Raw genomic sequence first — 72,089 nt, 5'->3', positions numbered from 1 at the left:
GTTTTACTTCTTTTTATATTCCCAAAATTTAGCACAGTGCCTGGCACATAGTACATATTTAATATTTATCAAGTGAGTATCTCCTATTCTCCACATATATAGCTATAATCCTGATTCAGGTCCCTCATGACCTCTCACCCTGGCTATTTTTTTCTTCAAATAACCCTTACCTTTCATCTTCAGAATTAATACTACATATCATACTACATATCAGTTTGAAGGCAGAAGGATGTTAAGAGGTAGGCAATGGGGGTTAAGTGACTTGCCCAGAGACACCCAGTGTGTGAGACCACACTTAAGCCCAGGACCTCCTATCTCCAGACCTTGTTCTCTACCCACTGAGTCAGCTAGCTACCACCCCCTTATCTTGACTGTTATAACACCCTCTTGGCTCTCCTGACTGCTAGGGGAAAAGCAGCAGCCTCTCTCTATTCTAGAGGAGTTCACCAACTGCTCTCAAAAACTGCCTGTGTGTTCAGTTCCCCAGCTCCTCAGAGTTCTGTGTGGAATGTTGGTTTGCAGGATCTCTTGCTGTCAGCTTGTCCCTGCTAAAATCCCTTACAACAATCAGATGACAAAATTATCTTTCTAACACACAAGCCCAAGGATGTCTTCTGCTCAAATTCAGTAGCTCCTTCTATGACTAGGATCAAATGCAAATTCCTCAGTCACCAAAAGTCCTTCCCAATCTAGCTGCAGCCTCTCTTCTCTTCTCCCATTCTTCCTAAGCCCTCCTTGATGGTTTCTGAACTCAGGACCCCATCTCCCATCTTTTTTTTTTTTAAACCCTTACCTTCCGTCTTGGAGTCAATACTGTGTATTGGCTCCAAGGCAGAAGAATGGTAAGGGCTAGGCAATGGGGGTTAAGTGACTTGCCCATGGTCACACAGCTAGGAAGTGTCTGAGGCCATATTTGAACCCAGGATGTCCCGTCTCTAGGCCTGACTCTCAATCCACTGAGCCACCCAGCTGCCCCCCCCATCTCCCATCTCTGTGCCACTGTACACACTGTGCCCACAATGCAATCTCCCCCTGGACACCAATGCCACCCAGCATCCCATTTCCTGCCAGGCTCAGTTAACATAACAATTCTCATAAGAAGTTTTTCCTGATTGCCCTAGGTATTAGTGTTCTCTTCCTTTTCAGATACTTAAGCAGAGACTTACCTGTTAACACATTATTATCCTGACCTCCCTCCATCCACTCCCTCACAAAAGAATGTAAAGAGCTTTTGTTTTCTGTTTTGTTTTGTATCCCAAGCACCTAGCCCAGGACCTCTGGAAATAACAGACATGTGATAAATGTTTGCTGGATTGGTCTGGCATTTATTAGAGTACCTAACTGTACAATTTCCTGTTTCTCTCCACAAAAAGAAAAGGAAGCTTTTTGTGATTGTGAGCTCCTTGAGGACAGGGACTGTTTCCTGCCTCCTCTTAGATCTTTAGTGCTCAACATAATGGCTAGCACATCATTGGCACTCAATAAATGTTTACTGATTGATTGACCTATAACAATTATGCTTTAAACAGGATGGTACCTGTTTCAGCTCAATTTTTTTTTAAAAAGAGGGAAATTTTCATATTAAAAATGTCAGCCTTAAGATTAAGCCTTTAAATCATAATACAATGTACTCTGCACTTACCTGAGTGATCTTAATAGAATTCATTGTACTATCTTCTAATATAAACATTTCTTTCTTCTGTGCCCTCTAGAGGACAAGGGGTCTTAAGTAGTTAACTTTAAAAGAATCACAAGTTCCAAGTAGTATCTTAGAAGTTGATTTTAAACATTTAGACTTAGAAGCTATTCTGAAAAACTCATGCAGTCATGCTTTGTTGTGGGATGTGTTATTACTTGGATTTGGCAAGGCTGCCAACACTATATAATATGCTGTTATGAGTATTTGCTGGTACACTTCTGGCTAAAACTGGGAAATTAAAAGATCCATGGAAATTATATTATTTTAGATCTTGAGCCTTTTTCAAGTCTATTTTGTATAGTGCTTTACAAGCACCCATCTTTCAAACTCTCTTCTAACACAAATTATCACTCTTCTGTTATCTTAAATAGAACTTAGTAAGCAATATGAATTTGAGTCATGTTATACTTTCCTTCCTACCTCAAATGTGGGAATGAGTCATTTCCTTATCAAAGATAACCCTTCTACTTGTTGATATGATCCCCAAGTTGCAGCAGAGATCTCTATTTTCTCTTGCCCTTTGTATTCCATTAATATTATTTTATTCAATTCTAATTAATTAAAAAATTGGAATTGGTCATATATTTATTTTAATAATTACCACCCCCCAAAATTTGTCCTTCCTTTCAATTTCACATATGCAATTACCTAAAGAAAAGGAGCAGGAAGATTATGACAGTTGTCTTCAAGTTCTTGAAGGGATATCATGTGGAGACCAGGGATTACACTTGTTTCCTTTGGCCTCCAAGGAAAAAATCAGAAGTAAAGGGAGAAGCTGTAAGGAGGTAGACTTTGACTCAATATAAAGAAAAATTTCCTATCAACTAAAACTGCCTAATAATGAAATGAGCCATCTTCATGCAAAGATTGGAATGACTCTGTCAGGCATTCATGATGTGGCTAGCTAGGTCTGTCTCTAAGATTCCATGTTTTCTGAGTTTTGGGCATTATATCTCCTCCACATAGAAAGAAGCTGGTAAGACATTTAAAAAAGTAATTTATAATTCTCACCTGGCCCCACGCTGACTTCAGTAGAATGTTTATTAATGATCTTAATCTTATCACTGAAGCCATTTTTCTCCACAATCTTCACAGCAGCATCAGCCATAGGTTTGAAAACCTGAAATAAGGACCCAAAATCAAGGCTGAAATGAGAGATAACTAGTATATTGTTGCAAAAACTGAAACTGCCTCCTCAGCTTGAATTTGGAGTGCAAGGATACTATATAATTAATTTCTCCCTCTGATTCAATAGTATACTCATTTTTCCATTTTTTTATTATATATGTACAAAAATTTAATTTTAGGCTTATCTTAACCAAATAAAAATCTATCTCATTTGAACTATAAAATACAATTCCTTTTGTAGGAAAGTCATACCTGAAGTTGTCAAAAAAATGAGAGTATCCATTGTGAGGAGCGCAATGCTCTTTGGAGAAAAGGTGGAATTACAATATATTACTGTATCAGCATTATCATTTGTATTATGATAAAAAATAATAATAAACCAACACTAACAAGCTAAGTTAACTCTAGCTTCAAAGAGAAAGATGAATTAATCTTCACAAGATGATTCTTGAAATTAACTTGAATATTGTAAATGAGGCAAAGCTCCCAACCACTCAAAGCCTACCAGAGAAATAAAGTCATTGATTGCATTAAATTTCTGCATCTAATTATAAGAGTTAGTTGTGTTTCTATGACCAGCTCTCAAGAATGTAGTAAGGGGAGGTATCAGAAAAAGCGTGTGGTGTACTTGAATTACAGTACTCTCACTGTGGCTGAAGGCTCTCTGTGTGAGTACCAACCTAGATTTAGCAGCAAAATCCTCTCAAAACAAGTGATTCAATAGTAATTCAGTATCTATGCTGGGGAGGAAGCAGGAAGAGGGGAGGGTGGGAGAGAGAAAAGAAAAGGGTCTAAGTACAAGCATTATGTGTATTAAATGTACTAAAGACTATTCTGTACAGTCAACTAAGGCCTCAGGAACCTGGAGACCAAGGTGGAATGCTACAGTCCCTCAAATCCATGTCAAGCTCAAAAAATGGATGCTCAGACTTTTCCCTTTTTTGGTATAGAAAAAGTCCCATCTCTGGTAGTTGCTCGAGTTGCATCCTCATTCATGAGGGTTCCAGGAAAGGTGGAGGATACTGTATCACCCACTGGGGGTGAGGGGTAAGGGTCTGAGCACAGTAATTGGTTGAGGGAGTTCAAAGCAGAAGAGTGAAATATTCTCTGATTCACATGAGATTGGGTCACAAGAGGTACAGAAGGTCTTACTTAGCTGAGCTATCAGCTTTCATAGGTCCATCAGACACTTTATTTATGACATTATCTATCTATTATCAGGAAAAAGGGAAAGACCTTTGCAGTTGATTTTAAGAGTAAAAGAAAAAGGGTAAAAAAAGCAAAGGACAACACAAGGTACGTGCCAAGTGTTCTGAGCATAAATCTGCTCAAGGCTGTCTCTTCAATCATTTTGCAAATGCCAAGAAGAAAGGACTTATGTTATTCTTTCAAGTGAGAGATAAAAAAGCTCATTGAGATGTTTAATCTATCTTTTTTCTTCTTAGGATTCTATAAGTGAAATTCTATCTCAGACTCAAAAAGAGGAGGAAATAATTTCTAACACACAAATACCTTAATGCAGAAACAAAGACCTTATTTATTAATATATCTATGTATAATGTGTATACATCTGTATATATGTATATATATACAAGCAGACTCACACACACACATACACACAAATATATTCTATATATCCTACAAACAACAGTATTTCATTTGTACTACTCAGAGTAAGGAAAGGAACTTCCAAATTCTAAAAAACAAAATTATAAGCTTAGATACACAACAAGGTGTCAGAGGAACCAAAAGTCAAATACAACAAATAAATCACAGCGATCACAATGCAAAATGCCCTAAAATAGCAATAGAAGGGGCATAAGGCTAATACAGTAAGCCCCAACTTCAAGTGCTACTTCCAGCATATTAATTATGTAATGATATTGGGCAAGTATCCCACCTCAAAGAGTCTCGGTTTCTTTACCTATAAAATGAGGATGAAATGCAGAGAAACTACCTCATGATATTGTTACAAAGTACTCTGTAATTTGTAACCTATTGTGAAAATGTGGGCTATAATTAATTTTTTTTAAACCTTTACCTTCCACCTTAGAATCAATACTGTGTATTGGTTCCAAAGCAATAAGGATTAGGTAATAGTGCAGTTAAGTGACTTTCCCAGGATCACACAGTTAGGAAGTCTCTGAAACCAAATTTCAACCCAGGACCTCCCATCTCTAGATTTGGCTCTCAAAGCATTGAGCCAACTTTGCTGCCCCCAGAATTATTTTTTTTAATGTTGCCAGTTTTCTCACCTATGAAATAAGTCTACTGCTTGTCCTGCCTGTTGTAAATCTTAAAAATTCTCAGATCCTACTTCAGAACACTTGGTTAAGACCGTTCCCCATTTTAGACAATGAAGGGACTTAATCAGGAATGTGAGAACTCTACTCAACCCATACTTAAGCATACTTTAGGGGAAGATAAAGTTGTAAACTCTTTTCTGAACAATGAAAAAGTACTTAACTCATACTTATAGTGAAGCAAAAGCCTTAAGCTAAGTCTATTTTTAGGAAGGTGCTAAGTACCTATGAAGGTCAGGCAACTTGCAAACTTGTAAGGGGCAAAGAGGTGTGAACTTACTCAAAAGTTTAGTCTACTCAGGTGTAAATTAAGAATGGTCTGTCCTTTGGAAAATGTCTATGGTGATTGGTAGATGTGAGAACTTAAGGGAGGTGACATAGGAGAAAATTCTCGTTAAAAGGAGGTCAGAAAAGGCCTCTGAAAAGTCAGTTTGCCAAAGCTGAATTGGAGCTCGGACTAGTTGGAGTAGCTGGGTCTCTCTGAACAATCTTGCTTGGGACAAATCTTGTGGTGAGTGGATTAAAGACTGACTGATCTCTCTCTCTTAGGGCTTGGGCCTAGGCTGGCCTAGGCTAGCCTGGGCTGGCCTAGCCCTTTTCTCATTGTTTCCTCTTACTCTCTCTCTTTCATTAATTCCTTATTTGTATTAATTAAAATCTCCATAAAAACCCAGCTGACTTGGGTATGTTTCATATTTGGGAATTTTTCCCTGGAGACCACTTTATATTTGATTTAACTCAAGACAATGTCTTGAAACCATATTTCCATGGTCACAGTTTAAGGAAACAGACTCTTTTATCTGTAACAGTTTATGCCAACCACTCTTTTAAATGTAACACTGTCTCAGAGGTGGTTGTAATAGTAATAGTAGTTGGCATGTAAATAGTTTTTGATAAAGGCTCATAAAATGCCTTACCACAAAATATTTCATTTATTTCTTGCAGCATTGATTATCCAGATGTCCATAGATATTATCTCCATTTTTAAAGAGGAAGATGCTGAACTCAGACAAGTAAAGTAACTTAAGAAGTGGTATTTAAACACAGGTCTCTGCTAATTCCCAAATCTTTTTACATTGCATGACACTAGTAAGGAAGAAATGACATACTCTATGGCCAGGCAGTCAATAAACATTTATTAAGCATCTACTCTATGCTAGGCACCATGCTCAAGCGCTGGAAAGACAAAGAGAGGCAAAAAACAAATGAATCCAGCTCTAAAGAAACTCATAGTGCATTTTATAAAGAAGAAAATGCCATTGTTATAGTTGTTATTTCAGTCTCAATGGACTCTTTGTGGCCCTATTTTGAATTCTCTTGGTAAAGATACTAGAGTCGTTTGCCATTTCCTTTTCTAGTTTATTTTACAGATGGAGAAACTGAGACAAACAGAGTTAAAGGATTTTTCTACAGCTAGTGTCTGAGGTCAGATTTGAAATGAGTCTTCCTGACTCTAGATCACCACTTGGTACACAAGGTGCTACCTACCTACCAATAAAAATGCTACACAAATCTAAAAAAAATTGGCAAGTATGACAAAGTTGAAAAAGAATTTTTTTCTCCAAAACCAAATGTTTAATTAGTAACTAAATAAAAACAATTTTTAATTGGATTTTAAACAATAGCATTAGTCTTGCCAGGTTATTTTTCAAAACTCTAAAAGCATTTGTGCTGTTCAAAAATGCTGTTTATCTTAATTGCTGTTGCCAGGTCAACAAGCATTTCATAAGTACCTTCTAGGTGCCAGGCACTGGGCTAAGAGCTAGGGATACAGAGAAAGGCAAAAGAAAAATCCTGCTTTCAACAAGCTCACAGTTTGAGGAAGAGATAACATGCAATTTTGGACAAACAAGGTATAGACAGGATGAATTGGGGATAGTCTCAGAGTTTAGATCCAGGCATTAAGGAGGACTGGTAAAGGTGGGATTTTAAAGCTAAAGGAAGCTAGGGAAGTCAGGAAGTAAGGATGAGGAGGGAAAGAATTCCAGGCACTGGGGACAGTCAGAAAATGCCCTGAGTCCAGCAATGGGGTATCTTGTGTGATAAACAGCAAAGATCTGTGTAGTAGAAAGAAACCTGAAATCCAATGACTGATGACTTCTGGGTGACTTTGGGCAGACTTTCCTCAATATTGACTATACCATCTGAGCATACACATGTGGATAAGTGATGCTCACCTCAATAGCATAACAGAAATCGGCCCCAGCACTAACTGCCATCATTGACAGAAGTCCTGTGCCAGTTCCAATGTCCAGAACTATTGCCGTCTGTCCTTTTTCTTTCACTCTCTTCACAGCAGCACGAATGCCCTGATAATACTTTACATTCTAAGAAAAAGTAGAGAGAGAGAGAGAGAAAGATTAGTTATTTCAAGTATCACAGTCTGAATGATTTCTAAGATCACAGTCTAATAGCATTCCTGATGGCCAAACAAGGTTCAGGAGGGAAGCAAGTGCTCTGAGGAGGTAACAGTGTCCTTCCTCTCTACCGCATCATCCAAAGTCCCCCCAACCTCAATTTCTGAAGCCCCTCTATTGGAGATCTCTTACATTTCACCTTAGAGAATTCCTTTCCAAAATATAAACACAATAGTAACAAAGACCTGGGAAAATTCTTTAAAAAAAAAAAGCAAAAAACAGCTGAGTCAAGTCCCTGGCTCTGCCAGGCAATCAGAGCACCCAAGGCCTGGCCCAACAAAGTCTGGGAGATACAGGCCTACTCTCATCTGTCTCAGTCAAAGGCAGCAGGGGTCCCAGCCCCTGATCTGAAAGAGCCTGCAGCCAAGGTGGAGGGCAGTCCTACCTGAAGATTCCTGACAGCCTGGCCCAAACTGAGAAGGCAGGCACTGAGAACTCAAGGGAGGGCTCAGCTGGAGTCCCAGAATCTCATAGGTACAAAAGACAGGACCTCGGTGGCCACCTAGTCCAACACATCAAACCTTCAGCAGTAACTTGCAGTGAGGTGGCTTAGGCTTTAAGAAAGCCATGGGGGCAGAACAGCTAGGTGGCTCAGTGGATTGAGAGCCAGGCCTGGAGTCAGGAGGTCCTGGGTTCAAATCTAGCCTCAGAAACTCCTTAGCTGGGCAAGTCACTTAACCCCAACTCCTCTTCTGCCTTGGAAGTGATACCCAGTTAAAGATTCTAACAAAGAAGGTTGGTTTTTTTTAAAGGAGTATTTAAGTATATTAAAGAATTTCAGGCATTTCTGATGAAAAGATCTGAGCTGATTAGAAAATCTGACATTCAAACACAAGACTGAAGAAAGGGATAAAAAACTAAACATGAAATAGTAATAATCATAAGAAATTCAATAAAGTTAAACTATTTATATTCCTATATGAGAAAATTATGGCAGCAACTCCTAAGAACTTTATGAGAGCAGTTAGAAAGGGTCTACATAGACTAAGGGCATTGATGTGAGTGTTTATGTTGGGATGATCTCAAAATAAACAATCAGGGGGTAAGAAAGAAGAGCACACTGGGAAACAGGGAAGGGAGAGGTAGAATAACAGAGACACACTAGGAAGAGCTTTTATGAAGGAAAGGGCAGGCAACACTTGAACCTCACTCAAAAGAATTCATTCAAAGAGGGAAGAATCCCCCCCCCCCCTTTTCTCATGCAATGTATCTTGGCAATAAAGAAAGGAGGTAAAAAAGGCAGGGATAGCAATCATCATCTCATACAAATAAAAGCAAAAATGAAGAATGAGAAATGTTATTTTGCTAAAAGATATCATAGACCATGAAGTAATACCAAAGTTTTATAGCAAGTTCCTCAAATATATAGGGTCAAATTCATTAAAATGAACAAAAAGTTTTCAGAAGAATCAAAACTATTTTTATCAGTTGTGCAGTTGTTTTTCAGTTGTCTGATCTCATTTGAGGTTTTCTTAGCAAACATTCTTTTCCTCCCCTTTTTTAATAGAATATTTTTCCATGGTTATATGATCTTAGTATTCTTAAGTGGTTTGCCATTTCTTTCTCTAGTTCATTTGACAGATAAGGAAATTGAGACAAACAGGATGACATGAAATGAACCCAATATTTGAACACAATAACACAAATAAAATGACAAATGCTAGAAGGGATAAAGGAAAAGAGGTACACTAACGAATGATTAATAAGTTGGTCAAACTATTCTGGAGAACAGTTTGGAACTATACCTAACGGGCTAGGAAAGTGTCATATATGCCCTTGGACTTTTGGCCTAGAATTACCAGTTCTAGATTTATACCTGAAAGAGAGAAAAGAAAAAGGAAAAGGATCTATATGTACAAAAACATTTTGTAGCAGTTCTTTTTGTAGAGGCAAAGGATTGGAACCTAAGAGGATATTATCAATTCAATAATGGCTGGACAAGTTGTGGTAATGACTGAGATGGAATACTATTGTGCTTTTACTATTATTCATAAGAAATGAAGAGCAGGATGATTTCAGAAAGACCTGGAAAGATGTACATGAACTGATTCAAAGAGAGCAGAACCAAAAGAACAATGTACAAAGTAATGTTTAATTCCAAAAAAACAAAATAAACAAAAATTACAGACTGTACCAATAAATCTATGTAGGAATATATAGAGATAACAATAAAACTATTATGACCAAAATATGCAAAGATATATATATATATATATATATTTTTTTTTTTTTTTTAAACCCTTACCTTCCGTCTTGGAGTCAATACTGTGTATTGGCTCCAAGGCAGAAGAGTGGTAAGGGCTAGGCAATGGGGGTCAAGTGACTTGCCCAGGGTCACACAGCTAGGAAGTGTCTGAGGCCAGATTTGAACCTAGGACCTCCCATCTCTAGGACTGGCTCTCAAACCACTGAGCTACCCAGCTGCCCCCTGCAAAGATATTAAAAAACATTCAAGTTCATAAATGCATCACAGGAAAATGGCAAAAATGACAATATTCCCCATATTAATTTATATATTTAATGAAATAGCTATAAAATATAAAATCCAAACTCAAGAAATAGGCTGGAAAAATGAGCTAACAAAAATGACATGCATGCTGAAGACCCAAATCCCAAAAAGAATAACTCCAAGATGTCTACAAGTGAAGCCTCAAAGAAAACATAGCTTTGGCAGAAATTTAACTAGAATTACTGGAAGAGTTGAAGCAACAGTTTGCAGGAGAAGGGGCTGAAGGTAAAAAATGTTTTTATAAATGAAATTAAACTATTAGATGAAACAATTGGAAAGTAAATGGGAGCTGTAGAAAAAAATAATTGGAAAGGGACTTAACAGTTTGGCACAAATGATATAAAATCTTGTCCACCAAAACTTAAAATTAGAAATGAACCTGAAAATTGGAATGGGCCAGATAGACGCCAATAATTCCATAAGACAAGAAGAAATTTTTAAACCAAGTCAAAAGGCTAAAAAAAAAATAGAAGAGAATTAAGGTATCTCTTTATGTATAAGGTATTTATTAACTAAAATAACTGGCATGGAAAATATTGAGGAGGAAAAAAGTTAAGAATCATTGGACTACCAGAAAGACATGACCAGGAAAAGAGCCCAGACATCCTATTTCAAGAAATCTTAAAAGAAAACTGCCCAAATCTCTTGGAAATTGAAGGCAAAATGAAAATAGAAAGAATCCTAAAAAGAAATCCCAAAATGAAAATTCACAGAAATATTATAGTTAAAATGCAGGGTGGTTTCCAGATCAAAGAAAATATTCTATAAGTAATCAGAATGAAAGAATTCAAGTATCAAGGAGCCATAGAATCTAATATACCTTAGCAGTCATTACTATCAAGAACAGAACTAGGAATGTGATATTCTAGAAGGCAAAGGATATAAGCTTATAGCCAATAACTTACCTGAAAATGGTAGTATAATTCTATAAGGGAAAAAAATGGATCTTTAATGAAATAAGGGAATTCTAAGCATTCCTGATGAAAAGACTGAAGCTGTATAGAAACTCTGAAGTTCAAACACAGGAATTAATAGGATTTTTAAATTTTAAGTAAAGGAATTAATGGAAATATAAAATCTGAAACAAATGAGCAATGATAAAAAACTAAGTAAAGATAAACTGTTTACATTCTAATATGAAGAAAATATATTTGTCGCCTCTGAGCCTTATCATTTTCTGGTGTCATCATAAAGGGATTCAATTAGACAGAAGGCCTAGGAGTGGCTCTGTTATGTCTTGATTATCTTAAAAGAGTAATGGAAAGAGAGAGAAAGAGTAAAACACTAGAGAGGGAAAAGAAAAGATATGAAGAAATTATTCCACATAGTCAGGGTGTGCAAGTAGATATCTATACAAATAAGGAAGAAGAGATTCGGGAATGGCTAACATCTGACCTCATTCTCATCTGAATTGGTCAAAGGAAGAATAGACACATAACAGCACATATGCAAAGGCATAGACATGCACACACATATACACACATGCACGCATACACACAGATTTAAATACAAAAATATATTTCACTCAACAAGGAAATAGGAGAGAAAGAAGGGAAGAGAGAAAGAAGAACAAGAAAATAGAGGGAGGGTAGAAAGTAAAAAAGGGATTAGTCCTCAACAAAACAAATCCTAAACATGTACAAAAATATTTATAACTTTTTCTGAAGTAGCAAAGTATGGGAATCTGATGGTAGTTGTCCATCAATTGCGGAATGGATAAACAAATTAAGATAAATGAATATAATTGAATAGTATTGTACTAAAAGAAATGAAGGGACTCGTTTCAGAGAAATCTGGAGACTCGTAAGGACTGATGTAAAATGAAACAAAAAATCAAGAGAACAATTTATACATTGACAACAATACTGTAAGAATAAACATTTTTTAAAGATTTAAGAGCTCTGCTAAGCATAATAACCACGATTCCAGAAGACAGATGATGAAACATACTATCCCACTCCTGATAAAGAGGTAACACATTTTTTTTTCTTTCAGATAGAGCCAATATGGAAATTTGTTTTGCTTGCTTGACTACACATACGTAACAGGATTTTTGTTTTCTTTCATTCTTAATTAAGAGAGAGAAAGAGAGAGATGGAGCAAGAGTAAATTTTAATTAATTGCAAAAAAATACAATTTAATTTTTTAAGAGACTACTAAGGGCCAAAAAGATTAATTTATCCAAGGGCATAAAGCTGATAGTGAAGAAGAATGAAAAACTGGTCAGCTACCTCCTAGTCCAATCCAATCATACTTGTGTTGCTAGATAGAGAACCAGAGAGAGTGCTAGACTTGGAGGCAAGAAGACCCAAGTTTGAATCCTGCCTCAGATACTTAGTAGCTGTGTGACCTTAAGCAAGTCAATTAACCTGACTGCCTTAGTTTTCTTATCGATAAAATGGTGATAATAAACTTTACAAGGCTGTTGTGACAATCAAATGTGAAATTAAAAGCGCTTTGCAAACCTAAAAGCACTGTATGGAGATATTTCCTCTTATTATTAGATTTTATAACAATATTGAAAAAAAAGATGCCAAATATGCATGTGCCTACTGTATTAAGGAAAATATTTAGCTATTTACCCCTTGTTTCTTCCCCATAAACATCCCATATTAACACTACTTCTTATTTACTTATAGTCTATAGTTGGTTAAACTCACCTGCTTTAATATTTTAGAAGTTTTAAAGAATAATGCTATTTGTACCAGAAGACATGTCTTTCCATCTTAGGAAACAAAATTAGTTTCATATATATCTACTGCAAAAAAGGAACATTTCTCTAGAAGAGCAAAATTTTGTATTTATTACTTATGGTAATTTATCCTAAAAAATAAAAACACATTAAATTATTTTATTCAAACTTTTAGAATAAAAAAGTCATAGATTTAATTACTAAGAGGTTCTTGAATGTTCTTTAAATCATTTATTTTCCAATTAAGTGAATGTGTTCAAAGATTTTAAAAAATCAGAATGCAAAGACTGGCTTAGAAAAAAATACTTTAAGTTTTAGAAACATTTTTATATTCAAAGTACTGATGAGAGAAATATTTGATCAAAAACATAAAAATACAATTTATGTTACAAGTGCTAGAAAAGATATGACTAGTGGTATAAATCAGGTTACAGCTTAAAAACAAGAACTGATAAAGTGCTGAAGTCAGTGCACTGACACTATTCCAGGGACTTGCAGGCAAGGTATTGGCCAGGACACGCTACAGTGACTCCCAATTTGTTCAAAAGATGGCAAGAGGCCAAGGATGGCTTTTACATGAAAAACATGAGTTATTTCTAGTTCTCAAGTTTCCAAGTAATATTTTTTACTGAAACAAACTATAATTTCAAGAACAGCAAAGACAACACAACTCTTAAGAAATCAATAGACTCTCCCCAAATTGCTGTGAAACCAGGACTTGTGTAAATCATGATGGTGAGTTTCACTGAATAATAGTCTCCAATGCTTATTGAAACTAATCAAATAAAATGGCAAGGAATAGCGATAAAAACCATGAAATTTATGTAATCCATGATAACCCTAAGTCTATTAATTTGGATTTATAGGCTCACTGGTGTTTTTACAAAGACAGTATAAGAACAATTTCATCATAAAATCAGTACTGTGGTGCTTCAAAATCAGGGATTCCCAACCTTAGCTTGTTTCTTAAAATATTTTGATAACTATTCCAATATAATTGGTTTCCTTTGCAAACTTTACAAACTTAGTAAGGAAAAGACGGAGGAAGATGGAGGGGGAGAGGGAGAGGGAGAGAGAAACCCAGGCCTGAAGGTTAATAATCTAACAGTCATTTTAAGATTTTTTTAAGCAAAATAAGTTTTTAAAAGATACAAGAAATTTGAAAACACAGAGGCTGATGGCTAAGGTCCCTCAAGTGGAGAAAAGGTTCTCTTACCACTCATTGTCCAGAATTCTGTTTTTTACACAATTCAAAAGATAACCCTGAGTTAAGAGGGATTGTCCTCTCCTCCTACAGGACCATCAAAATAGTGGTGAAGGCAAGTAGGGAGAAGAATAGAAAATGAGAAAGCCAATGAGGAGAAATTAACAGAATTCTGTAACTGCTGAATTGAGTGTAAATGTCCACACACACCAAGGCCAAGAATTCTGAGAGATCTTAGGGGTCATTAAGTTGATATATATGGTGATAATATATGGAGTCAGGATCACCCCTAATAATACTACAGAAAAATTATTGGTATTTTTATTATTGGTATTTAATTATTGGTATTCTTTAAAATATCCTTATTCTGATTGTTATTAATATCATTATTATTATAAGAACTGCCTACAGAATCCAAAATAAATAGTGGTGTCATAAACAGAGTGCCTGGACCTAGAGTCAGGAAGACCCAAATCCAAATCTGGTCTCAGACATCCTAGTTGTATGACCCTGGGCATGGCAATTAACCCCAATCTTCCCTGGAACCAATACTTATATCAATTCTAAGGCAAAAGGTAAGGGTTTTTGGTTTGTTTTATTTTTTAATTTTTCTAATACTTACTCTGTCTTTATCATGCAACATGTCTGCATATGATGATCTAAAAAAGAAAAAGACATTAGAAACCCCTGGTTAAAAAAATGATAATATATAGGTACAGTGTCAGTTCAAGTCATCTTCTGATACCTAATTATGACTGAGAGAAGCACCATAGGGGTCCCTCAAAGGTTATGTCAACAATTGTCTAGTCTAATATATCCTAACAATTTGTAAATGCTTTATCTCATATGGATGGTTCCAATATAAGACAAATCTTGCTAAGTGCAGATAGCCAGAGATTTCACCACCAGACGACTAATTTTGGAGAACAGAGTATTTTATTTCTTTTTATTAATTTTTTTTAATTAGCAAAAATATACCTACTCTCCCTCACATACCCTTCAGTTTCTCAACTGGGTAAGAAAACAAAACAAAATTGATTAAAAATGTGTTGTCAGGAGGCAGCTAGATGGCTTAGAGAATTAAAGAGACCTGAGGTCCTGGACTCAAATCTGGCTTCAGACACTCCCTAGCTGGGTGACCCTGGGCATGTCACTTAATTCCCATTGCCTAGCCTTTACCAACACTTCTGCCTTGGAACCAGCATATAATTAGTATTGATTCTAAGATGGAGGGTAAAGGTTTGTTGTATTTTTTTTAACTGATATTTAGGGGGCAGTTAGATGGTTCAGTAGATAGAAAGCCAGGTCCTGGGTTCAAACCTTGCCTCAGAGACTTCCTAGCTGGGTGACCCTGGGCACTAAGTCACTTGACCCCCATTGCCTAGCCCTTACCACTACTTCTGCCTTGGAGCCAATACACAGTATCAATTCTAAGAAGGAAGGTGAGGATTAAAAAAAAAATGTAGTCAAGCAAAACAAATTTCCACATTGGTCATGTCCAAAAAGATGCCTCCCTCTACACTAAGTCCTTTACCACTCCATCAGGAATCCTCTAAAACCAGTTAGCCACTATATTGATCAGAATTTCTCTGCCATTCAAAGTTGTTTGTCTACCATATTGTCAATACATAAATAGTTCTCCTTGTTCTGCTCACGTCCTCTGTGACCCAGTAATGAATGACCATACACCAAAGGCCCAGAGGGCTGCAATCTTCACCAATATAAGGAGAACCCCCAAGAGTTGAGTCACAGTCTGGGCATATCCAGGGACGTGTGTTCTCCTATGTCTATGGGCCCATTCCATAATTATGACTCCATCTTCTATAACACTTTAAGGGTCAGCACTTCTTCTACTGATGCAGATCTCCATCCCTTTCCATGCTTTCAACAGTCTCTGGGGGTTGCTGTGGCTAAAAACGTCAGCATGCTGAGAAGGAGCCTCTAACCACTGAGTGTGGCACATAGCAGGCTCTCAGCAAATGTGGAATGATTAAAAATAAATAAGTAAATGTGGATCAATTGATGTTGCAAAGCTTATGATCCAAACCCTCCCAGTGTGGGCAGGCCTGCCAGAACTTTGGTACCAAGGGCATACTATGTGAGAAGCCAGGATCATGTCAATGACACAAGGTGGCAATGGGGGTAGACTTTAGAGGACACCATGACACTTACCTATTAAGTTACATTCATTTAGAGGATGGGATGCCACATAACTTGAAAACAATATAATGATATTATTTAATATCTATAGAGTGATCTACCATCTACAACGTGCTCTCATCTCAACCCTGTGAGGTAAGTAGTATATTATTCTCCCCATTTCACAGTTGAGGAAACCAAGGTTCCAAGATGTGACTTGCTTGCTAACAGTCCCAATGCTCATATATATCAGACTCAGATTTTCTGATTTCAATTGACATGTTCTTTCCATGTTCTATCTTCAGAGGACACTGAGGATAAACATTAAGATTCCCTAAAGATGTTCATTCTCAGTGAGGGAACTGCAGGCCAATAAAGAGCTCTTCGCATGAAGACTGATGCACTGAAGCAGGATGTACTTTTCCCCCAGGGAATATATCAGTCTAAATCATCATGAATCATATCATTTAAAAGCTCAACTTCCAGGGGGCAGCTGGGTAGCTCAGTGGATTGAGAACCAGGCCTAGAGACGGGAGGTGCTAGGTTCAAATCCGGCCTCACCCACTTCCTAGCTGTGTGACACTGGGCAAATCACTTGACCCCCATTGCCTAGCCCTTACCACTCTTCTGCCTTGGAGCCAATACACAGTATTGACTCCAAGACGGAAGGTAAGGGTTTAAAAAAAAAAAAAAAGCTCAACTTCCAGTAATGACTTTGAGCCCTTATATAACTCACTATAGGGAACACACATGAAGAATTCACAGAAGCAAAATTTTAAAGCAAAAGGAGACATATACTTTTTATTGTAATTCTCTCCTTTTTATAAAAAAGTGAACTGAGGCCCAAAGTTGGACAGAAGCAGTACTAGAATTCATATCTCCTAATTCCCAGGCCAGTGTTATTCTTACTAGGTCACAATGAACTCTAAGCAGCCTTCATCTCCATACTCTTTCCCAAAAAAAGCATGAGGCTGGGTTTCTCCCAGGCACACCAAGGTTTTAAAAACAAATCTTATTACTTGAATACTACTACCCTATTTAAAATTAAATGTTTGGCCTAGACCATACTTACTAGGGTATTTGGGGTCTTTCCCCATTTGGGGATATCTAGGTTCCAGCTAGAAATTGCTCTCTTTTCCCAGTACTTATGATGTTTATGTGCCCCATGACAATTTTTCTGGGGTCCTATTAGTATAAAATTCCTACATAGTTTATCAGTCTAAAGTATGATAATTTAAGATATTATATTACAGTTCATTTTGAAATAGCTCAGAGTCTGGGGTTTGGGGAGAAAGCAAGGTATAATTCCAGTTTTTTTGGTTTGTTAGTTTGTTTTTATTCCTTACCCTCTATCTCAGTATAGCTTCTAGGAAGTATTTGAGGCCACATTTGAACTCAGGACCTCCCATCTCCAGGTCTAGCTCTCTATATACTGTGCCACCTAGATATCCCTCTATTTTTAAGAATTTTAATCCATTTGTACATTTTCAGCCTCCTAGTTTAAAATTCATAAATACCACCACCATAAACTCTTGGTTCCCTTTACTGTGTAGTCTGTCTAGATGACTAAAAATGTTAGAAGAATACAAAAATGTAAATCCATTTACACAGACTCATAGGATTTAGAGCTGGAAGAGACTTTAAGATATATTATATACTTTTAACATCTTCATTTTATAAATGAAGAAAACAAAGATTTGCCTTCTGATTCCAAAGCCAGGGCCATTTTCAGTACACTAGGCTCCACATAGCCCAGATCTATATACATTGGTTTCCTCTCTGAATACCTATAATGTTGATTATTACTATAATGTCATGAAACAAAGTCTGGCTCAAAAGGGGTTGAAAATTGGGGCAAAGGGGAGGGAAGAGTGCCTAAAAGTAATGAGAGCTGACAAGAAGGGGCACCTCAGGCACCCAAGTGAGCTTCTTGCCTGAAAGAGACAAACATTCATAGGATGAAATTTAACACTACATAGTTAACCCTAGAACACTGAACATTTAGCATGGACCCAATGTAAACAACGAATAGGCTGCCCCTGTTTCTTTTATAACAGAATCTCAAAGGAATTCCCAAACTCCATAAATGGAATACTACTCTGCAGCCAGTATATGCTCTATTTGGCTCCATGACATAAATTCCATGGCAATTAAGTTGATGGCAATAAAACTAGTGAACTGCAACTGAAGTTCAGTATTCTCTTACCTTGCAATCTCTTGGTGATAATCATAGTGCTCATCCTCCTCCAACCACTCCACAGAGCCTGTTGTTGGATTCGCTCGCCCACAGAAGACCTTCATGGTGCCAGCCAGGCCATCTGGTTTTTAGTGCAGAAAAGAGAACTCTCTTGAGTCAATTTTAGCAAAGAGACTTGGCTTTGGTCTACCTATCAGAAAGCTAATTTCACATAAGGGTCCCCCCCAAAAAATAAAGCAAAGAAAAATAAATCAATATGCTAACAGATCACACGCCATTCTAAGAAGAATCCCAACCAAGAATGGCTAATCAATTTGATTCAATTAATCATCTCCTAAGTTTTAAAAAAGTCTTAATTTGTAAGACTGTTGTCCACATATATGTCCACTGTAGTTTAAATACAATCAGAAAACACTGTGTAAAAAGGGCTACAGGAATAAAGATTTAGGCTAAGGGTCAACAACTTCTTAAAGAAACAAAACAATGCTCAAGATGTAGTACAACCAGGATAGGCATAAATAAGAGAAAAGGGAGGAGGGGGAGAACAGAGAAAGGAATGAGAAAACAAAAGGAGAGAGAAGGAAAGGTGAAAAATTACACATGCAGAAGGAAAGAAATGCCACCAATAATTGCTTTCCGAGAAGTACAAAGATACCAAATAATTCATATAGACTGGCTAACTTTTCTACTAAAGCAATATTAGTTTTACATATACAAAATTCAAAGATGAATAGATTTATTACATCCATCACTTTCCTTCACTGTCAAAAGTAAATTCACTTCACAGTGAGCCTTTCTATGCAGCTGGATCTGAAGTGAACTGGGCAGGGCCGATGATCTTTTCCACACTTAGTCTATGTGAAGTCATAATCAAAGTCACAATCAGGGATGAAGGTCTGTCCATTCTGCCTCTAATATCTCTCCCAATCCACACCCTCCTTTCTAGGCCCACCACTACTATCTTAGTTCAAGTCCTATTTGTTAACAAAGAATATCACAATATTTTCCTAACTAATCTTTCTACCTCCAATTCATACTATACAGCATTGTGTATTTGTACTGCAATTATTTTCCAAAATCACATCTGGTCACACCCTTGGTCTAAAATCTTTGAAGACTTATTTCTGACTCGAATCTCTTCCTCTCTAAATGACCATGAATTTATCACTGACAATTTTGTGTGATGTTCCAAGGATCTTAAAATCATCTTTTGGATAATCCACTAAAAACAGCACCAAAAGATCCATTTTTCCTTTGAATAAATTTCTATGATTTACAACCTCTTTAAAAAATAACTTTTCACAACCATCTTATTATTACTCTCTTTCTATAACTTAAATTCCAAAGGTTGTGCTTTCACAGCCATGAATTCCAACAGCCTTCTAAACTCCTCTCTCCTGACAGAATTCAAAAGCTTCAAGCAGACCTGGAGAGCTTCTAATGCTTTGTCTGTCTTCTACTTCACTAGGAGTTTGGCAAATTAAAATTGAATTCCTGTCTTACATTTTCACTTAATTACCAGAGAATAAAATAAAAGCACTTTATAAAAAAGTAACCTAGATTACACTTATACCATTTTAAGTCTCTTCTATAAAAGTTACTTAAACTATTTCTTTTGCAGATAAATGAAAAGAAGAATCTCAATTTTGCATTCAAAATTATTTAAAAATATGGCTCTAACCTACTTGTGTAGTATTTCTCTATGTAAACTTGACCAAGTTCCAGTCAAGACTGAATAATACCTAATCCCTTAATATGTGCTCATGAAATAGGACCTACTGAAATTTGCATAGAAGTTAAAGGTTTACAAAACATCTATCTTGTCTATATTACTTCATTTTATGGATAAGGAGCCTGACTTAAGTGACCTACTATTGTCACAAAGCTGGTAGAAGAGCCTAGGGAGGAATGTAGGTCTCTATTCCACCCCCCATTTCCTCTGCCTCCAAGTTGTTTTTACCTGTATCAACCTATTCCAATCCCACCCATCCTTCAAGGCCCAATCCCAAAGCCATCTCCTACATGAAGGCTTCTCTGATTCTTTCTAACAACATGACCTCTTGGAAATTATAGAAAAGGCACTAAGCTTGGAGCAGAAAGAGAAATCAAATTTGCCTCAAGGGTCCATAATTTACAAATTCTGTAACAAAGTTATGGACAAGATATTTATGAGTCTTGCCAGTTAAGTGGGAATATACAGATAGCCCTTGTACAACCTACCTCACCATATTACTGTAGGAAAAGTGAAATATGAGCTATTTTTTAAATGCAATAGAACACTATATAATTATGATCATCAAATCTGGCCTCAGGGAAGATCTTGTTGACAAAATATACCTCTTTCCTCTCTTTGCAAAATCTGGAGATTGTGACTACAGAATACTGGCAAAGAAGGTTAATGCTTTGGCTGGTTTTATTCATCTGTTTTTTTCCCTTTTTCTAAATCTTTGTTTCACTGGATGACTCACTAAGTCAGAGAAAGGGAAAGGATATTCAGAAAAGATGCTGATAGAAAAGAAAAAAATCAATAAAAATAAGATTAATTTTTAAAATAAATATGAATTATTAGTATTTATCCTTAGACAATGAAGAGATATCAAGATGTGGCATTTATATATTCCCTTGCATTAGTTATTTGTGTTTCTCTCTCATCATCACTGCTTTGTTTCCCCCACCACTAAATTATAAACTCCTTTGAAAGCAGGGACCATGGTTTACTCATTTTTGTAATTATAGCACCTAGAACTAGGTTCTCACTAATTAGTAACAATTATATTAATAATCTGAAGGTTTTTCTCTGAAAAACAAAACACTCTTTTTTTAACCAGGTTCATTTATTCATTCATTCAAGAAATATTCATTAAGAACAAATTCTGTGCAAAACACCATGCTAAGTGTTAGAGAGCCACAGAATTTACAGTATCCACCTTCATGAACACTCAGGAAAGACACAAATACAATCCACTCTACTCCCCTATACAAAGTGTCATGGAAGACCTAAGATGGAAAAGTCATTACACACTTAGGGGATCAAGGAAGACTTCATGTTAGAGGTGTTAAAGGAAAAGTAGAAATTTGAGAGGCTAGAAGATGGGGAGGCATTCTAGACACAGGAAACAGAAATAAAAAATAAGGAAATAAAAAAGAACACAACCTATTCAGAGGTAGATGACCACATTTTGCCATAGCATTATCTGGTGTAGATGGGAAGCTCCAGAGATGAAAGTTCTTCTGTTGGCCTTGTTAGCACTCCCTTCAGAACCTCTATACACTTTGATGGTCAAACCAACTGCTCTCTTGCTACCAACTACCTCTTCCTTTAGCTAATCCTTCCTTAGGTCCCTAAAGTTCCATCTTCTCAAGTCCTCCCATTCTTCCTTCCCCCAAATTCAACATGTTGGCCACAATTTCAAAGTCCTCCAAATAAGCTTCATAACTGCTTCTTTTCTCTGTCAGTTCAAGCCCTTCTGCCCCTTCTCTCACATAACCCACTATTTCAGAAAGTGGGAAACAATGAAGTCACTCTCTTGGAGTCTTCTCAATTTTAAAAGTGCTGGGGGAAGGATGAGTAAACAGAAAACCTGCTTCCCCTTCATTCAAGAAAGTCTTCTGGTTCTTGACAGTAGTGTGCTTTGTTTTGTTTTTAAAAACCCTTATCAATTGGGTAATGGCTATACAAGCTGGGGTATATCCTTGAAATGGCATATTATTATGCCAAAAGAAATGACAAACAAGATGATCACAAAAAGCCTGGGATACAAAGTGAAGTGAGCAGAACCAGGAGAACATCACACACAGTAACAAAAATAAAGCACCAAGATCAGCTGTGAATGACTCAACTATTATCAGCAAGGTAAGGACCTAGGACAACTCCAAGGGCCTCCTGACCAAAATGAGCATCCACTGCTACAAAAGAAATTGATGGAGTCCAAATGTAGATCAAAACATACAATTATGTATTGCCTCCAAGATTTACAAGGATCAAAGGAGATAATATCTATAAAGTGCTTTGCAAATGTTGAATCACTATGTAAATACTAGCTGTTGTTAGAAATACATTGGGAAGAACAGCAAGTAAATACATGCAAACAAGTTATATACAGAATAAATAGGAAATAAGAAAGGGAAGATGGTGGAATTAAGAAGGCTTGGAAAAGGCTTCCTGAGGAAGAGAGCATTTTAGTTGGAAATTAAAGAAGCCAGAGAAGTCAGCAGGCAGAGATGAGGAGGGAGAACATTCTAGGCATGGGGGACAGAAAAGAAAATGCCTGGAGCCAAGAGACTATCATTCTGGTTCATGGACTAGCCAGGAGGCCAGGGTCACTGGATGGGAGAGTACATTAAGAGGAGTAAAATGTAACAAGATTCAATGTCACTAGATCAAAAGGGGGTATAAAGAGGAGGCTGAGGTCTAGGTTATATAAGGCTTTCAATGCCAAGCAGAAAAATTTGTATCTGATCCTAGATGTGACAGAGATAGTAGAGTATTGGGAGTGGGGGAGAAGAGATGGAATACTGGTCCTGCACTTCAGGAAAATCACTTTGTTGGCTAGAATGGGCAGAGACATGAGGCATACAGGAACCACCAGCAGGCTATTGCAATCATCTAGGCCTAACTAGAATGGTACAAGTATCAGAGGGGGAAAGGCAGCATATTAGAAAAATGTTGCAGAGTTGAGAAGGCTTTGGCAAAAGCTTGGACATGGGGGGAGGATGAAGATCATTGGAAAGAGAGGATCATCAATCAAGGATATATGGCACCCCCAATAGTAATAGGGAAGTTTGGAAGTAGGGAGGGTTTAGGGAAAAGGATAACAAGTTCTGTTTTGGATATACTGAGTTTAAGAAGTCTACTGGACATCTAGTTCAAGATTTCTGAAATGCAGCTGGAGATGCAAAATTGGAGTTGGGAAAAGAGGTTGGAGCAAGGTAGGCATATTTAAGAGTTGTCCTAGAGATGGTCATTAAATCCCTGGAAGCTAATGAGATCACCAAGTGAAGAGGACCGAGGTCAGAGCCCTGTTTGTGAGCCTGATCTAAATGAGGATCCAGCAAAAGGAACTGAGGAGGAGTGGTCAGGTAGGTGGAAGAACCAGGAGAGCAGTGTCCTAAAAACCCAAAGAGAAGAAATCATCAGGAAGAGGAGGGTCATTCAACAGTGTCAAAGGCTGCAGGGGCCAAGGAGAAAAAGGACTGAAAAAAGGCCACTGGATTTGGCAATGTAGTCAGTGCTGAAGGTCACTCTCTAAAACTATGTTGCAGAAAAGGTGCCAACCTATGTTAGAGGAACTCTTCTCCAAAAGCGCTCATCCATATAGCTGTAATACTCACTGCAGAGCTGTTGTGAGAAGCTGAAAAAAGCCTTCCTGCAAACCTTAAAGCACCCACAATAACTATTAGAGGATTATTACTGTAAATGGTTTTAGGTGATAAACATTTCTTTATTGTTGATATACTGACTATACAATCAGGGCCCTCGATGTGACTGATTCCATGCTACCACACGATGGCTCAAAATTGATGCATTCAAATACATGGGTATTTAGGATATGGCCAAGTTACCAGTCATAAGAGTTCTCTTTGGGCTCTTGTCACAGATAGAAATCAGAGACACATTCCTCTGCATTTGCCATGGGCAGCATAAAAGAATTTGAAGAAACCCTGAGAACTATGTTAAACAAATGGTACATACAGAATTCTAAGCAGCACCTTCCCATTATGCAGAAAAATTTGACCAGAAATCTTTCTCAACTCATCTTGAGAGTACTGACAGTTCTTGCCTCCCTCTTGCCCTATCAGCTTGAAATATAAAATAACTGATACCTACCTTTCTGTAAGCTACTAAAGTCAGCAACTAAGTTTCCATGTTGCCTTTGTATCCACAGACTAAAGGCAGAGCTTTATTGATGAACTTTATTAAAGATGATTTTAAATTTTGCAAATGGATTTTACATACAGACCTATAGGGAAAGAGATTTAGTAACTAACTCTGGGCTTCATTTTCCTTCTCTATAAAATGAGACTGGACCCTGTGACCTGATCTTATGATCTCATTTGAGGCTCACAACAGGATAGGGAGATGCAACCCCCATTTCAGAAATAAAGAGCCTAAGCATCACCAGTAGGATTTGGCTCAAATTCTAGCTTCACAACTACACAAATGCTTGTTGCACAAATGCTTGTAACCAAATCGATGCCTCAGTCTGTCATCCTACTACTCATCACATAGATTTCTTAGTTTAAAATTATGGATCCCTGCAGAATTTTGCATGAATAAGTCTTTCTCTTCTTTGGTGGTCTCTGCAAGGTTGGGCAGCAAACATACAAAAGTATTACCCTAACATTAAAACGACCTAACATTAACATTGAATGAAGCTGCTGAAATCTTTTTATTAAAGATGAGACCTCAACTTGAACCACCCTTTAATGGCTATCTGATATAGGGTCAACATTAAGTTCAGTACTGTATTAAGTGCAAGGCACAATGCTATGTGCAGATATTCAAAGGAAAGTAAAAACATATCCCAGCCCTAAAGGAGTCCCCATTCCAATTGGGGGTAGAGAACAGTCTTTCCTGCTCTAACTCTAATCCTGATAAATCATTACATAGGGTAAGGAGGACACACCTTCAAATGTTAGAGCTAGGGATTAGGATCCTCCACTGAGTGAAAATAGACATCACTGAGCCAAGCCTATGAAATAGATTCTACTTAAGTTGTAAAATTACTTGGGAGGAAAAAAAAGTAATTTTCAATTTTATAAGCAAGTCAAATCAAGAGTAGCTTTAGGGGACAACTAGGTAGCTCCATGGATTGAGAGCTAGGCTTGCAGACCCCAAGATCCTGAGTTCAAATATGGCCTCAGAAACTTCCTACTGGGTGGGTGACCCTGGGGAAAATCACTTGACCCCCCCCCCCCATTGACCCGCCCTTACTTCTCTTATGCCTTGGAACCAATATACAGTCTTGATTCTAAGACGGATGGTAAGGGTTTTTTATGTTTTTTTTTTATTTTATATTTAATATAATAAAATATAAAATATTTATATAATAAAATATAAAATATTTAACATGTTTTATATATGTTCTTATGTTTTTAATTAAAAAGTAGTGGAAGTGCCCTTTAGAAGTTATCCAATGCAATGGGCCCATTTTATGGATTGGGTAATTGAGTGCTGGGATTGTCTTTGCCCACGCTCATACTTGGATCCGCATTCAAGTCTTCAAATAGGATTTTCTACAACTTCTCAAAAGTAGGAACCAGGCTCGGTCTCAGGGTTCGGGAGGGAGGGACGGGCACGCCCCCTCCGCGCCCTTGGTCCCAGGAGCAGAGGACCCTTCTCCTCCCTCCAGGCCGCTCGGGGGCGCACGCCCCATATCCAGAAGAAGGGAAACCGAGGTTTGAGGGTCTGGGGAACAGCATCCCAAGCCCCTCCTTCCTTCCCCCACCTCCGTCCTCCTACACACAGGTCCGAAGTAGGGCCCGGAAGCGCCGCCTGCCCTGTGTTCCCCAGTCACGGGAGCGTCCGCGTCGGGCGGCCAGTCACGCACGCACGGACCGCGCCTGCCGTCGCGCACGCGCACTGCGACCTCTCCACCATCCTTTTCCCCCCGCCCCCCTTGCCTCAGCCTTGGAACCGTAACGGTCGGCCCGCCGGCCAGCCCCGTGTCTCACCGTATTCTTCTCCCGCCTCAGCCGCCACCACCGCCATCTTCTCCTACCGACCCGCCAGACTAGAAGCACGTGTCGCAGAGGGGGTGGGGGCAATATTCCCCCCGCCCCTTGTTGTGAGGGTCCGCCCACCGGGGGCGGGGAGATGAGCAGGAATCACGTACGTCGCGTCGTCGGAGGCGGGGCCAAAAGGAAGTTCCCGGCGTGCTCCGGAGAACAGAGAATAGGCCTGCCACAATGGAGGTCGGTCCGGCTCCCACCGTGCTGCGGGTAAGGCGGAAGCGCGGCGCAGATCCTGCTGAGGCACTCGTCCTCGCGTGTAAACGGCACCGGAGCGAGGAGGGAGCGACGGCCGCGGAGTCCGGGTCCGTGGAGGAGAACATCTTCAAGCTGGCAGCGACCGTGTGCTCCCAGGTAGCGGCCCCGGGCGGGGCAGGTCATTGCAACCATCCCCCAGTCTCCGGCCAGAAGCAGCTGCCAGTCAGGGGCCCTGAGGTCCAGCTCTGCCGCCACCTCCTTGGGTCTGGGTTTCAGTAGTTTCATCTGTAAAATGGAGGCAGTCGTGCTTACAGTGACTGCCTGGGCCTGCCGAGGAAAGCATTCCAGAAACCGAAGGGATGATTTTTCAGTCCAGACTCCTATTTTTTTACACGTGACCAGAGAAGAAAAGGGATGACCAATATCGAAGGAAGGAAGACTGAACCCTTCCTTGCCGAAGCCCACATCCCACTGGGGGAGATGGGGGGAAAGAAAGAAGGGGCCCATTTAACTTCATGAAATGGAATAATCGTGTGTGAAGAAAGTTGATACCGATAGGATAAGAGGAGAAGGTGCAACCGGGGGAGAAAATAAGATATCAAATATCTAAAATAAATGTCTCATGGGAAACTTACATAAATATAAATAGACCAGGAGTCGTTTTATCAAAAGTCCTAGTTATCAAAGGCCATGAATAGTTCTCAAACGGTCCATTGCATACTATTAACAGCTGTGTGAAAGATTGCACAAATCACCAAAAATAAGACAAATAAAAATTATCCCTAAAATGATAAGAGTCAGAAATAGTGGATGTTGGAGGACCTGTAGGAGGGAAAAAAAGGAACACTGATTCAGTGGACCGGTAAATTGGTCCAGCCACTCTTATAAGCAATTAGGAATTACATTTTTAAAGTGTTCACACCCTTTGACCCAGGGAGATATCCCAAAGCTGGACATATACTCCAAGAAGATAAAGGAAAGGCCCGTGTAATATTTGTTATAGTATAATTTGGGATAGTAAACATGGTTTATAAATCATTCAATTAATTATTAAGCAGCGATGTCTGGAAAGCTGGTCCTGGTTAAGAAAATAACTAAATAAAATTTGACTAAACTATCAACATAATGGAATGTCACTGTACCACAAGGAAAGACAAATATAAGGGATTCAAGAAGACTAGTTGCAGAATGAAGTAAGCTAAAATCAAAAAGCTGTATACTGAACACAGTGTGATTATAATAGCTAGTTGTTGGTTTTTTAAACCCTTACCTTCTATCTTGGAATCAATAGTTTGTATTAGTAACTTGACCAGGGTCACACAGCTAGGAACTGTCTGAGGTCATATTTGAACCCAGGACCTCCCAGAGATGGGAGTGGCTGTCAACCCACTGAGTAGTACTAGTCTTGACCAGGAAGGAAAGAATTATACCTGTTCAATTTTTTTTAAACCCTTCCCTTCTGTCTTAGAAGAGCAATAAGGGCTAGGCAAGCAGGGTTAAGTGACTTGTCACAGAGCTGGGAAGTATCTGAGGCCACATTTGAACCCAGGTCCTCTTGACTGCAGACCTGGCTCTCCACTGAACCACCTAGCTGCCCATTACCTCTTTCCTTTCATTGGAATAATGAGGGACTATTGAGGGTAGAATGTTGTATATACTGTCAGATTCAAGAGGATATGTCAACAGATTCAGTTTGTTTAATATTTTTTGTTAAAAGGAAGGCTAGGCTCACTGTGTAGGGAAGGGCATAGCCAGAAACAACTATGACAAAAATGAAAGCATCAATAAAACTTCAAAGAAGTAAGGAATGATGAATTCTGAAAACTTGAGTTCAAGTGTACTGTCACTTAATCCTGTAGAGCCTCAGTCTTTCACCTGTAAAATGGGCTTATAAAACCTACCCCTACTTGGGTTCTTATAGTGAGTCAAATGAAATGATTTGTTGAAAGTGCCCTGAAATCATAGTGCTTTATGAAAATAAAGAGATTCTGGAACTATCTGCACAGTCCAGAGCAGCGTTCTTTTTTTTTTAAACCTTTACCTTCAGCCTTGGAACCGGTTCCAAGGCAGAAGAGTGGTAATGGTTAGGCAATGGGGGTTAAGTGACTTGCCCATGGTCACACAGCTGGGAAGTGTCTGAGGCCAGATTTGAACCCAGGACCTCCCATCTCTAGGCCTGGCTCTCAATCCACTGAGCTACCCAGCTGTCCCCCAGAGCAGTGTTCTTGGAATAGAAGCCTGAGAAGCCCTACTGAGCTCCTGATCCTGCAGTTAGGTATAACTTAGCATCAATGGTGCACATTTATGTAGCTCTTTTATTTTCTTAAAGTATCTTATATTCTGGGAAATAGACTAACAATCTTAGTAGGACTGTTTTGCAATGAGAAAGGCTCAGGAAAAGAGGAGGGTAACCCACCCAATGTCACAAGGCCACTAGAAGCAAAGCTAAGGGTAGAATCCACAGTCCAGGATTCTTACCACATAAACCCACTCCCTCTCTTTAGTGTTCCTGAAACTCCCTTAGGTCACCTATAACATGAGAAGGTTGAACTATATGGTGTCTAGGGTCCTTTGCAGCTCCATAATTTTTTACGTCCTTGTTCATGTTTTCATCTCATTTTCTTTCCTCATAGGATGAACCGGTTCAAAAGTATGTCAGAGAAGCTATTAATAGAGATAAAGCCACCAGAGCCCTGAATCCTTCATTGGAAAGTCATCAGAGAATACGTCAAGATCTCCTAACTATGAAGCAGGTGACCCGGCAGGATGATCGCTACCGCCTGGTCTCCAAACACCGGGCCCCTTGTGCAGAGGGAGAAGCACCCCTGCTGGCTATAGACAGTGCCCACAGGACTGAGGAGGACCATCTAGACTCTGATATCAAACCAAAGTCACAAAGAAGAGATGGTGCCACAGTTACCAATTCACCTTCTGCAGAAGAATTCCAGTTATTTGACATTGTTCACGAGGCTGCTGCTGAGAAAGAGACCCCTTCTGTTCCTGCCACCTGCTCTGAGGTAAACACTTTGAGATAGCACTGTTTTGTAGGGAGGGGTTTATACCTCAGCCCAGCTGAGTAGAGTGGGCAATACGAGGGGTTATCTCCCAGCTTCAGAGATGAGAAAACAAAAATCCAGAGGCAGCAAAGGAATTACCATAGTCCCACAGGCCACATGTGTTCGAATTAGGATGAGAAGACAAAAAGCTTCCAGTCTTTGTTAGAAGTTGAGTTGAGGGGACAGCTGGGTGGCTCAGTGGATTGAGAACCAGGCCTAGAGATGGGAGGTCCTGGGTTCAAATCTGGCCTCAGACACTTCCCAGGTGTGTGACCATGGGCAAGCCACTTAACCCCTATTCCCTAGCCCTTATCACTCTTCTGCCTTGGAGCAAATATACAGTATTGATTCTAAGACAGAAGGTAAGAGATTAAAAAAAAATTTTTTTTAAGTCATTGACTTGAAAACTGATGCTTTATTGAGGGGCTTGATAGCTAGATCCCTGGGCATCAAGAAGTCACTCAGGGGCAGCTGAGTAGCTCAGTGGATTGAGAGCCAGGCCTAGAGATGGGAGGTCCTAGGTTCAAATTTGACCTCAGACACTTCCTGGCTATGTGACCCTGGGCAAGTCACTTAACCCGCATTACCTAGCCCTTACCACTCTTTCTGCCTTGGAACCAATACACAGTATTAATTCTAAGATGGAAGGGAAGGGTTTAAAAAAAAAAAAAGAAGTCACTCAAACTCTAAACCCAGTAACTTCCCACTCTATTCAATCTGGTAGCTCCCTATTCCAGCTTTTAGACCCTGGACAATAACATTAGTAATGCGCAGTCATGGGGCATTTTCCATTTTGCAAAATACTTTTCCAATAACCCCCCTGAGAATTAGATAGTATGAATAATTAATATGCCATTTTGCAACTGAGGAAACAGAGACATAAAGGTTCTAGCTCCGAAATTCTAATTCTGTTAAGGAATTAAACTTTGTTCTTATTCATGTTTATTTTATTTCCTATCCTTCTGACTCATCCTGTATTCTTAATGTTTGATTATGCTCCAAGAGATGTTGTTCAGTTGTGTTCAACTCTTTGTGACCCCATATGGAGTTTTCTTGGCAAAGATACTAGAGGAGGGGCATCTAGATGGCTCAGTGGATAGAGAGCCAGGCCTGGAGATGGGAGGTCCTGGGTTCAAATTTGGCCTGACAATTCCTAGCTTGTGACCCTGGGCAAGTCACTTAACCCTAATTGCCTAGTCCTTTTCACTCCTCTGTTTTGGAACCAATGCTCATATCAATTCTAAGACAGAAGAGAAGGGCTTTTTAAAATATATCATTATTTTTCAAGGAACAAGTATTTTCTATTGTTCTGTCACACTTCCCAATCCTCCCCACTACCAAATGAGCCAAATTTTCCTTTTTGGAAACACAAAAAAGCAAATTCTTTTGTATTCATTGCTTCATAGTCTGGTAAAAAGTTTCTACATTGGTCATGTGTCACTTTCTTCATTTGAAGTTCATTGGCTTTGCAAAAGGTGAGTGGTGTGTTTCATTTTCATTCTTTCATTCATTCTCATTCTTATTGCATTGATCAGGGTTCTAAAGACTAATTTTATCAATGTATAAAAATCATTCCCATTCCACTTACTTTACTCTTGTCAGTTCCTAAAGACTTTCTTCCCTTTTAAAAAAATCATTGTTCTAAGGGATGATCTTTTGGAGGCGCTGGAGAAAGGGATACAGTGAGAAAATAAAGGCAATGGCACAAAGTAGCAATACAAATTTATTCTGTTTTTTATAGAAATGAGTAGTCACTGAAGATTAGAACCATAAGGAAGACAAAAGAACAAAAAAGTGTATAAAGCTGTTTCAGTCACTGTATTTCTGGAACAAGATGAATGATGGTCAGTTCTTGGTGGTTGTCTGTTTTAGTCCATTGAGATTCTTGGCAGGTCACTTGTGTTACATGGAATTCTTCTTGCTCTGTTTTCCTCACAGAAATCTGACCCAGATGTGATACTCTGTAATTCTGTAAAGATGATCCGTGAGCGGCTAGCCATCTCCAAGGACGGAAAAGGAACGGAGCATCGAGAGAGAGAAGATGATTATGTCTATGACATTTACTACCTGGAGACATCTACCCCAGGATGGATAGAGAGCATCCTTTCTGTGCAACCCTACAGCCAGGAGTGGGAACTGGTAAGGCCCCACCTTGGAGGTAGGCTGCTATAGGCCCAAAGAGCAGGATTCCTAGAGTCCCAGAACTGGAGAGTTGAGGGGATCTCAGCCTCTGTCTGGAACAGCTCATGTCTGGCAGTTGGTCATCCAAGTTGTACTTGAAGACCTCCAGGAGTGAGGACCTCTTGGGGCATGACCCACTCCCCATTGGTCAGCTCAGGTTGCCAGGACCAGTCAGCCTGAATTTACCACTTTGCCACCTCTATACACTGCTCCTTTTTTCTTTCTTCTGCCCTCTGGGGCTAAACAAAATAAGTCTAATTCTTCCTCCCATGACTGCCCTCCTTCAAATGCTTGAATACAGCATCATGTTCCCCCTGAATCTTTTTTTTCTTTGGGTCAAATGTGTCTGTTTCCTTCTTCTAATCATAGAAAAGTAATCTGTAAAGGTGTGTTCTCTAGCCAGTGTACAGTGGGGACCCCTTTTCCAAAGTTTCCCTTTCTGTGGTTTACAGTCAATTTTCAAACCATAGAGCTCTGTCTTTTCTGCTTTCACTTTTTTTAGGGTGTTTTTTTTAAGGGGGGAGGGAGCCTCAGCATCATGCTAACGAACACAAGTGGGGCAAGAGAGTGCATATATATGGGGTCAGCAAGTCACTTATATCCAAGGTTTTAGCCCTCTTGAGGATTCAGGGCCCTGCTGTATATTGAGACAGCCAGTACAGTGAATGGAACACTGAGCCTGGAGTCAGAAAGACTCAAGTTCAAATACAGTCTCAGATACTTCCTAGCTGTGTGACTCCAGGCAAGTCAATTTTACATAAGTCTGCCTCAATTAACCTCATCTGCCAAGTGATGATAATAATAGCACCTACCTCCGAGGCTTGAGAGGATAAAAGGAGATAAGCTTTGCAAACCCTACAACACTCTATAATTGCTACCTATTATATTTAGTTCCTCTAGGAAAAAAAATTGCACCCCAAGTTATATTGCAAGATGTTTTTTTTTTTAAGTTTGTATTTTACTTGGTCTTTCCCTGAATTGGTAACAAAAGTTTTACTTTGATCATCAAAAAAGATTTGTAAAGAAATAAAACAAATCCTTTTTTGTCTTTCTTGCATTTAGAGCAAAATAAATATGTATCATAAGATTTAGTCCTAGAGGGAACCCTAGGAAACTTCGAGTCCAGGGATTCTTAGTCTAGGAGCTCCAAACTGAGTTTCTGTTTTTAAATATTTTTATAATGGTATTTCACTATATTGAATTCCATTGTAATCCTATTAAGAACCATTCTGAAAAGAGGTCCTTAGCTTTTATGAGATTGCCAAATGGGTCCATGACCCAAGAAAGTCTTAAATGAGAACCCTTGCCCTAGTTCAGAATTCTCATTTTACAAATAGGGGAACAAACCCTGGCGGGGAATTCTTTGCTCAAGGTAACAGATACTAACTAGATGCAGCAGAACCAGGGTTAAAATCCAACTTCTCTCACCCTGGGTGCAAGACAAACTACCTTTCCAAAGTAGATGGTGAAAATATTTAATAAATAAAAGTATTTTACTTAGTCTTTAGCTTTGTGATTTCTTGTGTTTTTAACTTGGATGAATATTTGTATTGAGATGTGCAGGTAGCTGATGACCAACAAGCCGAGGAGATTTATGATGATGACGATGAAGATGAGAACAGTGAGAATCACTGGCGTAATGAGTACCCTGATGAGGAGGAAGGAAGCACTGACAGAGAGAGCTCTAAAGGTACTCCTAATCGAGTGCTTATAGAATGCACTTGGATATATTTGTTCATGAATCAGTCAGCTAGCATTTATTAACAGCCTCCTCTGGGCCAGGCACCATACTAAGTCCTGGGGATAGAGGCAGTGTGGTTAGGTGGTTAGAATAAAGCTAACACACTGTCAGTATTTATTAAGCACCTCCTATGTTCCAGGCATTGTGCTAAGTGCTAGAGATAGAAAATATGGCAGGACAAAGGTGGCAGCCACGTGAGACATAACTCTTCAGTGGAGTTTTGGAGTTTGTGGCCCTAGTCAGTAAGGCAGAGAGGGATAATGATGTGGAAGACAAAGGCTGATGGGATTTTACAGGATGAGGTTATTCCAATAATAGTGTTTCCTGGGGCAACTAGGTAGCTCAGAGGTTAGGGAAGCTGGCCTAGAGACTGGAGGTCCTGAGTTCAGTTTCAAATCTGACTTCACACTTCCTGTGTGACCTTGGGCAAGTCACTTAATCACCATTGCCTAGCACTTACCACTCTTCTTTCTTAGAACGAATACTTAATATTGATCCTAAGACCAAGGTAAGGGTTTTTTTTTTTAAATATAAAATAATAATAGTGTTTCCTGGGGGCTTAGTAGAGAAGTCAGTCAAAGAAATCCCAAAGTAGGGCAGCCAGATCAGAGATGAGTCATATAATCTAAGCCTCAGTTATCTCCTCTATCAAATGGAGCTATTGTTAGAGGTTATTGTGAGATTCAAATAAGATGATGTGTTTCAGAAGCCTTAAAATAATCAGCTTTTGAATTATATTAAATTCTAGAGCTCTGAACTTTTTTATAGGCATTTTTATAGCATACCATTTTCACAGCCTAGTTATTTAACTAGAGATACCTTCCCAAAAAGGATGTCACAAGTGCCTGGAAGATTCACCTGTTCTCATTCTTTTCCTAGGCTCTGATGAAGAATATGGCAGCCTTAGTGATGAAGAAAGTAGCATCAGACCAAGGACAAGGAACAAATATCCTTATGATGTGCTAAAGGAGTTCGAGTATGACAGCTCCCAGGACTTTGATTCTGACTAAGGATTACACAAACTTTCACCTATTGCCTGGGAGGGGCCCTGAGGTGGCTCTGGTCTTAGGCATCTGCCTCTTTGCTGCTGATCCTGCCCCAGAGTGTTATAATTTACCTTGAAATGGGAAAAGGAACAAGAAGCCCTTGGGGTCTTTTTTGGTTCCAAGATCAGATTCTGGCCCCCAGATAGTTTCATCCTGCTCGAGAAGGAAAATCATATGATAAATCAGAGCTCCTTTGCCCCTGATATGGGAAGAAACTCCTCTTATGTCTTCCTTTAACAACTTTTATCTTTTTGTTTAATCTGAAAATTTTTTCCCTCCAGTGTGAGGAATTTACCTGCTGAAATCTATAGCATTTCTAAGAGTCAGTCTTGGTAAGAAAAATTAACTTTTTGATACCAGTGAATAAAGAAACAATATCACTACTATGCTTCCCATGAAAAGTTTGATCTTCCCCAACCTCTGACCTGCTGCTGGAAGTGGATCTGGACTCTTGCTACCAAGGGAGGCATTTCTTTGTGAGCCTTTGCCATTAGAGGCAAAAACACTGAAAAGCTGCACTAATAGGGCATACTTTGCCAGCACCAGAAGACTATCTGCATGTATGTTCACTAAGGTAGTAGTTGACTGTAAAAATCTGCATGTTCAAAAAAAGAGAGAGAGAGAGAATCTGGGTTGGTATTTATTCCCTGTTTCCCTTCTGTGGCCTTATTTTGATTCTGTTTGTAGAGTTGGGGGTCCTTTGACAGAAATGCCAGGGAGCTGTGTATGTGCATATACGTGTGTGTGTGAGTATATGTGTGAATTTGCTGCACTGATTGTATTAAAAATTATTTTGGAACATGGAAAAGAATGCTGTCTTAATGCTCGATAGCATCTTCAATGTGGATCATGCCACAGCCTCTCCTCTACATTTTAGTTACAGCAATGATCAAGTTTGTAAGCTCAATTTTGCTTTCCTTTGAGGAAGGTTGCTGCAGAGCTCTCACCAAAGGAATAATCAGAACAGAAACAATTGTTTTGTAACTTTAAGTTTTGTAACTACAAATATATTTTAAAGGTGAACTTACTTTAAAACCTCACTTTAAAACCAGTTACCTTTATTTCAGCTTGAGATGAACTTTTTGAGTGTTGGAGCTATAGAAACTGATTCCAACTTCATTCTACAGAGAAGACAACCCAAAGAGCAGAAGGGACTGCCAAATGGCACAAGTTAGTGGCAGAGCCCAGATCAGAAGCAAGGTCTGACTTCCAATCCATTGCCCCAGAAGTCAAAACATACAAATCATCTAGCTAAGTAAGAAATGTTCATCATGATAGAAATATCCATAGATCTAAGTAGTCTCGGGCCAGAACTAAGGAAGTGGACTTGAACGGAAGCTTTCTTCCTAATTGAACATCTTTTTCCTTGGTCTCCCATCCTCTGCCCACATTTTTTTTCATTAATTTGCTACAGCTCAGTAGTAACTCAAAATGAAGCTAGGAATTAAACCGAGTTAATAAGAATGCCAGACCTGTCATTAGCCATTAGTCATGGCTTTGTAAATTCTGCAGGAGAAAGGGGCGAGAACATGCTTCAGTTCTGAGACTTCCATACTGTCAAAATGAAAGTCTGTATCTAAATGTGAGGTGAAGCTAAATAAAATTCATCTTTTACTTCCATTACTGAACAACAGTGATAAAAAGTGTCATTCCTTCAATCTATAGCGTACCCAAGAGACCAAGATTTGCAAAGACACTGCTAAGTAGGATGACTGGCTACATCAAAAAGCCTCCAAAAGAATATGGGGGAAGGAGCACTGATTTTGGAATTGACACAGGCTGGAATCCTAGTTCAGCTATTTAGAAAGTGTCTTAATAGGTGCTGGCTTGCCCAAAGCCTCACCTCTCTCTTGGTCTAATTTTCTTTCTTTATAAAATGAGGCAAATGAATAAGTGGACCCTTAATGTCTCTTCTAAGTCCTACACCCTTAGTGAATTTAGGATGTAGTTTTGAATCTGAAAAGACTTTTTGCAGAGGTGCCTGAGATTTGATCTCTGTTGGACATTACCTAAGAGACCCTCTCTTGATCCATTACTATTGAGAGATTATTTCAGCTTCTGTTTTAATATCTCATTTACACAGAGAAGCCCATGCAACTTTTGGCCATCTCTAGTTGTTAGAAAGTACTCTGTCACCAGATTGGGCTAAAATTTGCATTTGCAACTTTCCTAGGTACGAACTGATTCTTCATGGTGAAGAAAGGTGCGCTGGAATTCACAGGGAATCAATTGCACTTAATTAGAGAAGCAAGTTATTCTCCACCTTAAGGTTCTAGTTCACAAACTACAAGCCTCTTTCTTGATCCCGTTCCAAATTTTATTTGGCTCCTTTCATCCTTTCTTCTGGCTAGGGACTGGAGTCCAGGAAAAGCTTAGCTTGCAATTTCTAGGAATAGCTAAAATGAACAACTGTTGCACAATTACAAGATGTAAAGCTAAGGGGTGTAAAATATATCTAGAAACCAAAAGCTAAGGGGTGTAAAATATATCTAGAAACCATTTCTTGTTCAAGGAGGTGGGACAAGAGTAGCAAGATCAAGGGGAAAACAACCCAAAGTGCTGTACCATTACCCTGGAAAGATTGAGAGGCAGAATTTCAGCAGATTGGTAAAGGATGTGTGGTGTAATAATACACAGATTGCAGAATATGAAAAGGCTTGGATGGACTTCTGCCTGCACTAGCAAAAGAAATGGCCAACCAGTTGAGAACATGAGACCCTTAAAGTAATAATTGAGTAATGGGGGAAAGTAGTACTATATCTGAGTTCTTTTTTCTTTTTTAACTTTCCATCTTAGAATCAATACTGTGTACTGGAAAAGAGGCAAAAAGAGCAGTAAGGGCTAGGCAGGGAGGGTTAACTGACTTGCCCAGTCACACAGCTAGGAAATATCAGGTCACATTTGAACCCAGAACCTCTAATTATTACTATATTTTGATAGTAGTTGTTCCCCACCTTCCCCCAGGCTTTTAGCCATCATTTCAAGGGTGAATTTTAACAGTTGTGTCAGCAAGAACAACAGGGAATTGAACTAGTTTTGACAGGCTTTCTGGAAAGTCTAACCCTCATTCTAAGTTCTGCAATGAAAGAATTTTTGGCTTTCAGGCTTCTAGTTGTGTTTATACTATCTAGTGTTTACAAGACTGTAGTCTTGGACAAGTAGTAATCAGTTTGTGTACTATCAGTTTGTGTAATCAGTTTGTATACTATCCTCTTAGAAGAAAAACTTGTTTTCCTTTTGAGCTGCTATTATTGAGTACTATTATCTTCCCTAACTATTCTTCTCCCAGTTAAAAAAAACCTGAAAGTGGAGAGTCAAAAGATTTGGATTCTAATCGGCCTCACACATTCATTGTTGTGATCAAGTGACTAAGGGCAAATCTCAAAGCCTGTCCCCTTGTTTTTTATAAAAAGCAGATGATGCTCTTGACCTTACCTCATGGGGTTGTCCCAAAGAAAGCATTTTGCAAGCCTTCCTTTTCCCTTATTCATCCTGTACCAATTCAACTAACATTTATTAAAAGTCCTTACCAAGGCTTTAGAAATACAAAGATGAAAAATGATAGTCCACGAGCATCTAGATGGCTCAGCAGTTTGAGAGCCAGGCCTAAAGATGGGAGGTCCTGGGTTCAAATGTGGCCTCAGACATTTCCAACTGTGTGACCCTGGACAAGTCACTTAACCCCCATTGCCTAGCCCTGACCACTCGTCTGCCTTGGTACCAATACGCAGTATTGATTCCAAGATGGAAGGTGAGGGTGTAAAAAACAAACAACTATCCTTGCCATGATGAAATTTACATTCTACTGGAAAGGCAAAAATGGGACTAATGCACACACATACACACAATACAGTCTAGTTTTAGAGAGGGGCAAAGAGATCCAGAATCTGAGGGAGAAGCCACATTTGGCCAGGGTATCCGTGAAGGCTTCATAGCAAAGGTCACACCTGAGGCAAAAGGTGTACATTCAGGCACGAGGAACAGTTCTCAGTACATGCAGGTGCCATGGATGGAGGAATGGCTCAACAAACTGTGGTTAATGAATGTAATAGAATATTTTACTGTATGCTGCAATTAAAAAATAGGAAGAATACAGGATAAACATGGGAAAAAGTGAATGAAATGATAGTGAACAGAACCAGGAAAACAATTTGCATGACCACCAGGATGGAGGTAAACACTGAACTGAAGTTAAACTCTGTACAATCATCACTATCTTGGACCCAAGACAGGACAGGGCCAGATTTTTCATTTCATGGGTTAAGGAAACCCCCTCTACCAGGGCAGCTGCCTAGAGCACTAAGAGACCGAGTGACTTGTCTCCAGTCAGTATGTGTCAAAGGTTAGACTTGCCCGGGGTCCTCTCAACGTCGAGGCCAGCTTTCTAACCCCTCTACCACACTCCTGGCTTCAAGAGACACGTAGAAAATTGTGTACAGCATCAGATGTGCTTGCTGCATCGCAAGACCACAGAATGGCTGAGATGGACATCAGAGGCAATCAAATCCAAAACAAGCAGGGAAAAGGCATGATTAATGTGTAAAGAATGGGTTAGAGAAGAGACTGGAGGTAAGAATACCAACTAGAAGGCTATCACAGCAGTCCAGAATATAGGTAATAAGAGCCTAATTTAGGGTAGTAGCAGTGGTAAGTGGAATGGAAGAACTATGCAGATCTTGTAGAAGTAATAACAATAGGATTTAGTGACCAACTGGATATGGTAGGAGGTGAAGAGTCAAGAAAAGGATACCTCTGAAGTATTCAAAGTGAGTAAAAGGGTAGACAGAAGTCCAGGCCTAGACAAGGCCTGAAGTTGGAAAGTCCTGGATTCAAATCTGGCCTCAGACACTTCCTAGCTATGTGACCCTGGGCAAATCACTTAATCCCCATTGCCTAGCCCTTGCCTTTCTATCTTAAGAGTTATTATTAAGGCAGAAAAGGGTTATTTTTTTTTAATGGGTAATGGTGCTGTCTAAAGGGAATTTGAGAAAAATGATGTTTGAGGGGTTTGGGGAGAAGGGACAGAAAATTTCTGATTATTGTTTGTGGTACCTACCAGGGGAGATTTCTAAGAAGCCTGTTATATTTGGGGGTGATCTTCTGGTCAGTTTTGGAGACACTCACCCTTAAGGTATGGGAGAACGATTAACAGCAAATGGGTCAAAAGGCAAGAAAACCAAGGAAGGAGAGTACCTGCACGGGATTGAATCATGTTACAAGATGGTGAAAGAGCGAGGAGAAATAGTTGTTTTACTTGGTAATTAGGAGGCCAAGGGTGACTGTGGAGCAAGCAATATCTGTGATGTTTTGAGGTCTCAAGTCAGTGTATGGGGTTTCAGGGTGAAATGGGTGATAAGGAACCAGAGGCAACAAGTAAAACAACTCTTTTTAGCAATTACTGAAAGGACAAAAGAAAATCAAGGTCTAAGACACTTTCCTAACAAGTTAAAGGCAAAAATCTGAACATCTGTCCATTATGCACTTAATGCCAGTCAACTCCTTTCTTAGAAATGTAGCTTAGTTTCCCTTCAGTTGGTATAGAAACTAAAAGGATTAGACAAACCACTCAGTGGGTTAGTCCCTCGGATTTGGCATGCTGTGCTTACACATTCATTAAGATCTTTCCCCTATTTTTAAAAGGGTTTATTTCACAACTTCATAAAAATTCCTACTCAAGTGGAGATTAAAATCTCAAGTAAATAATTTCTGATACTAGAATGTACCTCCTGGCATCCTGTTCCCCCGGGGAACCAAATATGCAGTCCTTTTAAGAAATGAACTTCCTAAAGGAAAGTCCCCTAGGTTACACTCCCTATATTAACAGTGGATCCAAAGATAAAGCGTGGGGGGCCAGAGGAACTAATAAGGGTAAGGTACCCCACTAGGATTACCAATAGAATATGCCCTTGTAGATAAGATCTATGTAAATACCAAGACAGAACCACCAGTAGAGTATTAAGTGAGAAGTATGGTAACATTCAGACCAGATGTCATATAAAGTGATGTCAGTTACAAAGCATGCAGTGGCTGCTCTCTGGCAGGCAATAATAAAAATATTTTTTTTTCATCAAAATATTTCAAATGTGTCAAATGACAATGTTGTGTTTTTAAGTAAACTTGAAAATTCATCACAAATTTACTACATCCAGAAACCACTGGAGGCAGTCATCCCAGAAGCCTATTTTTATTTTTAATATCCTGTTCAGAATAACAGAGGCAGGGGCTTTCAAATCTCTCTAGACAAGAGCTCAGTGAGATTTGAGATTTAAGGAATTAGCTCACATGAGGGAAATGCAAGGCACTAGACTGGCACAGATTTGAACTAATTTGTGCATTTAAGTGGCAAATTTCCCAGGAGATCAGGCAGAAAGTGAGACAATTTTTGAAAAAAAAATCTTATAATCTTGAACCACTAAAAAAAATCCTGTCCTAGATGCCCTCCTCCAGTCCCAAAGCTCAGAATTTCTTGCAAAGGCAGAGCTGTGGCTGCTGCCCTCCCTCAGGGCAATATTGGCACAACCATCCTCCAGCTAAATGGTACTTCCATCTTTGGAATGACTCAGTTGATGCTTCCGGTAGACTTGAGTCAGCTGCATGACCCAGGACAAGTAATTTAACCTCAAACAGTTTTGTCATCTGTAAAAGGAAAATGATATCCGCAACTACCCCAGAGTTGTGAGGCTCAAAGGAGAATGTATGTCATTATGGCATGGCATGGCCTATAATAGTGGCTAGAGGGCTGGCCTGGAAACTGGAAGCCCTGAGCATGCATCACACCCTGCTGTGGGACCCCAGGGAAGTCGCCCTCCCAGGGCTCTAAGTCACACAGAAGGTACCCTAGCTACACTAGTAGAGGGGGTATCTTCACCTGTGAGAACTATCTATACCAATGAAATCCCAGGTCCTACAGCACACACCTCACTTAAAATACTTGACAATGACAGGTTAGTGTGGAGACTGTACCCTGCTAGCACCTGAGACTATACTCAAAGCCTCCTAGCATGAACCCTAAGTTTGAGAGAAAGTGGCAGAAGCAGCCCCACTGGCGGAAGGTCTGCCTCCATGCATCCACGCAGGAAGAGACTTATTAGTCTGGGACTAGGTTTGTTTTCTCCTCTGAATGGTATGCCTACTGGAACTAGGGATGACCTGAAAACAAGCTGCTGGCTTTGGTTCCTATGAACTTCCCAAGAGGCTTATTTTGCAAAGATTGTTTATGCAAGATATTCCCACCCAAATCACTGTTGCCAATGCAAGTGCAGTGTAGAAAAAACAGGCTGAATCCATTCTCATATTCATTCTTTATTGATTCTGAGGCCAAAAGACAAGGATCTACACAAAATAGTGAGGTATTATTATCCCTGATCACCTCTGGCCCCTGGGATGAGCACTGCCTGGCCTGCAGGGCAGGAACACTCTGTCCAGCACTGGACAGTACTGTAATTAAATGCAACCAAGTTGCACACAAAGGAACACACATCAGGCAAAGACATACCACCATCACCCACGCCTCTGGACTTAGGAATCACTACATGCGCTAAGACTATCTTTTCTCCCTTTCTCCCCTGCACACCACACCATTTAGTGTCTGCTTCAAGGCTCTCAACAAGAAGCTTGGATAGACTCCAAGAAATAAATGCACAGGAGAAGGCTTCTTTTACACCAAAAAAAAGTCTCAGGTTTCTAGCTCTAAAGCTTGGGAAGAAGTTCTGAAGGACTTTAGTAAAAGGTCTTTACTGTCCTGAAAGGTGATTCATCTCCTCCCATAGAAGTCATATCTTCAAAAAAAAAAAAAAAACACAACTACACGAACAATCAAATCTCAGTCCAACCAAACTTTGAGGGAAAGTTCCCTCCTGTAGCCTAACCAACTCCCAAGAGTCGGGATAAGCAAGGAGAGAGGGTGTGTGCCACATGGAACACACATTGAGGCAATAGGGCTTGTGAGGTATATTAACCCTGGCAATCTAGCCATGGGGCCAATATGAGAATGCCAGTGGGAGTTCCAAAACTAAAGTTTTCAGAAAACTAAAATGACTATCACTTAACACATCAGCATGATGTGTGCATGTGTGTGAAAAAGGGTCTGACTACTAGATGTCTTTATCAAAAAAGAACTGGGAAATTTATGACTCAGGGTTCAATTTACACTTTTCTTTTTCAAGGTTAAATACATTTGTTTTCAACAAGTAGCAGTAAATATGTCTGAATCGCCACTCCAGGGCCGTTAATCAACCCACACCTTCATGTGCTAATGTCTAAAACAAAGACATAGGGCCTCATTGATGTGAACTAAGGGACATCTCTTCACAAAAGGAGTATGAACCCTCACTCATAAATTTGATCATCTTTTTTTCCCTGCGAAGACGTTAGCCAGAGCTTATTAACAGATATACAATGTGAACATAAGAACACTTGCATGTGTACAAAAACATTCTGAGTCGAGGAGAGTGAGAAATTTGACCACTGAACTTTACTCAACAATTGAAACCACCACCAGTTGGTACATTCTGACCCATCAGAAGTCTCTACCTACAGCAGAAACTAAAAAAGCCAAAGGGAATCTGTTGAGATAACTGGGAAATTATAAACATGCCCAGTCTATCAGTACCTCTGAACAGAGGAATGCCTGATGTTTCAATCCAAGGCCAATTATTTTGGATAAATAATCTCAATTTTTAAAAAAGGCACATAACCCTCTCTTCCTAGAAAGGCAGGAAGTATAACCCAGAGTCCTTAAAAGAAACAGATCACATTTTCAATCTTCTCAATCAAATTTGGATTTGGTCAGAGGAATGCTATTTTAAAATCTAGAATCCTTCCCCACTCCACCTTCTCTCTTCATTCTCCACCACTGAGGACAGTGCCCAAAACTTGCAGACCATTAATAGGGAGATTTGACTTAGATTGACTATTAATGGGCTCTAAGTTTAGGGGTAACGCTGAGGGCAAGAGTTTGGGGGGAGGGGAGAATGTGGAATAGGTTGAGTTCTAGATTTTAAAATCACTTTCCTCTGACCAAATTCAAATTTTTGGCTTAAGAAATTGAAGATGTGACAGACTAGCTTATTACTGTCTGGCTCCAGGAATGAAGGTTATATGCTCTTTCTAAAATCAAAGTTTCTATCTCCTCACTGACATGCCCTCTCTACAAGCTTTTCATTCCAGTTATGGTATCCCCCTCATTGATGCTTTTCCTTTACCAATGTTCCACAGACTCTCCCATAAGCCTGCCAGATATTGGCACAAGAGTCTGGATTTTTCATTCCAGAAGAAGGCTGCCATGTGGGGAAACCAAGTTCCAGACTTAATGAAGACTCATCCCCATCCTCAGGAGGTTCTGCAATCCTATTTCCCGGATATAAGTCACTCAGGCTTTGGTGACCCATGTGCAGCTGGCTTTCCTGGCCTTCGGGAAAGAAGCCTCTAGCCTTTAATCAGATTTGCTTTCAATTTTCCCATCTTCGCATAAGTCCAGCTCAGTTAGGACGCAGCGGCAAAGTAGTTGAGTGGCCTTAGTGACAGCAGCTAAAGAGAAAAAGATAAAGACCTCATGCTCCAAAATTAAGACTACTGAATCAGTTCTCCCAAAAACAATTCCAGAGACTCCTCACCTAGATCCCCTGATCAACAGGGCAGTCTGAGTCAAACCTGTGAGATATTCCCATCCCAGTCTTTTTGCTTTAGGGTTTTTTTTGTTTCTTTGGGTGCTTGGTTGGCCCAGTGCCTTCTTGTTCCTCATCATTTTCCACTGCTCTGGATCTTTCCTTCCCCAGCTATCTCCAAACCACCAACAGAAACTCTCTCTCTGTCCTCTCCCTAGAAGGTCCTTGCTAACTGTGCCTTTCTAAATAATAACCAACTAATATGAAAAAACTAGCCCAGGTCTATGTTCCTCCTGGGACCTTTAATAAAGAGGTCTTTTGGAGGTTTCAACCTAAAGCAATGACTAAGTAGGAATTTCAGAAACCCTGGTAGACAAGCTTGTTGTATGCCTCACATAATGACTGGCTAAGTCACTCTAGCACCTGCTTCCATGTTGGGCCAGCCCCAGAATTCCCTTTCCCTATCTCCTACCTCAGCCATCATTATACATGCCCAAAGCAAGAGAGATACTCACCCACAATCTTCCCAATGAAGAGTGGTTTCTTGGATGCAGGCAAGTAGATACCCACAAAGTAGACTGGGATCCCAGAAAAAGCAATTCCAATGCCAATTAGGGAGTTAAGGGTGTCACTGTAAAGGGGTACAACTAACAGGAAAACAGAGCATGCGCAGAAAACAATAGGGAAAAACAGGCTCAGCTGGAAAAGAAAGGAGAATTTTTGAATGAAGAAGGTGAATATTAAATACTTGGACCTAAGGATCATAAATGATCCAATGTGTAGGGTCTATCACACATTCCAGTATCACTACCCTGAAATATGAGGATCTTTGCCTCCAGCCCATGAGCAGCAATTCTTACATTAAGACAACCCAGAATGTACAGTGACTAGAGTAACTGTTAATGGGACCCAAGTCCTTGGGTTATAGAAGCCTCTTGGAACAAACAACCCCAATTCCCTCTCCTCCATCTCCAACCTTTTCCTCAGCTAACAGGAATAACCTTACCTTAAGAGGTCGAGGCCTCTCTGGTTCCTTCCACCGGAGGTAAAGTTGCCCTACAACTGATAAGCCCACAAAGAACCAGTAACTGAAGCTAAAGTAGTTGATGAGCAGGAAGACATCCTTCACAATGAGGTAGATGATGGTCATGGTGCACTGTGAAGAAAAAAGGTTTCATGTTGACTGGGGAAAGCCTTAATAGGAGATCTTGATAGGACATCCACTATTTAACACCTTAAAATATATAACATCTGTATAGTGCTTTATGGCTATAAAACACTTGCATCTTTCACATCAATTCTCCAATCTGAGCCTCTACCACAACCTCATGAGAGTAAATAGGTCAGTTTTTATTTATTCTTATACTCTAATAGCAACTGACATTTGTATATCACTTTGATGGTTTACAGTCCATTTGCCTCACAATCACTTTTTGAAGTGGACATTACAATTTTCACCCCCCATTTTTCAGATGGGGTTTATGGGTTAGTTGCAAATAGTAGCATGAATAATTAGTGGTGGTATCAGGACTAGAACCTAAGTGTCCTGACTCCTAGGAATGTTCTCCACTCCACCCCACTGCCCAAGGTGTCCCATTCTCTATTCTATTTGGCATTTCCCCCACATTCCCTTATAGTTCCATCCTCTCCACACATCTTATTGTTCTAAGATTCCTGCTCCTTTATCCTCATTGCAACTACTTTAATAAAATGTAGCTAACTCTTTCCTTTCTGGAACACAATCAGGGCTGCTGCTCCAACCATATATTCTCAGCCACCCTAATGCCCCTGACACCAACCCTTTCAAATCACTACTGAACCATGGTTCAGGACCATGTCTCTATCACTCCCAGAAAGCAACTAGTGTAGTGACCAGGCTCCAAACCTTTCCTCCCCACATTACCCCTTTCTCTTCTGATACCCCTTCCCTTTCCCTTCTAGGGCATAAGAGCTCACATTGAAAAGCAAAGCAGGAACAGGTGTGAAGCGTTCAATGTGAATCATGGATAGAAGATAGGGGAGATGACCTTCTCGAGAGCCCACAAAGAACAACCTAGAATGAATAAGACTTCAGATTAAGTAGTATTCACCTACATCCAATACTCATTCAGCCCTGAAACATTTGTAACACACACACATACACTCTCTCTCTCTCTCTCTCTCGTTCTCTCTCTCACAACATTATCCAAATCTTAATCCTTATATAAAGGGTGACCAGGCTCCCAAAATGGAGGAAAGCTATATTAATCTGGGCAAATGGTTGGTCAGAGTTCTGGTTCAAAGCCTGCTTTGCTTAGCCCCAGAAATAACTATTGTAATGGTGCTTACTCATATCAATAGCCTTGTCTTCAGTCAGAAGGAAAGCCAACTATAAGAAAACAATTGCTACTTTTACCATATACAGTCCTAGGACAAGGGACAAGGACAATACAGAGGGACAAGGACTTTAAAGGTCACTTCACAGGTTAGTAATTAGCCTGTAATTAATACAAATGAAAAATAAACAAGGGAGCATGAGTCATTTTACCTTGATGAAGCAAAGATCGATGCGTTGAGGCCCCCAAAGCAGGAAAAAGCAACAGCAATAGGAATTGTCCAGCTAAAAATGCCAAACACCTTGTCAGCAAATGTCTGTTAAGTGAAGAAAAGAAATGACATTAAAACAAAGAGCAGAGCAAAAGGGCATCTCACTAACAACTGAAGTGAGATAAGCATCACATAGCCTATGCTACAGGCTGATCTCTGCTCCTAGACTGGATGATGGCTTGTACAGCACAATTCATTGTCCCAAGAACAAAGCTCAGACTTATTCTGTTTGTGGATAGCCCGACCTTCAGGGGAAGGAAGAGTATAGTGGAAAGGAATGAATTTTGTAACACTATTCTCATGACAGTCTCAGAATACAAACAGGACTAGGGCCAGGCTCACCACAGCCACAGCATCACTCCCCAGCACAGCTGAGATATCCAACACCGTATAGTAGGCCACATTTGTCAAGATATAGATGAGTGTCACAATAGGCATAGAAATTGCAATAGCCAGAGGTAAGTTCCTGTTGAGAAAAATATCAGAGATCATTAAGATCCTGAAGTTCCTTCCTTCAGGCTAACAGCATTAACTGAGTCCCCTTCTGGAAGAGCATTATATGAGATTCAAAAATGCAACTATACTAGTCCTTGCAGCCTAATGAATCTCCTTAACAAGGTCTTTTAACAGCATCTTTTAATTCCACAACCAGGTGAGATATCAGTCAAACAATCTTTGGAGATTATTTAGTCTGGTTTCATTTTACAGATAAGGGAAGTGAGGATTAAATAACTTGCCCAAATTCATATAGGTACTAAATGAAGAATCAGGAGTCAAACCCAAATCCTCTGACCCCAAAATCCACTCTACCATGCTATCTCCCTCAAACTATTCACTTGTTTTCTTTAAAGCCATCATAAGACCATCATTTCAAGTCTGTAAATCAGTGAAAAAAAATGTGTCTGAAGAACAAAGTCTTCACAGAAGGGTTAGACAAGAAACCTAGCTAGTGTACATGGCAGCCATGGTCCCTTTTAGAGCTCCTAGCCCAGGGCTGGGTCAGGAATACATGGTCAAACTGGTTCAGACTTCTTTTCAGGATATAAGATCCAGGATTTGGATTTGACTACCAAGGCCACATTTCCTGTAGGTAGGACACTAGCACTCTAGTAGAATGTATTTGACAAGGCAAAGTCATGACCTTCCCTTTCGGCTAACTCTCCCCTCCTTTCCCTCCGTCCTCCTCCGCTCAAAGCAATAGAAGGTAAGAGGAAGAGGATGGAAAATGAAGAAGGGAGAGAAAAGGCATAAGTAAAGGGTGTGGAAGTGGCGGGGGGGGGGGGAATATAGGAAAAGAGAATTACTTTAAAGGACCCACCACCAATGGGATTTCCAATATAAATTAGTCTGATAATGACAATAAGATCTCAACTTTACCTTTCCGGGTTTTTGATTTCCTCTGTTACAAAATTAAGGGTGTCCCAACCTGAGTAAGAGAAGAGGGCAGAATACAGGGCGAGAGAGAGGTTTCCCATATTCCAGGAAGAGCCCTGAAATGCATCCTTAAAATGCTGAGAATGTCCTGCAAGAAAGAGGGGAAGGGGAAAGAGAAGAAAAACAGCAGAAATAGCAAAATAGAAACACAGAATGAAAGAGAAGCAGGAAGAAGGATAAGAAAATGGGAGGTGGGGTGCAGAGAAAAGGGGAAGAGAAAAAGAATGAACAGTTTTAGTGCAAACAAAACCAGACCTTCTGCCCCACTCACCTCAGACCACAGAACATTGAGGGCTCTCTCAACTAAAACAAAGAAGCCTCAGAAAAATAAAGGCATTTCTCTTTATACCTTTTTTATAACATCCTTTTAAAACCTCAATTACCATTTCCTGACAAAAACCCACAATAATTCTATCTACCCGCTTTCTTAACACTGAGTACACAAGGTTTCTCTTTAGATATCTGAAGAACAATTTTTACCATAACCAGCACTATCTCTTAACATCATTAACTTTAGCTTGGAAACAGCAGTTTGTCTAAAGAAGTTTATCCAGCCCATGAGTAAGATGCCCACTCCTCTGCTTTTTTCAGTTGTAATTGTCCTATGTTAAGAAATCACAGGCAGTACTAACCACAAAGCCTCCCTATCTTTCCCTACAGCCTAAACTAGCACTAAGATAATCATCAGAGCTGAAAAAGCTGCCCTCCAATCACCACCCTCCTTCCTTTGATCTTACTGAGAGGAACAGCACATGCTGGGGCACACATAGATTTTCTCCCCAACTTGGGGAAACAATGGGCCCAGTTAAGTCTGTATTCAGTATCTGGTGGGCCCAGTTAACTCTGTTCAATATCTGATGGACCCAATAATATAGAGCCCTTGGGGCAGGGATAGCTATGAACATATTAGGGAATAACATACTAATGCCAGCCTATATAGTTATCCTACCCAACGGGCCAACACAGATAGACATAAGCTAGAAGAAACTTTCTTTTTTACATTTTACACATAAAGAAATAAGGCCCAGAGGTTAGATATCTTGGACAAGAACTAGGGATCAAAAACAGGTTCTTTCAAATTACCAAAACCATTAATCCTTCCAATAAATTGTATTGCCTCATGGACCTACAAATAAAAAGCCCTATAAAATCATGGTTAGCCTCCCACACCAAGTATAGCCTCCCTTGGATCTCATGGCTTTGGCAATGCTTCCTCAGAGCACAGGGTTCTGCTTCCAAACATGCTATAACAATAGCTGGTATCCATGAAATTTAGATAAGATCAAGAAATAGAACAGGACTGATTCTAGATAAAGGGGGAAGAAGAATGTTGAGATGTAGCTGGTCTGCTGATAGAAGCCAGACTAGAGAAGGACAGGATTAGATAAAGGCTATAAAACTGCTTCCCTACTCTACTCCCCATACCCAACTCCAGCAAAGCATTCTCCACTGAGCCCTATAGCAATTGCCATATGACTCATCTCCCAACATAGCTCTGGGTAAGACAGTGTCCAACTCTTGTCTGTGAAGAATGAATAGCTCTGCAGGAGAAAGGGGCACAATCTCATACCCAATTGACTTTGGCTAGCCTATCAAAGAACCCAGTATCTTGCAGATCCCTAAAAGTATGCTCCAAGGAGAGGAGGAGACTCAAAAATTAGATAACATGAAATAGTCTCTCTCTCATCACTGAGATGAAACAGGTGAACCCGAGTCTCCTCACATATGCCAGAGAAGCCAGCAGGATAGCTAAACTTAACATCCTCTCTCCCTCCCAGAACCAACTTACCCTGGCACAGTTTTATAATGCCTGTGATGATGATAGCAATAAGGGCAAGAACCTTGGCATAGGTGAACACATCCTGCACACGCGTGCCCCACTTCACATATGCACAGTTCACAAATGTCAGCAGACCTAGGAGAGAAAACCCCCATGGGCCAGCAGGTCACAGGCAGGCTTGGACAGAAAATTCCTGCCCCCTCCATGCCAATAGCCACCAGTAATATTCCATTTCTGTCTCTAACTACTACTTAGGGACATAGTAATACATGTCATACTCGGGATTTAGAATTAATACTAGATCAGTGACCAGAAGTCACTGGATAATTGGGTCAATGAAATGAAGCCACCCCCACACCCAGGGCTGAAAAAACCTGTGAAGACTACACCAGCACTTGCCCTTCACCTAAGAAACACGGGCATATAGCCATATATAACCCTTCCCAAAACTACAGAATTCCCTCTATTAAATAACTCTCATTACCTGCCCATTTCCCACTTCAAATAATGTTTCTCAACTACCCTCCTCTACCAGGAAAGGTCTCAGATGGGTAGGAAGTTAATGGCCAAATTAAGGGACAACTAATGTAAGATGCTGGGTCTGGCAGATTCCTGGGACACCTGCCCATCTCCCTCCCTTCCCAGAATGACCCTACCCAACTTCAACGTAATCCAACCTTCCATCCTACTAACCTGAGAAGTCCATCCATGAAGCAAGTGGATGGAGTTCACTGGGGAAGGGGACAGAAGGGAAGAAGACTAGCTGAACTTGAGGAGAGGGTAGTGATCCAAGAATCAGATACAGGTACCTACCAGACTGTCTTCTACATAGCAAGAATTATTTGCTGATTTAATGACAACCTCAACAACACTTAGATAAATGTAACCCCTTCTTCCCCTTTCCCCATCCTACTGAATTTTACACAAGTCCTCTTCCATCACTACATACTTCTTTGAGCCTCAGTTTATTCATCTGCAAAATAAAGAGGAAGGTGAACTAAAATGACCCCTAAAGTCCCTTCTAGCTCTAAATCTATAAACTCTGTAACTTTTGAGAAACATGAGGAAAGGGATTTGGCTTTAATTTTCCCCTCGCTTAACCTCAGGACCTCTGGTTTTCAAAACAATTCTGACTCACTGAAACCATAATACACCTGCATTGAACAAGAATTAAAATTGGGTACCATCTTCGGGGTCCTTGCATTTCTTCCCTTTCTTTCCTATAATTAACAAGTTGTGCCATAAGCAAGGAAAAAAGGACCAGGGCATTAGAAGACATGCCATTTACTACAAACTGGTTTTTGTGATCTTTTTATCTCCCACACCCAACTCTCAAAGTTACCTTTTCTCAATAAACCTGAAAAGCTACTACAAAATATCCTGGTTCAATCCTCTCTTTCCAGACTTTTCCCTCAGTTCTTCTAATGCCAGCATCCTCAGTGTCCATACACACCATGCTCATTCCTCCATCAGAATAGTCATCCTTCATCTTCCTCAGATATCCGGAAGTCTTTCTCAACTGCACAAGCTCATTAATATCTCCTTTTATTACATTTTTCATCTGCACTAGACAGATTAATATTTGATTTCCTACCTAAGTCTTTCTCTGGCCTCATGTTGTTCTCTGCCTTATATTGCTCCTCAATCAGCTCACGAACACTTATCATCTTTTCTGCTTGTCAATTTTATACAGTGCTAGACATTAAGAAGGCTCAATAATTACTTTGTTAATTGAACCAAATTTAAGTATTCCCTTTTTCCTTCAAAGCAACTACAGTTAGAACTTTAATCTCTAATTTCCCAGGTAGCAGGGGATATAAAAACACCTTCTGTCAGAAAGCCAACTCTTCCTCCAAGTCATATGGCCAGAGATCTCCAGACGGGCTCATGGACTTTAACAAACCAGGAGCTAAGTCAACCTCTTAGGAATACATCAAAGGCTTCACTTCATTAAAGGCAAGACAAAAACAAAGGTTTAACAAGTGATTAGACAATGGGTGGGGCAAGAATAAGAGAGTAGAGAGAGGATCCAAAAGAAAATATGTTAGCTACCAGAAGGTCAAGAAACTGTTGCAGCTGGTAATTATGACTATATATGTTAGAATTAAGACTAGTGAGTATAAGGATTAACTAACCCAAGGACAGATGAAGACCAAAACACTGATATGCTGTAAGCAAGCAAAAGTTCTGACCTAAACCCACCTCCTTATCAATCCATCAATTCTTGATAGCCACACCTCTGACTTCCCTTCCCCCTTATAATCCAGTACTTTCCCCCCTCTCCAACCTCTAGTAAGACTCTGAATCAATAATAAGCATTTATTAAGCACCTACTATGTTAAGGTATTATGCAAGGCTCAGAATACAAGGACAAAAATGACAGTCCTCTTTCTCAAAGAGCTTGTATTCTTACTGGAGGAAACAACATGTATATGTATATTGTATGTGTATGTGTATAAGAACAATAATTACAAGGTAGATTAGGGAAAAAGAGCAATAATAGTTGGGGTGGGGAGGCAGTAAGAAAAAGGATCAGGAAAGACTTCAAGTAGAAGGTAGTGTTTGAGCTGAGGCAAAAAGTAAAAGAGGAGGTAAATTCCAGGCATGGGAGATGGTCCACACAAAGACCTGGACTCAGGACATGGAATGTCATGTGCAAAGACCATCAGGAAGGCCAGTTTAGCTATATTTTAGTGTGGGAAGGGGAGTAATGTATACTTAGTCTAGAAATGAAGTTTGGGAGCAGGTGGTGAAGGGCTTAAAAAGTCAAGCAGGAGTTTCCATATTGGTTCTCATAGGCATTAGGGAAGTCACTAGAGATAACTGAATAGGGGAGTGACATGTTCACTTACAAGAAATTCCCTTTTGTAACTATGTAAAGGATGCATAAGAGCAGAGATCTGAAATAAGGAGATCAATTCTAGAGGCCACAGTAAGAAAAGTGACAAGGACCTAGACTAGTGATGGCGAACCTATGGCATAGGTGCCAGATGGCACACAGAGCACACTCACAGAACCCTCCCACCCAGGGTTCATTGCAGAGCTGCTCCCTCCCCCTCTCCACTGTGCCTGATGACATTGTTTCACATCCGCAGTTCCTCTGCCCAGGAGCCCAATGGGAATGCACAGGGGAAAAGGTGGGCAGCTCACAGGTGGCAGAGCTAGAGGGGAGCACAGCGCTCAGGCCACTTCCCTCTCCCTCTCTATACTCACTGAGAATCTTCCTCACTTCGCTTGCCCCTCTACCCAGCAGCCCAATTGTACCACTTTCTCCCTCTCCTATGTGGGGCAAAGGGGGGGGGTGCACTCACACTCAATGGTGGAGAGGGGCACAGCACTCAGTTGGGGGGGCAGCACTCCATCTCTAAAAAGTTCACCATCACTGACCTAGACTAAGTGGTGGCTATCTCAAGAGTGATGAAGGGATAAATGTGAGAGGTGTTGTGGAGATAGAAAGGAAGATCTGGTAACTGATTAAAGGGGAGTTATTTGCAAAGAGTGTTGCTGAAAAGAACTCTGAAGTTACAAGCCAGAGAAAACAGAAGACTGGTCTTGCCTTTTACAGAAATAAGAAGGTTAAGAGAACTTGGCTAGGTTTGGAGGGAAGTAAAATGTGTTTGTCTTGGACCAAGATGAGTCTGAGATGTTTATGGAATATCTAATTTGAAATGTGCACTAAGCATAGTAATACAGGACTGATTAGAGATAAATATGCAGATCTGAGATAATGCAAAGATAATAATTAAATCCATGTGAATTGAGGAGATCATCAAGAGTATAGGCTAAGATAAGTTTTGGGGTACACTCATGATTAGAGTATATGATACAAATAGTAGAACCATGGAAGAACTACCATGAAAACCCAGAGGAGAGAAAGACTATTCAGAAGAGAATGGTCAGCAGTGTGAAATAAAACAGAGGTCAATAAGAATGAAAGACAAGACCATAGGATTTGGCAATTCAGAGACTAGAAATTGGAATGGGCAGTTTCAGTTAATGATGAAAAGAGAAGTCAGACTGAAAAGGGTTGAGAAGAGAAAACAAAAATAATGGCTAAAATATGGCTTTTTTCTGAGCATTGTTTTCTGAGAACTTCTGTCCCCTTACCCCAGACAAGGGAGGGAAGAAGTGCTTCCATTGGGCTGCTGGGCAGAGACATGGGTGAAGTGGAAAAAATTTCCAGATAAGGTGGAGAGGGGGAAGGGAGCAGTCCTCTCTGGTACATGGGCCAAGGGTTCACCAACATGGGCCTAGAAGATGGGAAGGAGAATAACTGAGGGAGCACTCAGCTAGAAAAGACAGGAGGGAACTGGATGAAGTGTACATGTAGTACTGAAGAAGGCACTGAAAAAAGGGCCACCTTATCAGAAAATAAAAAAAAAAAAGAAATAGAAAAGGATGATGGCAAGGGATTGTGATAAACAGAGAGAATGAGAACTAAATTTCAATGTTCAGTATCCTCAGCTGGGAGAGGAAGCAGCAAAGAGGGAAAGGAAAAGATAAGTGGAATAGAAAGGCTGGTTTTCCTAACTGCAGTACATACAAATTTGTAGTGAACCTAGCCAGCAGAGTTGACAAGTCAAGTGAAGAAGCATTTATTAAACTCTTACAATTTGCATCTTCCTCCAGAATGCCAAGAAGGAAAATGGTGAGAGTAATATAAGATTGGGGTTCAGCAAGGACTTAGTCAAAAAATAAAAGTAAAATAATTTGCAATTTTAAAAAATTAAACAAAAAGAGTAGAGACAGCAGTGTGCAGTTAAACTATAAAATCAAAATTAGTAAGTGAGGAAAAGTGAAGTCAGAGCAGAAGTAATAGAAGGGCAGAGGAACTAAAAGTCACAAAAAAGGGCAAGGAATAATTTAGGAGGAGTAAAGTATAGATAGAGATAAAATGATATGGAAAGTTAAGATCAGATAAAAGAATGTCAAGTCACTTAAGTAAAGTCCATTGTTCCTTCTCTTCTATATATGGCAAGAATTTTTGTTAAATCTTTGGTTGCAAAGCTATTGCTTTCAGAAGAGCCTTCCTGCATCTATATCCCTAAAGAGACTCCAAACCAATTGCTTAAAATGGCACAACCTCGTAAATATCTTGAATATCCCCGGTCTAGCCCTAGTCAATCAGTCAATGAGCAATTAGTAAGTGCTTTTTGTGTCAGAAACTGAGCCACAAGTGCTGGGGATACAATGAAATAGTCCCCAACTCTGGTCATATTACATTAAAACTATATTAAAGGGTTCCCCTGAATAACAGTCCATGAAGATAGATTCCAAAGCAAAGAAGCCATTGGGGTCAGTTGCACCAGAAAGCCCTGAAGTACTTTTTTCAAACCTTCCAATCTTCTTTCCTTCCTGAGTTTTCTTAACTAATATTCCACATTCATCTCCTTCTGATTTGAGCCAGGGCTTTCAAATAGGATGTTCAACTTTCAGGTCAATGCATTTCCAAAATACTTATTGAACAAGAAATAATCATAATAATAACCACTGATATTTTTATAGCATATTAAAATCTGCAAAATATCTTATATATATGAATTCATTTGAAGCCTAGGACAGCCTAGTGAAATTAATGCTATTTTTAATCTCCAATTTGAAAGAAGAGAAAATTGAGGTAAAAATCTATCCAAGTTACACAATTGTCCTGATATCAATTTACTGCCCCACAAAGGGAATGAACAGATCTACAAAGCAGGTGCTTAATTTCAGCAGTTTGTTTTTGGTAGGTTTTATTTTTTTAATTAGTGTTCAGTAGCCTTTTCCTCAAGTCCCGAGCATAAGGGATATGTAGAACAGCATCAGGGCTGGGGTCCCTAATTTTATGAAGAAGCTTAATGCCCCCAGGCTGAAGTGGGAGTCTTAGAGATGATCTAGTGTTCACTAAGAGAAATGGAGAATGAAGAATTCCTCTGGAATGAGACCTCCCAATACCAACTTCTAAAGAAGAATTGAGGGCAGGAGAGGTCTGTGAGGAAGCTCTAAAGTCTTCCCTTATAAAGCTACATCTAAATCTCCTTCAAACTCCCTGTGGTAAGAAATCAATGGTCTGTCTAATGTCACAGTCATATCTATAGCTTCTTCTCAACACACCTCAAAACCAAAAGAAATAGAAGTTTTTAACAATTCTTCCTCCCATATCCCCTAAACATATACTAACTTGAGTGTCACTGGTGAACAGATCATAGAAATGAAGAATACATGGAAATAGCACAGGTAGGTAATAGCACAGGTAGGTCCTAAAGGAAAGACTGAGAAAAGTCTCCCTGTGAGGCTACTTAAAAACACACACACACACACACACACACACACACACACACACTGCAGTGAAATCAAGTACTTTTAAGAAAGTGGAGATCTAAGTACCTCCCAGCACCAAAGCACCAAGAAAAGAATGGCTCTTCCCCAACTGATAAAGTCTCAGGATACAAATAGGCAGTTTCCAGAAAAAGAAATCAAAGCTATCAATAGTCACGCAAAAAATGTTCTAAATAACCATTATTTAGAGAACTGCAAATTAAAAAAACTCTGAGATACCACCCTCTATCTGACTGGCTAACATGATAAAAAAAGAAAAATTATTGCTAGAAGGGTTGTGGGAAAAAAGTAGGGATACTATGCACTATTAGTAGAACCGAACTGATCCAATCATTCTGGACAGTAATAATTTGGAACTATGCCCAAAGGCCTATAAAATTGTTCATATCCTTTGACCCAGAAATACCACTACCAAATTCATATCCCAACTAAAATCAAAGGGAAAAGGACCTATGTGTACAAAAATATTTATAGCAGCTTTTTAAATGGAACAAAGAATTAGAAATTATGGGGATCCTATCAATTGTGGAATGGCTGAACAAGCTCTGGTATGATTGCGATGGTATATTGTGCTATAAGAATTGACAAGGAGGGTGTGGTTTTGGAAAAACCGAGGAAGACCTAGGTGAATAAGAATTGATGCACAGAGAAATGAGCACACCTAGAAGAACACTGCACCTAGTCACAGCAATATTGTAAAAATAATCAAGTATGAAAAGATTTAGCCATTTTGACCAAGCCAATGATCCAAGAAAATTGCAAAGGACCTAGGATGAAAAATGCTATCTACCTCCAGGGAGAGAACTGAACTCTCAGTACAAATTGAAGTATACTTTTTTTCACTGTTTCTATTTTTCTTGCTTTTTTTGCAATCTGATTAATATGGAAATATATTCTGGATGAACTCTCATGTAAAATAAGTGATATAGTGCTTGCCTTCCCAGTAGGTGGAGGAGGGGCTGGAGAGAGGGAGAGAATTTGGAACTCAAAACTTTTTTTTTTAAAGAGAGAATGTTTAAACAAATAATTTTTAAAAGAAAGATTGATTCAAAGGACAAAAAATGGAAAATCTTCAAACAAAGCAATCTCAAAGGGGGACAGTGTTCCCTCCTGTACTAATGAAATACTATTTCTAGTCATATATTACCAAGGAGGTTCTATTTAACTGACTATGGCTACTAAGGGGCTCAAAAACAAGGTAATCCCTTCTCCCCAAGGTTGCCCTAAGGCTAAGACAAGAGGGATAAAACAACAAGGAATCCCAGGACAAGATTGAAGTCACAAAAGTGTTTGTCATAAATCATCATACAGGAAATAGGTCCCAAGAAAATGATTGTCAAGAGATAAAATATTTTAGCTCTTTCTTCTAAATCTCTATCCACAAAATAGTTAACATCTAACCACTAAACTCCACACGGGGGTGGAGTTCTGAAGGGTTAAAGTAAATGATGAATTATGAAGATATTAAAGATATATTCAAAAGCTGACTCTAATGAGCAAAGTGTTCATAGACCAGACTTACGGATATATTTCTAATATTTTACAAGGCTTATAAATACTGAATCCTTCTATTGGTTTGGAAGTAAAATTGCTGGACTTAGAAATTATACTTTCAAAATCTGAAGCAGCAACTGGCAGACAGGCTGAAAAAGGATGCTCTTGAATCTGTAAGGCTTACACTTAACATCTGAAGAAGTTTTGACCAGGGTTCTGGGAAGACAAAAGTTTTTTTCACTAGTCAGTTAGGACTTACAAACTACTCTTCCTGGGCACCTAGCTGTCCAATTGTGTTACTATCTGTTTCTTTATCTTTGTAATTGGACACTAATATTATGTTAAAACCTTTGCTATTTCTTTTGTTCAATGGACACCCTGAAAACCCCCAATGCTGAAAAGGTATAATAAATCAGGTCAGTGGGTACATACTCTTTCACTGACTTGCCTCTCTGATACCATGTGCTGCATCCTTCTCCTCCATGTTCTTTATTTGCCCTATGCATCTCCACTCCTAAACCCCTTCCTATTTGTTTTCCCAGTCTTTGGCTTCCTTCCTAAGTGAAAGAATCCACGCAGTATTTTTGGAGAGGCTGGACCTCTTCAAGCTCAGAACTAAGAACCAGAACGGCTAGAGGGATGATTAAGTAAAAACTTTCCAGTTTGTTCACAGAAACTCCTAAATAAGTCTATGTACCAGACAGGAAGATCTAAGTCTTTCTGAGTCATTGCATCTCTTGCAGTCATCCTGGTAACTTCTAAAACTTATGCTATGATATAAAAAGGAGAGTTCTCCTGGAAAAAATACAACTGAGGAGATCAAATGGCCTCTACCCATCGCAAAGACTATCCAAAGAGTAAACTTAATCTCCTATCATATCTCTATTCAATTGTTGACTAAGGTCACTCAAGTTTATATTCAAACTTACCCTGACAGAAATAAAAGTTCCTAGATCCTGGTAAGTATTTAAGAACAGAGGTTTTCTGTAAATGATGATCATATTCTACAGCATTTTGGTTACAAAGCACTTTCTTCACAACAGATCTTATGGGGTATGTAAAACAAGTACTATTATCCCCAATTGATGGAACCATGCCCAAAAGGATATAAAATTGTACATGTCCTTTGACTCAGTAGCACCACTATGAGTTCTGTATCCCAAAAAGATCAAAGGAAAAGGAAAAGGACCTATCTGTACAAAAATATTTATAGCAGTTCTTTTTGTTGTGGCAAAGAATTAGAAATTGAGGGGATGGCCATCAATTGTAGAATGGCTAAAAAAGCAGTGGTATATTATTGTGATGTAACACTATTGTGGTATAACTATATGGTAACTGGGTGATATCCACTGGTTCATGGGTAAACCATACTGGCACCTTATTAAAGCATGGCTGACAGCAGCATGGAATCAGCATCTGCCTCGGATTTCTAATCCAAGAGAACAGAATGAAAGAAGGACCTTTCGAATGTCATGGTCCCATTGAGTGGACTCACTGAGAGATGGGGAAAGGAGATGATGCTATAGTGAGGTTCCCATGGACAAAAAAAATGTTAGATTTATTTTCACATGGACCATATTTGTTTATGTATCATAGATGGGCATATAATTAAAAGTTTGGTACAATAAACATTTTATTCCCCCCCCCCCAAATGGAGTAAAAATGCTAAATGGAGTAACTAGAAGGTCAAAATGATTCCACAGGACAAGAAAAAATTATCAAAAGACTGAAAATGTAAGGTTATCTTATAACAAAAACAACTGATGTGGAACACAAACAGATTATTAAAGAATCACTGAACACCAGAAAGCCAGGACCAAAAAAAAAGCAAACCTAGACATCAATATTTCAAGAAGTTATAAATGAAAATTAACAAAACCTCTTAGAACCAGAGGAAAAAGTAGAAACAGAAAAAATCCCTTGATCACTTCCTGAAAAACCCCAAAATGAAAACTCTTAGAAACTTTAGAGCCAAAATCCTGAGGCTTTAAGATTAAAGAAAAATAATGCAAACATCCAGAAAGAAAGAACTAAAATACTAAAGAGCCATAGCCATGATTACATGCACTTTAGCAGCTACTAATGTAAAGGAACAGAGGTGTGGAATATGATATCCCAGAAGGCAAAGGAAAATCATGAATACCTTTCCCAGTAAAACTGAGCATAATCCTCTAGAGGTAAAAATGGAACTCTAATAAAATAGAACACTTCCATGCATTCCAAAGAAAAGATGAGAGCTACGTAGAAACTCTGAAGTGCAAACAAAAAAACATAAAAAGGTAAGCATAATTGCACAATCATAAGGAATTAAACAAGTCAACTGTTTATTTTTCTATATGAGTGTTGGAATCAGTTCTTAATGTCTCAGGAGAACCAATTGTTAAACTTTCTCTCTGAGCATTTACACTCCAGAAATTGACTGTGTGGACTAAAAGGAAATGGTGAAAATTATAATAATGCAGATAAAACTTTAAAGTATATCCTGCTTTCAGAGACCTGACATTTAAACACTTAACCAGCATACTCCCACATGTGTTCCCCCTGAAACTTATAATCAGTGGTGCTAGAGGGAGTCCAATTAGACAGAAGGCCTGACAGTGGTTCTTTTATATCTTGGTGATACTAAAAGAAAAATGGCAAGCCAGAAGAAGTGACGGAAAGAGAAAGAAAGGTTAGAGGAAACTATTTCATATAATCAGGGTTCACAAATAGGAGTTTATACACACAAGGAGGAAAAAGTGAGGAGGCAACAGATGAACCTCACTCTATCTGAAATCGTCAAAGAAGCAAATACAAATGTACAGAAATGCATTTCAGTCAAGAGGGAAACAAAGCGTAGAAGAATGGAGAAAAAGAAAAGTTAAGGGAGAGACTGATTAGTCTTAAACAAATCAAATTATAAGAATATACAAAAATATTTTTAGTTGTTTTGGCAACAGCAAAGATTTGGAAACTGGACAGATACCCATTAATAGAAAATAGCTGGACATGTTTTGGTATATAAATGTGATAGAACACTATTGTGTTGCAAGAATTGATGGAGGGAATAGTTTCAGAGAAACTTGGGAAGTTATTGAAATAAGTGAAAGAAGCAGTATCATAAAAATAATTTATATAATGACAATAACACTGCAAAGACAAAGTTAAAAAATTTAGGAACTCTAATCACAATTCCAGAAGAATCATTAGATAAAGTATATTACCCACCTAGTACAAATAGAGAGGTAAAGGACTCAAGAGCAAAGAAAGAATTTTTTTTCAGATCATAGCCAATGTAGAAATTTGACTATATATTTTTCTCTCAATCTCAACTTGGAGTGAAGGATAGAAGGAAGATAAGACTTTTTTACTGATTGAAAATTTTTTAATTTTTTTTTCTCAAAACAAGCAGAAAACCACAAATTGCCATCTATATTTCTGGATATGACCTAAGGCACACTTCTATCTGTTAATCCAATCACAGACCTGAGATTAGATTTCTGGGGCAAAAGGCAATTCCATAGTTTGCCAGATAATCTTGAAGAAAAGGACACATCAGCTGAGCAATGCCAAGTGTTACAATGACCTGGTCACACTTCTAATAGGCCTAGTTTATCCTCACCTCAAAGGCAAATCAATAAATCAACCCCCTTACACCACCAAGGGCAGACATAGTGCTTTAAGGACAGAGCCCTACCACAAAAAAGTCCCATAAACAGCCAATGATAAAAGTAGGGAGCATAAGAATTCTTAGACATAAATATGTTCCTTAGACATACTTATACCTTTCTTTCCCCTTCTTTAAGCATACATCTTACATACTCAGATATGCAAATTCAAAGTTGCTTTTCTGTCTGTCATTTTTAAGCTGCCTATAACCATAGGAGAGTGTGTACTTTCTTAAAAATAATCCATCCCATTTAAGAACAGGGAGTAGTAGACCTATGATTCAGTTAGTATAAAGAACTGAGGTAAGAAAACTCCCTCAACCAATGCAGATCAGCACTCTATCTGCACCTTACAGCTTAGAGCATTGGCCTGGAGGTCCGAGGGGTGAAGGGACATATAGCTAGAAGTGGGTCTTTTTGGCTTTGAGCATAGTTCTCTCCATCCACTACTACACTGAAAAGAGATAAGGAAAGAACTAATTATAATAAAATGTTTCTGGCAGTACCAATCATGAGAATTATACCATTTCTTCATTAAAATTGATTCCTCAGGGCTTGGTGGACTTTCAAAAATTTTCTGGCTAGCCATTGAGAATTTTACACCAGAGATTTCTGACCTCTTGCCAGCCTCACAGCATAAATAGTAATATTCGAAGAGGGCCCCAGGACAGGGGAACTATGCAACTTCCCCATTGAGATTTCATTTGAGACCTATTTACAAAGCCAGAAAGACAGAGATACTAAAGAGGAAAATTTACCTGGGGAAACTGGAGGCGAGGATTTGGGGCAGTGGGAAGCAGGTTCAGAGAAGACCCTTAGCCATCAAAGCAGGAAGGTATGGTCCTATAAACTATCTCCATACAAGACTTTGAAAAACATCATAACTCAGATTTTGGCCCCATACTTACATATACAAGCAGCAGCAAGCAGACGAGAAGCTATATATGGTGGCTCACAAGAGGGAAACACAGGCTGGGCAATGTAGTTAGCAAAGGTGATGGCAATAATGGCCTGGCTGGTGGGCTCAATGATTAGCAGTGAGGTCCACAGACGGATAAAGGCGATGAAGCCTCCAAAGGCTTCCAAAATGTAAGCATAGCTGGCTCCAGACTTGGTGATGGTGGTTCCCAGTTCTGCATAGCAGAGGGCACCAATCACAGAAAAGATACCCCCAATGGCCCATACCACAAGTGACAGCCCATAAGAGGCACTGTGGATCAGGACCCCTTTTGGAGAGACAAAAATCCCTGATCCAATCATATTGCCTATTATAAGGCTAACCCCATTTAACAAAGAGATTTCCTTCTTCAGCTGAAGAGCCTCTTGCCGTCCCTCAGGTGACCCGTTGCTTTCTCCAGCACCAAGGTGGCCCTCTTGGTGGATGGGTCGATATTCAGGTATTCGACTCATATTCTCCCTTTCTTCCATGGTGTGCTGGATTCTTTACAGCTTCAGCAATTGGGACCTGAAACCAAACCAATTCAAATGAATTTGTTGCTGTAAATGGTGCAATTGTAGGTCTGACTGAAAAGGGATCTAGGAAGACTACAGAGTGACTTCTCCCAATTTACCTTCTCCCCCACAGATTCTAACCATACTCCTGCTCAGCATTAAATGAGGAAAACATAAGCAAAATACAAAGCTCCTCATGTCTTTAAGTCCTTAATCTCTGCAACAAGCTTCCCCTGATCCCTGCCAAGAATACCAAAAGTTGGACAAGTCAGATCTATACACACCCACAGAAATTCCATGTAAATTCAAGGTATGATGACACAGAGAACCCTAGGTTTGAGCTTAGGAGTGGAGCTGGTAACAAGTACACTCAGAGCAGCTAGTTCTAGTCAAGTCTGACAAAAGAATTCTAGACTTACAAATCTCAAACTTGCCTACTCCTCTCCAAGTCTATACTGATTGTGAGTGGGAGGAAGGGGGTTCCTCTGGAGTCAAAGGACCTGGGTTCAAATCATCAAATATATAACCTTGGGTAAGCCCCTTAACTTCCCTAGGCTTCATCTGTAAAATATAGAAAGTGATTAAATGCCTTCTAAAGTCTCTAGATCTGACTTATGATCCATCCTAAATCCCTTTCTTCTTTTTTAAAAATTTTATTCTGCACTTAGTAGAAACAAACAAAAAAAAAATCAGTATTTCCATATCTACAGCAAAATACAGTAAGATTGTATATAAAACTGTAAATCTCCATTTCACATGACTTGGTTTTTTTAAGTATATAAAATTCTACACATTACTTTCAAAATCAATACTATGTATTAGTTCTAAGGCAGAAGAATGGTAAGAGATAGACAATGGGGGTTGAGTGACTTGCCCAGGGTCACACAGCTAGGAAGTATCTGAGGCCAGATTTGAACCTAGGATCTCTCATCTCTCTATTTTTCTCTCAATCCACCCATTAAGTCACCCAGCTGGTCCTCCTTGGCATCAGTATTACTAATAACACTTTCTCACCCTTTCAAGCCATCCCCCAAGTCCCAAGAGGAAGGGGGAAATTTTTAACAAATAAGCATAGTCAATCAAAATAAATCCACATTATGCCCATGTCTAAAAATGTTGAATGCTTCACCCTAGGTCCTCTACAGAAATGGCTGGTCATTACACAGATAAGAGTTCACTGGCTTCTGAAGTTGTTTTTCTTTACCGTGTTATCTTTGTATAAATTCTTCTCCTACTTCTGTCACTGCAATTCTGCATCAGTTCATATTACCCAAGATTTTCTGAAATCATCTTTCATCATTTCTTATGGTACAACAATATTCCATTACAATCTATATAACACAGTTCAGTCACATACCACAATTAATGGAGTCTCCCTCCTTAAATTCTAGTTCTTGGCTTTCCTTTTCCTTTTTCCTTTTCATTTCCTCTTCAGGATCTGAAATGTTTTGTGTGTGGCTATTCCCTCTTATGTTTCTTCTTTAAATCTCTCCCCTACTTGAATCTTCTATTCCATTAAAGGTTAAATTCTGCCAAACCCCCACCCCATAGAATTAAAGCTTTGAAGAGTAAGTTACTCTGAGTTGTATGTGAATTCAATATAAATTTGTACCCCTCTTTCTTCTTTGAAAGGAAAGTTGAAAATCCATTTCAGTCTTCTCCGGTCTCAGTACTATGGGAGGCTGCCCTGTGGCAAATGCTTGTCTCTCGACCTACATGACTCCTGGCATCCAAAAGACTGGCCTCTTACCTGATCTGAGGTCATAGCTGTCCAAGCAGAGGAAATGAGAAGGAATGAAGCCACCAGGGTTTTAATTTAAGGGCTGAGGAAGCAGCAAGTCTTTCTGTCTGGGGACTTGCCTAGTGGACTAGCTGGCCCACAATCTCTCAGCTACAAAGCCTCAAACTCAGGCTCAGCCATGTGACTGTCTTTCTCTCTCCAAATCACTTTCATTAATAATTCTAAATTAATATATAGTCTCCAGAGAATTTTAATCCTAACAGTTGTAAGCCTCTCCTCTTAAAATATTACATTCATTTTGAGAAGAAGCTGGCAAGTCTTCTATGATGTCTTCATACTTAAAAACATTTTTTTGTTTGCTTACAGAATTTTTTTTTCTTTGACATGGGCACTCTGGGATTTTCCACTGTGACATTTTTGGACATCCTTTTGGGGTTTCTTCCAGGAAGATATTAATGGATTTGATCTTCATTTTTCCCTGATTCAATGGATCTGGGCAGTTTTCATTTATGATTTCTTAAAATATGGTATATCTAAACCTTTTTTTTTTAAATCACAGGTTTTAACAAGTCCAACAATTTAAAAATATCTCTCCTTGACTGGGTTTTGATGTCAATTGTTTTTATGTCTGCTCTTATATTTTCAATTTTTGTTTTTGTTTTGATGTTTCTTGCTGTCTCACTCATTTGTTTGGTTCATTCTAGTCTAGGAATAGGAATCTATTACTTGGGTAAGGTTTACCACTTTTTCTTCTATTTATTCTCCTAATTCTGTCCTTAAGGCCTTTCTTCCCCTCCCCCCCCAATCTTTTTTCTTCTAGGTAATCATGTAATACTTATGGAAAATTCATTTTTTCACTAAGCCTCTGTCTGAAGTTGTTAGTTATTTTCTTCTTCTTGGCAACTTTTTGGAGGATCTCTGAATTTATAATTTTTTTAATGATAGTCAATGTCATCTCTCCAGCTTTATTTAATTCCTGAACTGGGGCTTTGTGCCAGAGACAGGTCAGACATCTTGCTGGACTTTTGCAGATGGTGGCCAGCTCTGCTTGGTTTCATCCTGGATCCCCTGAGTTCCTGTGTGGATCTCCACCTCCCAGGATTAAGCACCCCCTGGAACTTTGAGATAAGTGCTAGATCTTCCGGGTCTTCTCTGGCATGTCAGAACACACTACTAGAAAATACTGAGCCCTTAAGTGCCTGGGCTATCTATCCTAGGCTTGGTCCTGTCTCACTCTTTAGGTGGCTACTGTTTTCTGGGGCTTCTTCCAGGTTCTGATATTTCCTAAATCTTTCTAGGTGGCAATCACACTTCTTTTGCTGACTCAAGAGTCCTACAAGATAAAATTTTCTCTGGCCCATCTCTTGTTGTTCCACTGTAAGGTTACTACCTTGCTTGCTTGTATCTAGTGTTGGCTTTGCTGACTTTTCTCTATTGCACATGACTTTCTGTGAAGGTTTGGACTGAAAGTTACAGTAGTTTTCATTGGGTTTCTTAATTATTCAGTGTAGTGATAATTTACTTTTTTTTTTAATGGACTAGCAGTTTATATCCATTTAGCCAGTCATCTTGGCCAGAAATCTATACCCTCTCTTTCCTAACAGCCAACTTGGAGACAAGTGGGTCATCAAGGTTGGAGAATATAGACAAGAATTTCACAAAGAAATTGCAGATACTCAAAACCTATGAAATGTTAAGACATAGAGCAAGTGGCTGTGTCTATTAAAAAAGGTGGTAATAACTACTAGGTTTGTACTCCAAAGAGATTTTTTTAAAGTTTGTACAAAGATATTTATAGTTGTGCTTTTTTGTCGTGGCAAAAAATTGGAAAATGAGGGAGTGTCCCTCAATTGGGGGCCAGCTGAACAAACTGTGGTATATGATGGTAATGGAATACTATTGTGCTATAAGGAATGATGAATTGCTTGATTTTTCTAAAAACTGGAAAGAGCTCCATGAACTGATGCAGAGTGAAATGAGCAGAATTAGGAAAAGATTGTACACAGAAACTGAAACATTGTGGAACCCACCGAATGTAATGAACTTGACTACTAATAGCAATGCAATGATCCAAAACAAACCGGAAGAATTTATAAGAATGCTATCCAAATACTATTATGCTGAAAGGAATAATGAACTAGAGGAATTCCATGTGAACTAGAATGACCTCCAGGAACTGATGCAGAGTGAAAGGAGCAGAACCAGGAGAATCTTATACACAGAGAGTAATAGACTTCTCTACTAGCAGCAGTGCAATCATCCAGGACAATTTTGAGGTACTTATGAGAAGGGCTGCTATCCACATCCAGAAAAAGAACTGTGGGAGCAGAAACACAGATAAAACGATTGTTTGATCACATGGTTTGATGGGGATATGATTGGGGATGTAGACTCTAAACGATCACCCTCATGTAAATATTAATAATATGCAAATAGATCTTGATCAATAAATGACTCATGTAAAACCCAGTGGAATTACTCATTGGCTGTGGGAGAGGGGTGGGAGGAAAGGAGGGAAAGAACATGAATCATGTAACCATGGAAAAATATTCTAACTGAATTAATTAAATAAAATTTTCAAATAAAAAAAGAATGCTATCCACATTGTAAAAAAGAACTGTGGGAAAAGAAACACAGAAGAAAAACATGATTGATTACTTGTTTATATGGGTATGGAATTTTAGGTTTTGGTTTTAAAAGATTACTCTATTACAAAAATGAATAATATGGAAATGGGCTTTGAGTGATAATACATGTATAACCCAGTGAAATTGCTTGTCAGGTATAGAAAAGGTGGAGGGGGAGGAAAAGGAGGGATCATGAATCATGTCACCATGGAAAAATACTTTAAAATAAATTTTATTAATTAAAAAAACATTTTTTAAAGGTGGTTGTACTTGCCACACTTTCAGCTGATATCCTGGAAGAGATCCCAAATATAAAAGCCTCATGCCAATGCTCCCCACCTCAACTGTCAACCAAAGTAGGAGTCGAAGGCCAACCAAGTCATAGAGTTTAATAAGTCCATAAGATACAGAGCCAAAAAGAGCTTTAGAAATCATCGTTAACAAGAGGCAATTCACTCCAGCCTCTATTAAGTCTCTGCTTTGGAAGGTGAGAAGACTACTCAACTTTCGTTTGAAGGAAGCTACAAAAGAACCAAGACTATACAAAGAGTAACTACTAACATCCCCTTATGTGGAATCTGTGGGTATTAAGATAGTGTTGAGAAAAGCTAGAGTGGAAGAGGTTCAGTTACTGTTAAGTTCCATCATTTACAATCAAACTAGAATTCCTTGCCTAAGAGGTACAAGGGGAAAAACTAGTTTAAGTGGTTCTACCAGTCCAAACTAATCTGCTAGCTTCAGAAACTGCATGATATTTACTATAAACTATTAGGTGAATAAAATATTATGTTAAGAAAAAAATTTACACAAATTTCTTAGACAAGTTTCTTTACCTTTGGGAAATAATTAGGAAAGCCTATGTACCTTCCAGGAATACTCATGGCAATATGACTTTAGGGCAGCAATAATAATCCAGCTACACTGCCACATGGGTAAGGGGGGGGAAGAGGGAAGCAGGAGTGTAGGAAGAAGTCAGTTGTACGGCTACTCACAAGGTTAAGTCAAGAAAAGAAAACAGGAATATCCAAGTAATGGTCTAACAACAATGTAGGGGGAGGGGTAACCTAACTGGAGCCTCGGGTATCAAACTGCAGCCAGAAGGTAAAGAAGTCAAAAGGAGGTAACTGAGAAAGAGGAAGTATTAATCAGTGTTTTCAGGACTAAAGAAAACTGAGTAAAAATACAAAAATAAAACTAACAATTTTTTAAATTAATAAACTATGAATTGTTTCCTATTCAACCACTCCCCATCTGAGAGCATTCCATCACCTTTCAGTTGTATACTTTTAGAACCATTTCAGTCAACCACTGAATCACTCAAGTATTCCTGAATTATACCCTGAGTCAAATAGTTCCAACACTATCATTCAACATATTATATCAGAAAAAACACTGTCCAGTGGCCAAACACACAGTAGGTGCCTTATTTAAACAGTGTCAGACTTTCTGCTATATTAACTGGTTTTTCAGAACTCTTTCCTCCTTCTCTCTTTAATTTTTTAATGTAAGAAGTGGTCCTAACTCTTTCTGTAGTGGCAAAGAACTGGAAACTAAGAAGGTACCCATCAAATCCAGAATGGCTCAACAAATTATAGTATTTGAATGTAATGAAATAATTGTGCTGTAAGATGAAAAGGGCAGTTTCAGAGGCACCTGGGAAGATGTATATGAACTAATGCAAAATGAGAATCACTTTGTGAGCAGAACTTAAACAATAGCACAGTAAAGATAAAGAACTCTGAAAATTTTAAGACTTCTGGATCAATGCAACAACCAATCGTGATTCCAGAGAGCTGATAATAAAGTTACCTACCTTAGTGACAGAGAGGTAACTGACATGGGGTACAGAATGAGATATTTTTGGAGCATGACCAATATGAGAATTAATTTGACAGAATTAATTTGAATATCTGTGACAAGTTTTCTTTTTCCTTTTATAATCTCTATGGAAAAGAAAGCAGAAGGGAGAAAAAATGTTTTAATTGAAAAAACAAAATTATTCAAAAAGTGATGGTCCTCTGAGAAGAATACAAGAGTTGTAAAAAAGAAAAATTGCAATAAATTTTTATTTTTAAATGTTGAATTGCATATGTTATCAGACCAAGTTCTACTTGTTGGCTCTGCTGAACTACTTTTTACCTCTCCTCTTTCTTTTTTATTCTTTGCTATGGGAAATGAACCTCTAGGAGGAAAAAATCTATTTGGATTTGAAGGTGATTTTTAAAAAGATATGAAATTAAAAATAAAGATAACCCAAAAACACATTAAGTCCAACTGAAATTAATTTAGAGTTAGGGCACCTAAGAAAAGTGGCTAAATTGTACCAAAGTGGTAGAGCACTTAATTCATATATTAAAATAGGAAGAATGTTCTCCCATTGATAGAAAAAAGAGATATACTATATTGAAGGAGTTTAATTGTTTTAACCAGCCCTGTAATTTCGATGGTATTAAGAATTCTTAGTGAAGAAACTCCCTCTATAAATACAGAGATGCAACAATTATATAATCTATAGCCTTTAAAAGTTGCTTGGTTAAATGATTTGCCCTGCTTCTAAAATCCAATTTGTTTCAGAAACAGGACTTAAATTAAGATCTTCCAGACTCCAAAGCCAGCTCTTTTATCATGAATGCCTCTTGATCAATTTATAAATAATTAAATTTACACAAATATGATATAAAGCATGGAAATTAAGAAGAATGTATAATGGGAACACAGTAAGCATAGAGAAAGCTAGAGATCTGTTCCACATAAAATTCTAGGGGGAAAAGAACTGAGGAAATGAAAGAACACTAATTTGAGTTTATTACATTCATGAGGAATTGAGGTGTTTGAAAATTTTCTTGGAAAAGAATAATAAACATGAAATGTACAAATACTACTCAAATAAAAAAACCTCTATAGATCAGAAGAAATAATAGATATAAAAGGACTCTGAAAATTGTTTTATGAATATTAGGTATTATTACAAAATTCATGGCTCCAGTAATCCAGATTTCAATTCTAAAAATTCACTTTTTTCCTTTTCTAAGAGCACAGCAGTAACAAATTCCAAATAACAGATTCCTTACTCTAATAGGCAGCTGCTCAGATCAAGGCAGCTCTAAGGTTCTCCAGCAACCCCTCAACTCTAATACCATATAATACTGCTGAGGGGGGTAAGAAGGAATTCAACAGCCATTATTATATGTTGAATAAAGACACTGGATTTATAAGTAGCAAGACTAAGATTGTTACTTCTGCTACTTATAGACTTTAGTGACCTAAGGCAAGTCGCTTCCTTTAAAAAAAAAAAAACCCTTACGTTGTCTTTGAATCAATATTGTGTGTTAGTTCCAAGGTAAACGTGCTGTAAGGGCTAAGCAACTTTAAGTGATTATATTAAATTAAAAGATTAAGTGACTTGCCCAGGGTCACAAAGCTAGAAAGTGTATACGGTCATATTTGAACCCAAGACTTTCTGTCTCTAAACCTGGCTCTCAATCTACTGGGCTACCCCAGCTCTCCCCCATTTCCTTTCTCTGGTCTTAGTTTACTCAACCATTAAATGGCTGTGGGGAAAGGGGAGGAGACTAGAAAGTCCCTAATGACCCTTCTACCCTAACATACTTTCTCCCTCCCCCTTTTAAAACACCCTTAACCCATTTTCTAGGAAAAGAAATATTTCTTACATGGGACCTGAAACACAGAGAAATCATAACCAGGCATACTTAAACCTAGCAAACCAAAAAACAAGAAGAAGAATAAAGGGGGAAGGGGCAGATGCTACTGGGGGGAGGGGAGTGTGGGGGTGTGAAAGAGACCTCCAGATGTCCAATGGGAAAAGAAGGAAGCACAAAAGTTCTCCCCGGGTAGCAATGTGAGGATTTCTTCGGCTTTGTTCTTTCTACCCAGATGAAGAACTAACTCCCAGCGATCCCAGCAACCTGTACCTGGCCTTCTCTGGGGCCAAAGACCCAGCTCCAACTGTGGAACCTAGCATCATCCCTCCCTTTTCCCCAGAGAAGCATCTCTTCGGGGCCCTAACTCGGCGTGACCCCGCTCTTTGGCCGCCTCGTGCGCTCTCCGCCGTGGCTAGGTGGAGGGGCTCCATCTGAACTCCCAATTCTGACTTCCCTTGGATAGCAGCTCCCGCCCCGGGAGTGGGTTGACAGCCCCGTGGCGAAGGCGCACAGGAGGGAAGGGAGTTAAAGAACTCCCCCCAACCACCCCTAGGCTCCGTTTTGGTTTGGTTCGCCCTCAGAGCTTCGTTCCGAGACTTAGCGACAATTTCTCCGAGCCACTACGGCCTTCGACTGGGGGCTCCCTGAGGACAGGACAGGCACCGCCTTCTGCCATGGTACCCCACCACTTAGTGCCGCATTTGGGGAGTAGTGGGAATTAATAGAAACCTGCGCCCCCTGATTCCCCTCAGCACCCACCCCGGCCCTCAAGTTATCTTGAGCGCCTCCCGATTCTCCTCGGCCACCCCATATTCTCAGAGTTCCCTGGGCCCCATATTCTCCTCAGCGCCCTAGATTGTCCTCAGTGGCCCCCCTCGGCCCTCAGATTCCCCTCAGCCCCCCCCCCCAGATTCTACTCAGCCTCCCTTCCCCAAGTCCCCTGGATGCCTCTGAGCCCCGCGACGACCACTGGGAGACCCTCGAATCTCCCCAACTCCGGCCAAGCCTCGGCTTTTCCTCTCCTCCAAGCCCCCTAGCCCTCCCCGATACTCCCTGGGCCCTTGCCCCAGTCCCCAGTCCCGTTACCTCCTCACGGCCCTGCTACCCGCAGGATGCTCCAGCCGCCTACACCACCTCCCCTCCTCACGCCGCCGCAGCCCCTCCTTCTTCCTCTCCAATATACACCCCCCCCCCCCGCCCCTAGCCGCGCGCGACGCGGCACGTGACCTCCGCTGCCGAGGGGGGCGGGGCGCAGGAAAGCACGTCGGCAGGTCCCCTTCCCCCTCCTCACCCCGCCGCCTGGCTCGCAACAGCTCACGGAGCCTCCACCCGGCTAAGCAGCAAGTTTGGCTTCCCTCCCAAAGACTCTACGGTGGACGCCCCTCAGCATGAGTACAGAGGAATAAAAGAACTCCCCACGTGCATCTCACTGGGGAGAGAAAATATCTCCCGGTCCTCCTACCACTGATTGGCTGATCTCCACGTGGTCCGGCAGCTACCCG

The 72,089-nt window shown here is 39.5% G+C and overlaps 3 protein-coding genes across 6 annotated transcripts in view; 1 reads left to right on the top strand and 2 right to left on the bottom strand.

The window, feature by feature from the left end:
- The window catches only part of PRMT7 (protein arginine methyltransferase 7), a 75,612-nt gene extending 49,510 nt beyond the window's left edge, over positions 1–26,102 (bottom strand). For 2 of the 4 annotated variants that reach the window (XM_007477228.3, XM_056810105.1), the window contains exons 1-5: positions 25,963–26,102; positions 18,298–18,409; positions 14,575–14,611; positions 7,308–7,457; positions 2,711–2,819 (exon numbers count right to left, since the gene is read on the bottom strand). In XM_007477228.3, coding sequence (XP_007477290.1) covers positions 2,711–2,819; positions 7,308–7,457; positions 14,575–14,611; positions 18,298–18,409; positions 25,963–25,999 — 445 coding nt within the window. In that variant the 5' untranslated portion in view covers positions 26,000–26,102. Of the gene's footprint in view, positions 1–2,710; positions 2,820–7,307; positions 7,458–14,574; positions 14,612–18,297; positions 18,410–19,031; positions 19,151–25,736; positions 25,836–25,962 lie in introns of those variants that run through there. The other 2 variants (XM_007477230.3, XM_007477229.3) reach the window with 2 other exon arrangements.
- A 94-nt stretch (positions 26,103–26,196) lies between these two features.
- On the top strand, positions 26,197–35,049 carry SLC7A6OS (solute carrier family 7 member 6 opposite strand). Its single transcript, XM_001374336.4, has 5 exons — positions 26,197–26,373; positions 28,851–29,234; positions 31,212–31,412; positions 33,018–33,144; positions 34,075–35,049. The coding sequence occupies exons 1-5, from the start codon at positions 26,197–26,199 to the stop codon at positions 34,203–34,205; spliced, it is 1,020 nt and encodes a 339-aa protein (XP_001374373.1). The 3' UTR covers positions 34,206–35,049.
- Positions 35,050–41,523: 6,474 nt separating this feature from the next.
- Positions 41,524–71,778, bottom strand: SLC7A6 (solute carrier family 7 member 6). Its single transcript, XM_001374317.4, has 10 exons — positions 71,674–71,778; positions 62,014–62,570; positions 49,656–49,781; positions 47,810–47,954; positions 46,775–46,898; positions 46,374–46,477; positions 45,803–45,899; positions 44,853–45,002; positions 44,362–44,545; positions 41,524–43,769 (listed from the first exon to the last, which is right to left on the bottom strand). The coding sequence occupies exons 2-10, from the start codon at positions 62,531–62,533 to the stop codon at positions 43,675–43,677; spliced, it is 1,545 nt and encodes a 514-aa protein (XP_001374354.2). The 5' UTR covers positions 62,534–62,570; positions 71,674–71,778; the 3' UTR covers positions 41,524–43,674.
- Between the last annotated feature and the right edge of the window lie 311 nt (positions 71,779–72,089).

This window comes from Monodelphis domestica, chromosome 1 (assembly GCF_027887165.1).
Source record: "Monodelphis domestica isolate mMonDom1 chromosome 1, mMonDom1.pri, whole genome shotgun sequence".
NCBI lineage: Eukaryota > Metazoa > Chordata > Mammalia > Didelphimorphia > Didelphidae > Monodelphis > Monodelphis domestica.
Note: the sequence above shows the minus strand (reverse complement) of the source record. Positions and strands in the feature narration are given on the sequence as shown.

What these genes read in the sequence shown, in the direction of transcription:
- SLC7A6OS (XM_001374336.4), top strand. Translation starts at nt 26,197, where the DNA reads ATGGAGGTCGGTCCGGCTCCCACCGTGCTGCGGGTAAGGCGGAAGCGC. An exon ending in ACAGCCAGGAGTGGGAACTG is followed by an intron (nt 31,413 to 33,017) that starts GTAAGGCCCCAC and finishes TGAGATGTGCAG; the next exon opens with GTAGCTGATGACCAACAAGC. An exon ending in TGACAGAGAGAGCTCTAAAG is followed by an intron (nt 33,145 to 34,074) that starts GTACTCCTAATC and finishes TTCTTTTCCTAG; the next exon opens with GCTCTGATGAAGAATATGGC.
- SLC7A6 (XM_001374317.4), bottom strand. Translation starts at nt 62,533, where the DNA reads ATGGAAGAAAGGGAGAATATGAGTCGAATACCTGAATATCGACCCATC. An exon ending in GGAGTGATGCTGTGGCTGTG is followed by an intron (nt 46,478 to 46,774) that starts GTGAGCCTGGCC and finishes TTCACTTAACAG; the next exon opens with ACATTTGCTGACAAGGTGTT. An exon ending in TCGATCTTTGCTTCATCAAG is followed by an intron (nt 45,900 to 46,373) that starts GTAAAATGACTC and finishes TATTCATTCTAG; the next exon opens with GTTGTTCTTTGTGGGCTCTC.